The 71,779-nt window shown below is 45.1% G+C and overlaps 3 protein-coding genes across 5 annotated transcripts; 1 reads left to right on the top strand and 2 right to left on the bottom strand.

Moving 5' to 3' along the window:
• The first annotated feature begins 52,190 nt into the window (after nt 1-52,190).
• napsa (napsin A aspartic peptidase) lies at nt 52,191-59,526 on the top strand. Its single transcript, XM_056287285.1, has 9 exons — nt 52,191-52,365; nt 52,854-53,022; nt 53,527-53,650; nt 54,739-54,857; nt 55,097-55,296; nt 56,077-56,199; nt 56,904-57,048; nt 57,432-57,530; nt 58,732-59,526. Exons 1-9 carry the CDS (start codon nt 52,298-52,300, stop codon nt 58,891-58,893), a joined length of 1,209 nt encoding a protein of 402 aa, XP_056143260.1. The 5' UTR covers nt 52,191-52,297; the 3' UTR covers nt 58,894-59,526.
• A 242-nt stretch (nt 59,527-59,768) lies between these two features.
• mief1 (mitochondrial elongation factor 1) lies at nt 59,769-66,706 on the bottom strand. Its single transcript, XM_056287283.1, has 4 exons — nt 66,560-66,706; nt 66,128-66,308; nt 64,332-64,603; nt 59,769-64,153 (listed from the first exon to the last, which is right to left on the bottom strand). Exons 1-4 carry the CDS (start codon nt 66,704-66,706, stop codon nt 63,314-63,316), a joined length of 1,440 nt encoding a protein of 479 aa, XP_056143258.1. The 3' UTR covers nt 59,769-63,313.
• Nucleotides 66,707-67,210: 504 nt separating this feature from the next.
• On the bottom strand, nt 67,211-68,779 carry LOC130118950 (mitochondrial ribosome and complex I assembly factor AltMIEF1-like). Of its 3 annotated transcripts, XM_056287288.1 has the most exons (3): nt 68,714-68,769; nt 67,768-67,864; nt 67,211-67,462 (listed from the first exon to the last, which is right to left on the bottom strand). In XM_056287288.1, exon 3 carries the CDS (start codon nt 67,421-67,423, stop codon nt 67,211-67,213), a length of 213 nt encoding a protein of 70 aa, XP_056143263.1. In that variant the 5' UTR covers nt 67,424-67,462; nt 67,768-67,864; nt 68,714-68,769. The 3 variants fall into 3 exon arrangements, with proteins under 3 accessions (XP_056143263.1, XP_056143261.1, XP_056143262.1); XM_056287286.1 differs by lacking the exon at nt 67,768-67,864 and having other exon boundaries at nt 68,714-68,779; XM_056287287.1 differs by lacking the exon at nt 67,768-67,864 and having other exon boundaries at nt 68,687-68,756.
• Nucleotides 68,780-71,779: the final 3,000 nt, after the last annotated feature.

Here is a 71,779-nt window from a genome sequence, read left to right as displayed (position 1 = left end):
GCGCGGCCAGTCAGCAGGTTAGTCACGTAAGCAACTCTTGCAGCATCTGTGGTGAACCCCCTGGAATGGTGGGCGAAGACAAGCTCACACTGCATGATGAACGTGGCACAGGTCTCAAAGTTGCCATCAAAAGGCTTGGGATTGGAGATACTGGGCTCCCGGAAATCCGAAACATAAACGGTAGGATTGTCTAAGGCAACGGCTGCGGGCACTGCTGGAGGAGGGGCGGCCGGAACTGGTGGGACAGCTGGCTGGATGGTGATAGCCGCTGTGAGAGTTTGCAACTGCTTAAGAACCTCCTCTTGTTGGCTCGCGAGCGCCGCTTGCTGGGCCGAAAGAGAATCCACCGAAGCCTGGAGGGGTTGCACCTGAGCCCGGAGGCCCTGCATGGCAACAGCGGCCTCTTGTAGTTGCTGGCCGTGGGAGGCTGTAAGCTGAATCTGCTTATAGAGAGCAGCCTGGACAGGATTGGCGTCTAGGTTGTCTGGGTTCATAGTGAGGGCGAGTTCGTACTGTTAAGGTTTGTAGAACGAACCCAATAGCGACAACACAAGACAAAGTAAAGCACCAACCTGGCAGGACTCGTAGAGGAGAGCCGGCCGGGCCTGGACAGAAGGGGGAGGCGCTTCAGGCGGAACTTGAGAATAGCTTCTTAAAAATGGGAAAACGTAAACTGCTCCCTTAAAGTCCGAAAGGGAAAAAACGTAAACTGCTCCTTTAAAGTCCGAAAGGGAAAAAACGTAAACTGCTCCTTTAAAGTCCGAAAGGGAAAAAAACACAAACTGCTCCTTTAAAGTCCGAAAGGGAAAAAAACACAAACTGCTCCTTTAAGGTAGAAGTCCAACCGAGTAATAAGATCCACAGTGAGAGAGGAGAAATTAGAATATCAAAAACTTGATCTCAACTAGAAAATCACGATGGGAAAATCCAATGGGGAAAACACAAAGAGAGTTCTTCTCCGAACAAGCTCTCAAGGAGAACTGACACAAGGGAATAATCAAACAAGCAAAAACACGGAGAATACTACAATCTGTACTCCACCGGGAGACACAGAAATGTCACAAAACTCGAGACGAAGAATTTACTCACGGGACTGTTCAGGACGAACTCGCGACGAGTTCTGGAAAGCAAACAAACTTATACTAGAGTGGTTAACGAGTAGGTAGGCTGCAGGTGTTTCAGACGCGCCCTTCCCCCGCTCTCATTGCTGGTTGCCAGGTTGGTCAACAGACCGAGCCCTAACAGTTATCCCTCTCAGCTGGAACTGGGCTTCCACATGTTGAAACCACGGCCGTGGATTATGCTGCCAAAAGTCGGGTAGCTTCACAGTAGCGGCGTAAATGCTAGCGTTAGCAATAGCCATGTTGTTAGCACCGGCGTCGGGAGCGGGTACCGGCAGCATTATTCCCGGCGTCTTCGTTGTCAGACATACTCGTATTAGTAGTTCGATCACGTCGGGGTCACCAATGTGGAGTTAGAAATCAACGAGACAGGAGACGTGAGAGTAGACGTAGTCGAGGTAGTTTACTAGCTCCAACTTAGCATGTCATACATTCGACAACGACACTGAACAGTGAAACGGAAGCGGAAGTGCATTATCTGACCCCTCGCCTCTTCCCTTAAAGGTACACCGTCCTCTTAGGTGAATGTCTCTCGTTATATAGATGTGGGTCACCACAACCCAGTCATACCAACATTGTTTGGCTTAAGTTAGTCTTACTATAGCGAATCCAGTTAAGGTCCATCTATTAACCTGGAAGGTGGTAGGAAGGGCTGCACATAATGTACCCCTTTCCCACTGGCCAAAAAAACCCCGCTAACATCCGGCTTCTTTGGCCAGTGGGAAAGGTTATAATCGGCATTCAGTCCGGGGTCAGATGACTCTGCAATAGACATGGGTTTTTATCGGCTCCGGCTCCGATCGGCATTAACGGGAACAGGACACCCGAGTAGACCCGCTAGTTTTCGCTCCTTTTCCGCGCGATGCTATGACGCGCGTTGAAGTTCCGGACGTGGGCGCGTAAATAAACAGGTAACATGCTACGGCGATTTTGTTCTTCATGTCTGCAAGATGCAACACTGGCAAGACAGCGAAGTGAGACAGCTTCTCCTGATTCGAGGGGGAAAGGAAATAAGGAGACAGGTTTCTGGCACCGTGAGAGACGCTGCGATATACAGCAATACATCAAAAAATTCTGAGTGAAAGAGGCATTGTTCGCAACCCAAGCCAAGTTATAAACAAATTAAAGGCGCTGAAGGAAAAAATATCTTGCCATTAACGACCAAAATAACTGAAGTGGATTGGGCCGTGTGGAGTGGCAATTTTATGAGCTTTGCCAAAATATCTTTGGCAACTCTGCACTAGCCAACCCTGTTAGGCTCTCTAGTTCTTTAGTGACTAGTTCTTCAGCGACTAGTTCTTCTGCACTGTCTTCTCGCAGCTCGGACGTGGAGGAAGATTCCGAAATAGAATGGGACACCGAAGGTGAAGCAAGAGCGGAGGCTACACAGGGTCTGGAAGCAGATGCAGGTACGGAGGGTCTGATCGAGACTGGACCAGCTGAGGAAGGTGGCTCGGAGACCACCAGGGTACAGCCTTTACAATCAAGCGGTAAGTTAAAACTACTTTTTCTGCTTTCTTTGTTCTAAAAAAAAAGAGGCGCCAAGCAGGCGTAACTCATTCCATCGAGGGCCGAGTGTATGCCTGTGATATGGTTACAATGAGTAAAGTGTAATGAGACTGAGCTAGCAAGCTAATTTTAGTCATAAGTATTAAGAAACCTTTTTTTCAATGTCCTTGCAAGCTGTGATTTAACCAGCAAGACAAAATCTGGACCAATCGAGGGCCCAGTGTATGCAGTTTGTTGTTGCAACCATACCTTGCACCAGTTTGATTTTAAAAAATAGTTCACCTTCTTTGTTGAAGAGGGGAGTGAGATCAGCTGCTGTATGGGATGGTTTAAACAAAAGCATGCATACACTTGGTCCACGCTGATATGAGTTTGAGACCCCTGGTGTACACAAAGGCAACTTGCATGCCACAGTTTGTTGTTGTGAGTCATCCTAATGATCTATTTATTATTATTATTAGGCTATAGTGTTCCGGCCAGAAGATGGAAGAGGATGAAGACGGACCACGCTTCTTCTGCAATAGCTACCTCCATGGCAGCGCTACTGGGGGAGATGCACAGAGCTGCAGCGGCACGTGACGATGCACGCATGCAGATGTACATGGAGCATGAGAGGAGTCTCTGGGAGAGGGTCAGCACCATACAGGAGAGGATTAGTAGGGAAAATCGGGAGAATCAGAGGTCACTCTTTGGGCTGCTGCTTTCCAGGCTCCCACCACAGACTCCACAGCGAACACCACATGCCATGTACCAGTATGAACAGAGCTAGTATGAGCAAGTCTCTTTACCTGGGAATGGACAAAGCTTTCGACGACGCCAAGGCCGCGCTAGCCAATGCCGCTTTGCTGGCGCACCTGTCCCCCACTGCCCCAATTGCCCTCATGACGTACACCTCGGACTATGCGGTCGGGGCAGTGTGCGAGCAGTGGGTGGGCGGCGCTTGGCAGCCCCTTGCCTTCTTTAGCAAACAGCTTAAAGACAACATGAAGTACAGCACTTTCGACCGGGAGTTCCTGGGTCTCTTCCTTGCCACCCGACACTTCAGGTGCCTGTTGGAAGGCTGCCGTTTCACCGGCTTCGTCGACCACAAGCCACTGACATTTGCCATGGCCAAGACCTCCGAGCCATGGTCTGGGCGCCAACAGTGTCAGCTCTCTGCCATCTCGGAGTTTACAATGGACATCCGGCACGTGGCTAGCAAGGACAACTTGGTTGCCGACTGCCTCTCCCGGGCGGTAGCAGGGTCCGTTCACTTAGGACTTGATTATGCTGCCATGGCTGCAGACCAAGCCGCTGACGTGGACATCCAGGCCTATTAGACGGCCGCTATGGGGCTGCGGTTGGAGGATGTGGTGTTTGACAGCACCAATGCTACGCTCCTCTGCGACATTTCCATGGGCCAGCCCCGCCCCATGGTGCCCACCAGCTGGCGGTGCCGTGTTTTTGACGTTAATCATGGCCTTTCCCACCCGGGTGTGAAGGCGTCCACTAAGCTGGTGGGGGCCAAGTTCGTCTGGCCCGGCCTCAGAAAGGACATCAAGACCTGGGCTGACTCCTGCATAACGTGCCAGCGTTCCAAGGTACACCGTCATACCAAAGCCCCCTTGGCGCCATTCCTGGTGCCCGAGAGGCGTTTCGACCATGTGAATGTGGACCTGATGGGCCCCCTGCCCCCCTCCCACAGGGTCACTCACCTTCTCACCATGGCAGACAGGACCACCAGGTGGCCGGAAGCTTTTCCCTTGTCATCGACCACATCTACTGAGGTGGCCCAGGCATTCATCGGGTCCTGGGTGGACCGTTTTGGCACGCCGACTGACCTCACCTCTGACAAGGGCCCGCAGTTCAAGTCAGAGCTCTGGACTGCAGTCGCAGAGGGGCTGGGGGTGAAGCTCCACCGCACCACAGCATAAACCCCGCAGGGCAACGGACTTTGTGAGCGGTTTCATCGGTCTATGAAGGCCGCTCTTTGTGCCATTCTCACGGACAGCAACTGGGTCGACTACCTCCCATGGGTCATGCTCGGCCTTCGCTCCGCCTCCAAGGAAGATCTCCAGTCCTCATCTGCCAAGCTGGTTTATGGCCAGCCACTGCGTGTGCCGGAGGAATTTCTCCCAGACGCCGTGGCCCCCTGGTCTGCAGCTTCTCATCAGGCTATAACCCGGGACGGTGCCAACGCTTTCGCTCCAATCCCTACATCTCACCACTGCCTCCCTTAGTCCTACGTCCCCAAGAATCTGCTGTCAACCAGGTACGTCTTCATCCACCATGACAGCCACCGTACCCCCCTGCAGCCCCCCTACGACGGGCCCTTCTGCATCCTGGATGCGGGCCCTAAGAACTTTGTGGTGGACATGGGAGGCAAGCCGGAGCGGGTTTCGGTGGATCATCTCAAGCCTGCCCATTTGGACCTGGGTGGGCCGGTCAAACTGGCCCTGCCTCCACAGCATGGACGCCCCCCTTCTCGGGCCCCACGCTCCGGCTCTGTCCCCTGCCCCTTCCCCCATACCCGTTCAGTGCAGCCGTTTTGGCTGCCCGGTCCGCCCCCCGAGACGTTGACTGTTTCACTGGGGACTGTTCGCCTGTTGGCTGTTTGTGTTTCATTGAGTACTGTTGTGTTACATTACTGTTTTGCATTTTTTCGTGATGGTGAATTCTGGGGGGGGGGGCTGTGTGGTGATACACAGATGAGGATAGATTCACCAGGGGCTGCTGCTCCTTTAAGGAAGATGTTCAGAGTTCTGACGTAGGCACTGTTTAGAGTTTCCCAGGAGGTGGAGCCATGTTTTCTACTGACTAGCTGTTAGCTTGTTGCCACGAGAGATTGTGCTGTATCGGTGTTGTTTTGTGTGGCGAGTAAACGGAATTAACTCGACTCGATCTCTCCGTCTCCTCATTCCTGCACTCCTACAATATAACGTATCCACCAATGCATTTGTAACTTCACGCACCAGCTTGCGCACACAGTTGCTATTCCAACTCCAAACAAACAAGAAATCATGCGGTATTCTCCCGGGGTTGCGAACCACCACAAAACAGTGGTGAGCCTCTGACGTGGTTCTATAGGACTCCGAAAGTCTGTCGTTTGCCATGTTATAGCTGGTGCAAGGAGTTCGACCAAATAGTCGAAAGTGGGCTTTCCATTGATCGTCGTCAAAACGTTCTATAGTTGACCAAAAACTTAGCGCTCGATCTCGGACCCACATACGACGACCGGTCGGGGCCCCACTGCCAACAATAGCTATCATGGAGGCAATGAAGGCTTGTCGCCTCCGTTGGTAACTTCTGCGACTCCTAGTTATCTCAGCCACAAATTCCGTCCGTCACCGTGCAAGCAGCGCTCGAACATAGTTCCAAATTAGTCGGCACCGAGTTTGAAAGAGAGACTGAATAGTAAGTAATAGATATAAAAAAGAAGTAACCACCGTAACATTTCCACTGTCCTCCATGCTGCTTTCTACTGTTTACTTCCCAATCACACTGAAAACCTTTTCCGGCGCACGTTCATGACGTCTAACGTGACACACCAGGAAAAAAAACAAACAGGCGTACTCGGCTACTGGCAGTGTGAAAGGTGTCAATCGTAAAATCTTTAGCGGGTTCACAGCATTTAAAAAAAAAAACCGGGCATACAGGGTTTTCACGTTACGTCACCAATCCGGAAGTCGGCCATATTGGAGGCACTCAATGTAAACAACTCAAGCGGACCAACTTTTCTTTACTTCTTGCTTCTTCACGTTACTTTTCTTGCTCAAAATGGTTAATCATTGTCGTGTTTTTGGCTGCACAAATTGCTCAGACCGGGAAAAGCATCTGGAGTATTTCAGATTGCCAAAAGTCATTCTAAATCAGGGAGAGAAGTGCAAAAAAAAAACTGTCGGAGGAAAGGAGACATTTGTGGCTAGCAAAGCTGAACCAGGACTTCAAGGGCAAGAATCTTGACAACTTTCGAGTTTGTTCTGCGCATTTTTTGTCAGGTAGGTGAAATATTAATAACAGCAACTAATTTTATAGTGTAACTTAATGCTGTTTCTTGCATTCTTGGTTGAATATCTGATTCTGATCTCATTTCATAGCCTACTGGCACTGTAGTAGTACAAGACTTCTAACGTTATAGTTACTGTAAAATTGTACCTAAAATGTAGCCTCAGTGTGTGCTATATTTCTCATTATTGTATTCCAGATAAAAAGTCTGACTTGTACAAGAAGGATGACCCAGATTGGGTGCCATCTGTTGATATGACAGGAAAGCAAGATCCACAATCACCTAAAGAGACAGTGACGTCACGCTACAAGCATCATATGGCTAGAACCCAAGAGAAACTGAAGGCTGATGCTGCCAATTCCTTGCTTCTTATGGACATACCAGTTGCTGATGATTTTACCACAAGTGATTATGTCAGTGATAATCTGTGCAGTATTGGGACTCAAACTGAAATGTGGTGATGTTATTGATTATATGACCAGTCTACTACTACTTTCGGCTGCTCCCGTTAGGGGTCGCCACAGCAGCTCATCCGTTTCCATTTCTTCCTGTCTTCTGCGTCTTCCTCTGTCACACCAGCCACCTGCATGTCTTCCCTCACCACATCCATAAACCTCCTCTTTGGCCTTCCTCTTCTCCTCTTCCCTGGCAGCTCCATATTCAGCATCCTTCTCCCAATATACTCAGCATCTCTCCTCCACACATGTCCAAGCCATCTCAATCTTGCCTCTCTTGCTTTGTCTCCAAACCGTCCAACCTGAGCGGTCCCTCTAATATAATCGTTCCTAATCCCGTCCTGCTTCGTTACTCCCAGTGAAAATCTTAGCATCTTCAACTCTGCCACCTTTATTATATAAAGATGCAGAGGACAGGAAGAAATGGAAACGGATGATCCGCTGTGGCGACCCCTAACGGGAGCAGCCGAAAGTAGTAGTAGTAGTAGATAAATAATATCAAATATAATTAACTATGATGGAGATATCTATGATCATGAGTCCATCAGACATTCAGTGATCAAATTCAGTGTTTATTATATAATAATTGGCAAACGGAGAGTACAAATTTTAGATGACAAAATATCAACCCCTCTCTTTTAAATATAGACATGCACATAAACACACAGAGTTCTTAGACTCTACAGAACATTTCCCACATATGATTCAACTCATTTAGGGCTTCCTGCAGGTTTTGTGCTAGCAAACGGACTTTACTTGAAAAATTGCTCTCACTTGACTTCTTTATCCTCTGACCATCTATTTCTTTGAAATATAGGTCCATTTCCTTGGTAAAGGTCTGGAGCAGTCTTTCAGATAACATTGCATCTGTGGGTGCTGGAGATTTTTCCATTGCATGGTTAATGTCATTCCTAAACACACAGTGTGACAGTTCAGCCATCCTCAGTGCCTCAGGCTGGGCCCCTGCCCTCCTCAACCTGGAAAGATCATGCCTCCTCAGCTCATCCATTCCCAAGTAGATAAACATCAGACAGCGTTCAATGTCACTGATACTTGCCTTGTAGTCTTCCACTATTTTTGCAACCCTCTCCCTGTTGATATTTTTCTTGTTGACAATAGCTGCGTGGGCACCCATGCCCCCAGCAGACACCACCATACCAGCACCAACAGCTGTAGCAACCAGGGAGGCCCCCATGGTCATGGGGGCCAGAACAATACCCACTACTGTTGCAACTCCTCCCACGGCCCCTGTAGTGCCCCCGGCAATGCCCATCGTTTTGCTCTTTTTCAGCCCTTTGTCCAGGCTGTTGGAGATGGTGGTGAGCTCAGAGATGTGGCTGCGCAGGGTGTCACTGCGTTTGATCAAGAGGAGGTTGAAGAGACGTAGGGCTTTCTTCAAGCACACAACTCTCTGGTTAAATTCTCTGCAGGAAGAATTGAATGGGACAAATTAAATGAGAATTATTTTCTACAGATGATTTTGCAAAAGCCTATAATATTACTTTATTAATCCTGCTAGAGATGTAGAGATGGTGTTGCCACTGTCCCCCCCCCCCCCACACACACACACAAACACACATGGGAGTATCACAATGCAAAGTTCAGCTACACACTAGCTTCCTTAAATGTGCTAGTCTTGCTCAAACTTAAACTAGGTGTATGCCTGAAACCAGTTGAACATGAATATACTGTTTTAAAGTGGTTTCCTTCTTTGCTACATTATCCTACACTTGCCCCATTTTTAGCAGAATTAGTTGCATACATTTGTTGCACGTTAGTTTTGTGGAGTAACTGGTACTTTGTGGTGAAACATAGCGATGAAGAGATGACATGGGCTGAGTGTCTTTGGCCCTCCATTAAGTTGGTGTCAAATTCAGGGTGCAATACCAGAGGTTTTGCACAGAGGTTGCCATCACAGATGCTCACCACCTACCTTACTTCTATTCTACATTAGTGCTGTGGCAGTAACTGCAGTCTGTTCAAGCTTTAGGTAAAAATATGAGCTATGTTGCTAAAACCAGAGGTTGCGAGAGCATCCTGTGCAAAATCTCACCGCTGAAACGTAGGTCAAATCCAAGTTTTCCAAACAACTTTATTTGACATAGACCGACAATCTGTACAGCTCTCTTTAATAGATGCAGCAAACTGTGGGACTTGATAATTACTTCTGTTCCTTCAATGGCTCACTGGCTCTTACCTGACTTCATCTTCGATACTGAGGCCATACAGTGATTGAGCCATGTTATCAGAGTCTGCAGGAATGTCAACAGATAGTTCAGTTAGACGATATATTGATTGGTTGTGCTTGGTGTCAGTGAGGGCATAGCAGCAACTACACAACAACACTGCCTAGGTTATACAGTGGTGTGGAAAATTATTCACCATCCAATTTCATTTGGTGCAGTTTTGCACATTTTTTACTCTGACTCCGATTGTTTTTTCTTTTCGTTTTTTTTATCATTCGTTGTAGTTTAAAGAAAGGGCATGACAGAAGGAAAGGACACTACGTTTCGGCAGCTCTCTCACTTGTGTCACTTGCAAGGAAATAAAAGGTGTGAAAGTACAGAGGGTGCAACATTTCAGTAGTTTTTTTTCCATCCTTATTTCAACAGCAGCTATCATTAGAGAAGAGAGAGTGGGCTAATTTGTGAGTCATATTTGTTTCACAAGAACTGATGAAAGGATAATTGTTTCAAACCACAGAGTTGCAACCAAATGTCGTCAAAAACTGCTGCAAGTATTCAACATTGTGTTCTCGAGTTGAAAAGAACAAGCTCAGAGACATCTGGACTACCCGTTTCAACTTTAAACCTAATTAATATGTGTTGAATTGCCCTGTTATAAGAATAATGTTTCCTGATAGAAACGCTAACGGGAAGTGAGTGCCAGACTTTGTTAGATTTATTTTGGCCAGGGCTGGCCAAAATCAAGCCTGATTGTGAACCAAAACTTTCAAATTGTTGGTCTGAGATCCCTTACACATGGATGACTTGGCTAAAAACTAAGCAGGAGATTTTACTTTTTCCAGACATGAACTGAATATTTGATAATCTTACACACCAAGCAGAAAAAGAAGCACTAAACTTTGGTGCCATTATTTTCCATGTGCAAAATGTGCAAAAATGCAGAAACTTGAACAGGAAACAAATACTGCTGACAGTATTGTATTACAGCACAATGCATCACACAATGCAATACAATACACAACACAAAAGACCCTGCAGTCAAATACAAAGCATCACAAAACACAAACACGTTCAAAACATAGAAATAGATTTTCGTACTTACATCCCACCACTTTCAGCCATCTCAATAGGCTATTCATGTCCTGGGAAAACAAACATTTTTGTTAATCTCTTGTTTTTATAAAGAAAAGTACTATTGGAAGGAATCAGCCAATTCAAGACTGTTCTATCCTTTTACAATGATGTTAATTTGTTTATTAATTGGCAGATAACTTTTTTTCCAAAGTGACTTACAAGAGGGTCAGCAATTAGTGTTACTATTTGGCATCATAGAAGCTCTACATAGGAATTATGTCAGAGTAGTTCTGTATAAAGTAGTAGTAAGTTCATTTGCTAAATAAAAACCATAGTAGTAGTACTACATGAAGTACTAATTGTAGTAAATGTGCTATGGATTAATATCATAGTAGTGCTATACGAAGAAGTGGTGGTACATTTGCTACATAGTAATATCATAGCAAGGAGTTTAAGTCATGTTGATTGCATTAGTGTAAGTGAGCTTTAGCTCATCAAGAGGTGGTGAAAAGGAGAATCAAAGTAGATTTACATTTCCACATATCAATATAACATGCAAACTATTGTTAAATAGTATAAAATGTGAAGTGAAGATAGAAGGACAGCACAATAGTAGACACCAAAGATGATGGTGTTTAAGTAAGGGCACAATAGTAACAGGGGGCACCACTTCATATATGCTGCAAAGTGCTGCCAGAAACCTTTTAAGGATTAAAGTGGGCCTGAAACAGGAAAGTGTTTAGGCCTTTCTTGAAAGAAGGAACTGAGTCAGTAGCTCTGATGGAGACTGGCAGTTTGTAATGCCATTTTAGGGCCAGGTGAGAGGAAACTTCAGTACTTACCATATCATCAGTGATGGGCTGATGCAACTGGTAAGGTTGTCCAAGATGAGGCGGTATGTGGTCTAGCATTGGCCTCAGTGGTGTCTTATAACAATCTTTCTCGAAATTGTTCACACTGTCCAATGGTATGAACTGAAACAAGAGTTTCAAAAACAGTGCTAAATGATGCAATTGTTTGAGCTTGTCAAAATGTCATGTTAGAGAACATTGTGTGTGTATACCTGTGTGCATGCGTGTCTGAGTGTGTGTAATAGTTTTTTGCATGGGTGTGGGTGAGGGTGTGTGTGTCCTGTTCTCACCGTCCTGTCATCATTCTCATCTGGTAGAGCTTCCAGATAGAAAGGTTCCTCTACTTCACAGTAAAGCGACTGTGTTTGGTATACAGAAGTCGGATATGACAGAGAAGGCCTCCTTACTAAAGGTGGAGGAGGGGTGAACAAGGGTGGGGACAGAAGTTGCAGACCCTCCGCTGGCCTTTCATTTCTTATAGGCTACACAAAAAAGGACGTGTCAATACTATTATAAAAAACATAGGCCATATGATGAGTTATGAAATTATTTATCCCAAATTCCTTAAGAACATGCATGTATTATGCATGTATTTAATTTGTCAAAGAAAAAAAAAGGCTGACTTCACATCTCACCAAATTGCCAGGGGTCCCATAATAGGCCTGCAGGGTAGAGGAGCCGCAGCTGGGTGTGGATAAACTTTGGACGTTTTGGGTTTTGGGGGGAATACGAGGCCCCCTGCTCTCTTCATACACAGGCAGGTATCCGTTAGTACCCTGGAATCAGTCAATTAGTCAGAGATTTCAAATATCGTGAGCCGTCAGTGCTGAAAACTTATTTCCACTACGTCAAACATAAATGCTGAACGACACCTGACAAGAAATGGAAATGTATTGACAAGATAGTATTGTAGCAACCGGAGGAGGCAGTCACTCTTGATTGTCGGTGGTTCTGCACTGGGGGAACGCAGGGGCTCATGAGACTGTTAATGTTCGAGTTGGGATCATTGTTGATTGTGTTGTATTTTTGTGTGTTCAGGTGTTCTGTTCATGTTGGGATGTGTTGTTTGGGGGTTTAACTCGGACTGGGTAGAGGACCGTTTACAGACTGACTGACCTTAGGATTGTAACTTAGATTGACATCGCCAGTTGTGACCTGGGGGGGTCAATGTAATGTCATTCTGTTAAATGTTAAGAGTCTGTTCCAAAGGCAAATAAAAGAGCATTCCCGGGGGCGTGCGGTGTATGGTGCATGGGAATTGCCATTATGGAAATTTCTGCCTCTTGACTCCTTCTTCCATGCTAGCATGCCACATTGGTGTCAGGAGTGGAATAGGGCTGAAGAATGGAGAGAGAAATCCAAAGATTGGAGCAAGACATTGAGTGGACCCGTTGGCGCTTGGAAAACATGGCATGGTAAAAGACAGAGCCCGCTAGAGATTGAAGTTTTCCAGCCCACCATGATGACTCCTGTGCACCATGGCCGCACGCGCTCTTGAGGTCAGAAGTGCCAATTCAGGGGAATGCCTGCTGCCCGCCGCCACTGACCACCCTCTGGTGACCAGGAGTGCTGTTGCCAATGAACCACCACCACTGGTCCCCATGCCCAGCCTACTGCACCCCGCAGTTGTGCACAGAACACCAGCCAAGCTGCCCAAGTACAACGGGATGACACAGCTAGAGCCATACCTCTCGCAAGTCCAACTAGCAGCATGGCACAGCGGATGGAGCAACGAAGAAGCTGCCATTCACCTGGCTCTGGCATTGGAGGGAAAGGCTTTGCTGGTGCTCCTCGACCTAGCCCCAGCGGAGCAGTGGGACCTCCAGGTCCTGACCATGGCACTGGACAGGGGTTTCGGGCAGCAACCCTTCACTGACCAGAGCAGGGGGCAGCTAGTCAGCCGCCGGTACCACCAAGAGGGAGAGAGCCTGGGTACCTTCGCTGCAGCTGTGCAACTGCATGCCCAACACGGTTAACCGCAGTTCAGCACAGCCGCCCAAGAGGAGCTGGCCTGCTCTGCATTTCCTGCAGAGGCCCCTGCTTTCTGACCACACGTCAGGTTGGCTGACTATGATGAAGAGGAGAAGGCAGAAGAGGTCTACCAAGTTCGGCCTCTACCACAGCAGTCTCGGCAATGGCCTCCAACATCTAGGTGACATCCACTCCAGCTGACTGACTGCTGTTACCGATGTGACGAGCCTGGTCACATAGCCCACGACTGCCCAGCACTAGCACCGAAAGCCAGTCACCCGGACGGCAGGGAAACGATGGCAGAGTGGCCTAGTGAGGAGACCGCCACTCCAGTCTCCAGCCCCCCTTCAAGGTTGATGCACATTGGTTGGCAGCTTAGGTCACACCAAAGGGACTCTATCTGAACTGTCAACTCAACGATCAACCCTACCAAGCCCTGGCAGACACAGGATCTACCATTTCCCTAGTGTGATCGGCATCCTCCCAGGCACCACCGCCCAACTCTCAGTGGCATGGTCACTAAACACCCAGCTGATGACGGTGACGGGAGAAAAGGCTGGCATAAGAGGGAAGAAGTCACTGCAAGTCCGAGCTGGACACCAGGAGCTGGCGCATGAGTTCTGGCTTGCCAACATCCAGGACCCATGTATCATCAGCCTGGACCTGCTGACCTGTTGGGGAGCTCGTGTTAATATGTCGGGGGCAACCATCAACCTCGCCATGAAGACCGTGGCACTCCAGTCCAGTCAAAGGAAGAACAAGGATCCTCATCCTCATAAAATTGGACGTAACTTGATATGTACAACTTGAAACTTTTCACCCGTTTGCTGGTAGGTGAAGGTGAAAGTTTGTCGACAATTCTGGGCATATCGTTGACATTTATCCATGGTAAATCTTGCAGGCATCACAAAAAATATGCCATTGTCAATAGCACACGCCAACAAACAGGAAACTGGTATGACCATTGCAGTAGAAAGCAGAAGTCAGTGGACTACAGTTATGCACAGAGTCGATTAGCAGGAACTCATGTTGCTGTAAGTTGCATTTCTACATTGTTGAACAAAAGTTACAGGAATGCATGAGCTATATAAGATTCTCATTAACAGCTGAACACTCTATGGCATCACGCCCAAATCTGCGCCTCCGGAGGAGTAGTAGAGTCAATTCGTGGATATTATCATTTTCTTTTTCTGCTTCTTTTGTCACTCTTCCAGGTAGTGCCAATTACTTGCGGCAGTTTTCACCACACCTGTGTTAGTCGTGACTTATGCTGGTTTTGTAGAGTGGCGGCCTCGGGTCCCAAAGGAACGTGTGATTTGGTGTGAAATGAGGAGAGCACCGGGCGACAGGGCCGGGGTGGACGTCTTGGTCTAGTTGCGTCTTCACCTGCAAACTGATGATGAATGGAGATATGACATAGTGGTTAGTTAATGCTGATCAGTGCTTTTCAAACAACAGGATCCCAGGACACAATAAATACGCTTTGGAGAAAAAAGTGTTCATTTTCGATCAAATATCTGCGTTTGTTTAAATAAGTAAAGAAGATAAAATTATTTTCATTATACTTTTAGAACCAATGTAAACAGCTGAATGAATTAATATTATTCCAAAATAAAACTAAAGTAATGCTTAGTGTTGACATGCCTCGTCTGTTTCAATGGGAATGCTGAATTGACAGGCACAGGGGAGAAGTTTGCCTTCATGACTTCCTGCCAGAAAGCTTCCGGTCTAATAAAAGCGTTTGGGTTAACGTTAGAATTAGGTTGCTAGTGAGGTTAGGATTAAGCGATATTACACTCGAAGGTGTGCGGTCAAGACTGAGGCATCACGATGCTCACCCAAGATGGCTGCATAGGAGAAGTAGGGCCTGGCCAATTTGACAAAACTCCCAGAAACATCTAGATTATGATTGTATAATTCTGTCTATTTTGCGCCTCGTGATTACATGATTGAATATGTCCCAAAAGAGTCATTATTTTACTCGTAATCCGCCACAAAATCAGCAAACTAAAACTTCTACCGAACCAACGAGCAAAATTGTGACGCAGAGTGAAGCTACAGATACCCCTCACCTAGCTAACATGGCTACTGAACTACAGGGCATTCGGACCATCCTTGAGACTCTAGCTAAAGATGTATCCGGAGTGAAAAGTGGAATGGATTCTCTGAATGACACTGTTAAAAAGCTTGGGGACAGAACTACCGAGGCCGAATCAAGAATATCAGTGCTGGAGGATGACAACGCTAAACAGGGCCCAGTCATGAAGGAAATGGTGAAGCAAAACAGGCTGCTGCGAGATAGGCTATCAGCCTTGGAGGGCTACTCCAGGCGCCATAACATCAGGATTTCGGGTATCAAGGAGGGGGCGGAGGGCAAAGATTACGATGCCTTTCTCAAAACACTGCTACAGGAGAGTTTGGGAATAAACGCGGATGAGTGGTACGAAGCTGACAGGATTCATCGTGTGGGCCCACCCCCGAATGACAACTCCAGACCGAGGCACATCATCGTTCGTTTTCTGCGAGATAAGGCTAAGTCTGCAGTGCTAGCAGCAGCTAGGAGGAAGAAAGAAGTGAGCTGGAGAAACGCGAGGATTTACTTCTTCCAAGACTACGCCCAAGACATACAAGAGAAACGCAAGAAATACGATGCGGTGAGGCGGATGCTGCAGACACGCAAGATCGTGTATGCCCTGCGATATCCAGCCACCATGACCTTCACGCTTAACAAGCGGCGACATGAGTTCTCCAGTCCGGCGGAAGGTAAGCTCTTTCTCAGTCGCCTGGGAGATAAAACAGGGGCCTCTGCGAAAAGAGTGCGTTCGCTGATGGCGAGGATTAATTTGGGATTTCGAGACCTTGGCTAACTGACATTGACATTGAATTGACATTGATACAGCAACAACTCTTATTCATTTGGTGTAGAGAGCACCCGCAGAAAACAGGACCACGATGTCACCATTTATGGACGGGACTGTATCGAGTGGAAACCCCAGTGAAAGGTAGCCTAACCGGTGGACTTAAATAACGTAAATTTTCTCCTCCCTCTACAGGCTAGCGGGGTTGCTTACACTACAAGCTTTGTATTTGCTTATACTTGTAACGTGACAATTGAGTTCATAATTATTACCGGTAGACCATGTCTTGGTTTTTTTTGGGTTTTTTTATCGTGTCATTATTTCCACCGGCATGTATAAATAGCTCCGGTCTATGGTAGGTGGAAAGCGAAAGAGACAGGAAAGCCTATACTGCAGGGGATATTAACCCGGGCTCTCTGGTATTAATCTTAAGTCGTTGCTGTAGGTCTACTTGTTTATAGAAACAGAAATATGTTAGCCACGAGGTAGGGACTAAGGAAAATTAATCATTTTGCAGCCTGAGTAGGCCTACCAAACGTTATGCAATCACTAAGTTGAGTGTTAAGGAGTGAGGGTTGAGTCAATTGGCTAGCCAGTAGTGGAGCCTTCGACGGGATCAACCAGTTCCATGGACTCACTAAAGTTAAACTATGGGAATGACTGGCATGGAGGCCAGCTAGTTTTCCGTTTTCTTTTTCTTTTTTTGTCTGCTGTGTCTTTTAGTGTTGTAGGTTATGCTCATGTTATGTGTCCGATGTCTAGCCATAATGAGTCTACGAATACAGGCAGTAGGCCTACTAATTGCAATGCAAGTAGGCTATATATTTTAGGGGGTAAATAAATATAGGGAAACTTTTATTTTTTATGGAGATACTTCAATAATTCAGTATGGGTTTACTTAAAATAATATCTTGGAATATAGCGGGGTGCACAAATGTTATTAAAAGGAAAAAAATCCTAACATTTCTCAAACAGAAAAAGGCTGATATAGCCCTTATTCAGGAAACACATTTGACTGAGAAGGAATCTGACAAATTGAAAAGAGACTGGGTGGGACAGGTTTATTATGGCACATTCCCTGCTAGGAAGAGAGGGGTGATTATTCTTGTTAAGAGGACCGTAGACTTCCAAGTGCTGAAGCACATCTCAGATAAAGAAGGTAGATGGGGCATCTTAGATGCTATAATGGAAGGCCAAAGAGTGACAGTGGCTAATATCTATGGTCCGAATTCAGTATCGCCAGACTTTTTCCATGATGTCTGCAGTATAATTAGAAATGTGGGTAATGACAATATAATTATAGGGGGAGACTTCAATTAGGTTAGAGATCTGAAACTGGACAAATCCTCTCAATCAATCCATCTCAGCTACAGGTCTGCATCAATCGCCGCAATAGAATTGATGATGGAAGAACTGGGACTTATAGATATATGGCGGTTATTACACCCACAAGAAAGAGATTATACAATTGGCAATATAGTTTTGACGGATCATGCACCTATGGATGTAGTTATGTCCCCTCAAGAAAATTAGGAATGGGTGTTAAGGTGGCGCTTTGATAATTTCAGGTTAAATGGAGAAGAGTATTGTACATTTGTTAAGACGGTGATGTGTGAATTCTGGGAATTTAATGAGGGCTCAATTTCACACTCTGGGATGATGTGGGATGCCTTTAAAGCATATGTAAGGGGGCGTCTTATACAACACAGTGCGCTTGCTAAAAGAGCAGAAAATGAAAAGATGCTTAAACTAGATAAAGACATAAAAAAGCTTGAGAAACAGCATATACAGCATCCAGACCCAGAAATGTGGCGTAAACTTAATAAATTAAAATTTGATTTGAATAACATTTTACAAAGGAAGGCCGAATTAGCGTTGTTTTATACGAAGCAGAAATACTATGAACAGGGAGAGAGGGCAGACAAATTATTGGCACATAGAGTAAAACATAGGCAAACTCAAAACATAATTTCTTCAATATATAATAAAAGTAATAAATTGATCACGAATAAAAAAGGGATTAATGGAGTGTTTAAGACATTTTACCAAGAACTTTACACATCACAAGGGACGATGGATGAGTCTAAGCTGAAGAGCTTCCTCTCAACAATTAACATGCCAACCTTAACAGAGGCTCAGAGAGACACCTTAGAAGAAGACATCACTATTGAAGAAATTCAGCAAGCAGTACTTAATCCTAGTTTGGGGAAAGCGCCGGGAAATGATGGGTTTACTTCTGACTTTTATAGGAAGTTTATCGACAAGTTAGCCCCGAGACTGCAAACTGTCTATCAAGATGCTTTACAGAAAGGTAAACTCCCGGAAAGCACGAGAGCAGCAGTAATCACTTTACTTCATAAGAAAGGTAAGGACCCACAGTACTGTGGTAATTTTCGACCAATCTCACTAATCAATGTGGATGAAAAAGTGTTGGCCAAGATTCTAGCAACCAGACTAGAGGATGTTATTCCACTTCTAATACATCCAGACCAAGTTGGATTTGTAAAGGGGAGGAGCTCAGCTGATAATTTATGCAGACTCTTGCATCTGATGTGGAAAACGAGAAATGGAGAAGACCCAGTGGTTGTCTTCTCTCTAGTAGATGCAGAGAAGGCCTTTGATAAGGTGGAGTTTTCCTTTTTGTTTTCTATTCTAGAGAGATATGGGTTTGGACCATCGTTCCTACAATGGGTTCAGCTAATGTATACAGATCCGATGGCCACTGTTCTCACCAATGGCATCATGTCATCTCTCTTTTAAGCTGAGCCGTGGCACTAGGCAGGGCTCGCCTCTCATGCCTCACATTTTTGCTCTTTTTCTCGAACCATTAGCACTGGCCTTACGCGCGAATAAGAATATAGTGGGAATACAAGCGGGTCGGGAAGAACATAAACTTTTTTTATATGCTGGCGACATCCTAGTGGTATCCAGTAATCCTGAAATGGCTGCATCAGAAATTAATTTAGTAATAGACTCTTTCTCTCAGATATCGGGATATACAATCAATTGGACAAAATTAGAAGCCATGCCACTATCCAAATTATGCCCACCGGTCATTAGAGAAAAATGGCAGTTCAGATGGATGCCGTCTGGCCTAACATATCTGGGGATTAAACTAACGCCGGGTCTGAATAACATAATGGAATCAAATATAGCTCCTATCATTCAAAACATTCAATTTCTGTTGCAGAATTGGACTAAGATGAATATATCACCGTGGGGTAGAATAAACCTGGTGAAAATGATTATAGCGCCTAAAATACAATATATTATATACATGCTACCCTTTTCATTCCCGCGCTTGTTGTTAAAACAGTAAAACACAGTAATTGAGCACTTTATCTGGATGGGGAAAAAACCCTTATTTAACCATACTAAGTTATACGCAGCTAAAGAACAGGGGGGCATGTCACTCTCAAATATTGACTGGTATCATTATGCCTTCTCACTCTCCCAACTTTCTAAAATGAATGTTCCTCCAGACCAGGCTCCTGCTTGGGTAAGGATAGAAGAAGAACTATTATATCCTTCCTCCCTAGAGGCATCTCTGACACAAATGGGAAGAGCAATACCATTCAGGAACCCAGTGTTATCTTTTGCTCGGGAATCTTGGAGAGTGGCACATCATATTATGAAATCCAGTACATATCTCACACCTAAAGCATCCATATGGTACAATAAGAAGCTTCTCATAGGCAAGAAGACATTCATGTGGGAAAGGTGGGCTAGGTCAGGTATACGTACATCTCCTTGGAGATCTGTTTGGGAAAGACGGAATGAAATCCTTTGAGGAAGTGAAGACAGAATATAATCTAGACAAATCCGACTTTTGGAAATTTTTGCAAATTAGCCATTGTATATTGGGCCAGGTAAAATCTGAATTGAATCCACAAACTAGAATACAGGATCTATTCCATACAACATGGATGGGAAAAGGGGGGGCCTCAATATTTTGTGTGCATATTAGGGAAGCACACACGCCACAACTAGAGGGCCTGAAAATGTGTTGGGAAAAGGATGTTGGGGGGGAGATTTTGACAGAGGTCTGGGAGAAGATTGTTGCATCGTGGCATAAATGCTCACGTGAAGCACAGTCACAACTCATTCATTATAAGGTGATCAATAGAAGCTACTGGACCCCATGTAAACTGGCCAAACTGAAACTAAGGGACAATGATGCTTGCTGGAGATGTGGGAAGGAGTCTGGGACTTTAGTACATCTACTGTATTACTGTGAGAAGACAGTATGTATGTGGGACAACATTGCAGTTTTTCTGAACAGGATGTTGAAGTTATCACTGATTAAAACCCCAGCACTGCGTCTTTTGGGACTGTTACCAGAAAATGTCAGAATGTCTAATCGTATGAAACTATGGGTACAGCTGGCTCTGATAACTGGCTGTAGAATCACTCTGAGACACTGGAAATCCTCTGCTCCTTCAACCTACAATGAATGGATGGAAACAATGTATAAGATGGCAACATACTATGAACGAATCACTTACAGGGTGGCGGGTAGAGAGAACATGTTTAAGGAGGTCTGGGGCTTGTTCTTCACAGAAATGGAATGTGGACATTGAAATAGATGATTACTCTGCATAAATATTCATATGGATTCTATGGCTATGTGTCTTGTCTAATTGTTTTGTTTTTAATTTGTGTATGTTTACTTTGTTTTTTTGTTTGTTTTTTTGTGAATTTGTTTGGGTGTATGTTGTTTAAAAACAGGAAAAGAGGACAGTTGAGTTTGATTGATACTTGTGTTATGATGCATTGTGTTTGTGGATGCAGTTGTTGATCTGTCCAGAAAAATATCAATAAAAAAAAAGAAAGACAGGCATCACTGAGGTGCACATCAATGCCGTGCCAATATTGACGATAAAGCACACCCTTGAGTGCAATATTGCGATTATACAATGGTTACCAACAAAATATAAGACATTATCAAAAGGTATTCAACTGTGGGGCAATTCTCTCAAAATAAAATTTTTTACTAGTGTTATCTCCGTTTACCTGGAAATGCATGGAGTATGACTAATACCTGGAAAACAATCAGTCATGTCAGCAGTCTCCTATGTAATGAAAACTGGATAACTACCATTGATGTACAATATATACAAGAATGTTAATTATCCTCCATTTTGAAATATAATGAGAATTTATTGCTTATTTCATTGCCAATATATTTGATAGGTCCCGGGACAAAAACCATCTCCACAGGTGGGTCATGACATGGAAAAAGCTTGAGAGACCCCTATATTGTTCTTTTTTTTTCCTCAGTCGGGCACAGACAGGAGTACTAACTCCTAACACACGTCTTCAATGGTGGGAGGAAAACAGAACATCCAGCAGAAACCCACACAGACACAGGAGAACATGCAAACTCCACACAGAAAGAACCCAACATGGCCTGGGTTTGGAACCCAGGACCTTCTTGCTGTGAGTCAAAAGTGCCAACCACTGTGCTACCAAATGAGCTGCCTAATGTAGATGACTGCAATCAAATTCAATTCAATAAACTTTGTTTTTTTTGTGTTAATTGGCAATAATTTGTCAAATCAAATATGCGGATCATAAATCAGATTTCCATACCAGATCGGTCGAGGCCCGGGTTACAAATGATCGCCACCGGTACTGTTAGCCAGCAGTGTGCCGGTGGAAAATATGCTACTGTTGGCCGAAGGAGAAGGCAAGGGGAAGGCATTTCCAGAGGCAGCGGGAGAGGAGGAAGGGTAGGAGTGTGGAAGTGAGAGTCGGAACTTTGAATGTTGGCACTATGACTGGTAAAGGGAGAGAGCTGGCTAATACAATGGAAAGAAGATAGGAAGGTATACTTTGTGTGCAAGAGACCAAGTGGAAGGGGAGTAAGGCCAGGAGCATCGGAGGTGGGTTCAAACTCTTCTAGCATGGTGCAAATGGGAGGAGAAATGGGGTAGGGGTAATTCTGAAGGAAGAGTGTGTCAAGAGTGTGCTGGAGGTGAAGAGTGTCGGACAGAGAGAGGAGTATGAAGCTGGAAATCGAAGGTGTATTGATTAATGTTATCAGCGAATATGCCCTGCAAGTTGGGTGTGAGATGGAAGAGAAAGAAGAATTCTGGAGTGAGTTGGATGAAGTGGTGAAGAGTGTACCCAAAGGGGAGAGAGTGGTGATTGGAGCAGACTTCAATGGGCATGTTGGTGAAGGAAACGAAGGTGATGAGGAAGTGATGGGCAGGTATGGTGTCAAGGAAAGAAATGTGGAAGGACAGATGGTGGTAGATTTTGCGAAAAGGATGGAAATGGCTGTGGTGAATACATATTTCAAAAGGGAGGAACACAGGTTGATGTATAAGAGTGAAGGAAAGTGCACACAGGTGGACTATATCTTATGTAAGGCGCGATCTGAAAGGGATTGGCGACTGCAAGGTGGTGACAGGGGAGAACGTAGCTGGGCAGCATCGGCTGGTGGTATGTAGGATGACTTTGGAGACCAAGAAGAGGAAGAGAGTGAAGACACAGCCAAGGATCAAATGGTGGAAGTTGAAGCAGGAAGACTGTTGTGTGGAGTACCTGGAGGAGTTAAGACAGCCACTGGGTGGTAGTGAAGACTTACCAGATGGCTGGGCAACCACTGCAGAAATTATGAGGGAGACAGCTAGGAAGGTACTTGTTGTCATCAGGACAGAGGAAGGAAGACAAGGAAACTTGGTGGTGGAACGAGGAAGTATGGCAAAGTATATAGAGGAAGATGTTGGCAAAGAAGAAGTGGGATGGGCAGAGAGATGAAGAAAGTAGACAGGAGTATAAGGAGATGCAGCATAAAACAAAGAGAGGTGGTAAAGGCAAAGGAAAAGGTGTATGGTGAGTTGTATGAGAAGGCAGGCACGAAGGAAGGAGAAAAGGGACTTGTACCGATTGGCTAGACAGAGGGACCAAACTGGGAAGGATGTGCAGCAGGTAAGGGTGATCAAGAATAGAGATAGAAATGGGCTGATAAGTGTGGAGAGTGTGTTGAGAAGGTGGAAGGTGTACTTTGAGGGCTGGTGAATGAAGAAAATGAGAGAGTGAGAAGGTTGGATGATGTAGGGATAGTGAATCAGGAAGTGTGGTGGATTAGCAAGTACGAAGTGAGGGCAGCTATGAAGAGGATGAAGAGTGGAAAGGCAGTTGGTCCAGATGACATACCTGTGGAGGTGTTTAGGAGAGATGGCTGTTGAGTTTTTAACTAGATTGTTTAACACAATATTAGAAAGTGAGAGGATGCCTGAGGAGTGGAAAAGAAGTATACTGGTACTGATTTTCAAGAATAAGGGCGATGTGCAGATCTGTATCAACTACAGAGGTATAACGTTGATCAGCCACAGCATGAAGATATGGGAAAGAGTAATAGAAGCTAGGTTAAGAGGAGAGGTGACGATCAGCAAGCAGCAGTATGGTTTCATGCCGCAAAAGAGCACTACAGATGCGATGTTTGCTTTGAGAATGTTGATTGAGAAGTATAGAGAAGGCCAGAAGGAGTTACATTGTGTCTTTGTGGATTTAGAGGAAGCATGTGTCAGGGTGCCAAGAGAGAAAGTGTGGTATTATATGAGGAAGTCAGGAGTTGCAGAGAAGTATGTAGGAGTGGTGCAGGATATGTATGAGGGAAGTGTGACAGTGGTGAGGTGTGCGGTTGGAAAGACAGATGGGTTCAAGGTGGAGGTGGGATTACATCAAGAATCAGCTCTGAGCCCTTTCTTGTTTGCAATAGTGATGGACAGGTTGACAGACAAGATCAGGCAGGAGTCTCCATGGCCTATGATGTTTGCAGATGACATTGTCATCTGTAGCGAGAGTAGGTTGCAGGTGGAGGAGAGCCTGGAGAGGTGTAGGTATGCACTGGAGAGAAGAGGAATGAAAGTCAGTAGGAGCAAGACAGAATACACAGGCGTGAATGAGAGGGAGGGCAGTGGAATGGTGAGGATGCAAGGAGTAGAGGTGATAGAGGCATATGAGTTTAAATACTTGGGGTCAACTGTCCAACGTAATGGGGAGTGCAGAAGAGCGGTGAAGAAGAGTGTGCAAGCAGGGTGGAGTGGGTGGAGAAGAGTGTCAGGAGTGATTTGCGACAGAAGGGTACCAGCAAGAGTTAAAGGGAAGTTTTACAAGATGGTTGTGAGACCAGCTCTGTTATATGGTTTGGAGACAGTGGCACTGATAAAAAGACAGGAGGCGGAGCTGGAGGTGGCAGAGTTGAAGATGCTAAGATTTTCATTGGGAGTGACAAAGAAGGACAGGATTAGGAACCATTATATTAGAGGGACAGCTCAGGTTGGACGGTTTGGAAACAAAAGCAAGAGAGGCAGGATTGAGATGACTTGGACATGTGTGGAGGAGAGATGCTGGGTATATTGGGAGAAGGATGCTGAATATGGAGCTGCCAGGGGAGAGGAAAAGAGGAAGGACAAAGAGGAGGTTTATGGATGTTGTGAGAGAGGACATGCAGGAGGCTGGTGTGACAGAGGACGATACAGAGGACAGGAAGAAATGGAAACGGATGAGCCGCTGTGGCGACCCCTAAGGGGAGCAGCCGAAAGTAGTCGTAGTTAATTGGCAATAATCCACACATACTTTTAACACACACAAAAACAAATATTAGAAAGAGAAAATAGAAATAATATCCACATATATATAACAAAATATCAGGGATTAAAAAATACACAGTAAAAGTAGTCCGTGAATGTTAGCTAGCATTTGGCTTTTTCTATCTCCCCTTTGTCCAGTTGTTCAGGTATAATAAATCCCACACAACAATTAGCAAATGAAAGAAAATCTTCAAGTCTTAATTCTAATGTACATTAAGAGAAAATGTACAATACCTGATGTTTTATCTCCATCTCAGGAAGTTTTGTCTCATACTTTGAGGAGGAGTCATAGATGCAGGAAGGAAGTCGCCTTGGCCGAGGAGGAGGATGAGGAGGATGAGGAGATGGTGTTCTTTCATCGCAGACGTCCGTAGACTGAAGAACCAGTGGAAAACGTGAGAAAATAGATGTTTACAATTGTATAATTTAGAGAGCCAATCCTCTCACAAAACAAATTGTTGCAAGAGCTTGGAAATCAATGTCCTTTAAAGGAATACAGCATCATGACCAAAGGTCATGAGGTGACGTCTAACTGCAATAATTGCCAACAAATTTAACACCAGCAATCATTTTTAAAGTAGGCATCTGTTTTTTTAAAAGTGCATTATATAGATGAAACATAATTTACCTTCACAATTGTTACATTACTCAAACTGAGATTATTGCTTCCATTCACAGCTGTTGTGGGTCTGTCGGAGGTTGCAACCTTCTTTGGTGGACTGGGAGGGGGCCGAACAGGACGTGGTGTCTTATAGTCTGATGGGCGCCCATTATGTCTGGATGTCTGATGAACGCAATATTTGTAGCAGAAAATATAATATACTATAATTTGTTAATCTTATTTACATTCTGACCATAATGTAGTAAGCCTTATCTCAAGGGAAAAAGACGAAATAGTGTAAAATTGGACTAACGTGAACATCCACAGTTAATACAGAAACAAAACAATATATGAATTATCGGTTAAATGTGGCATCTGCAAGAAATAGTTAAGAAAACAGGAGCTATAATATAGAGACTTAGTTGTGTAAAAGTTCAAGCAGTTTATCAGCCATTTGTATGATACACTGAAATTCTTGGTCACACGCTTCTTGTCATTCAAACACATTTAAAACACTGGACAAACTAACTAACAAACATCAGAAACAATGTTTATTGGTGCGACTTACCTCTGAATCGATCCCATTGTTACTGACTTTAGTGGGACAACTGTGCAATATGTCTGGTGGCAGAGGTTTCGTCATGACATCAGCTATTGACTTGTTTCTGGCCATAGGAACAGGCTGAGAAGAAAGAAACATAATTTGAGTGTCGGAGTAGCCAATCTAGGAGGAAAACCACCCAGTCAGGCTGTATCCCATGTTGTGCCCCATAATATGCATCTGGTCATTCATCTCCCATTTGGCCCAATCAGTGTGGCTTGATGAGCTACTTTGAAACATTCCGCGAATACGTTTTTTTTAGACTCCTCCAAAGAGTCACCAGGTGACATAACACCTGAAACCCAAGATAGCAGTCAAGATAGACCACAGATTCTCCACCCATTTCCTCAGATTTTGATAATCATCTAATAATAAAAAAAATGGTTAAGCATTATGTAAGATTCCTTTACCTTGGTCTCATGGAATTTTAGCTTTGATGGGCCTGCGTCTGGGCTGGTAGGGTCCGGCAAGGCGGTGGGAAGCCCATAGGAATCAGCAGTGTTGGATTTTACCAAGTACTTTGTCCTGGCGGGTTTAATTGGCTGTGGGATCAGTTGTGACAGAAGTTGATCTTCCCATTTCCGGCACTGTTTCAAGTATCAAGTGTCAAGTTGAGCGCTAGTTAAGGGACTGTCATGAGTAAGTTGTAGTGATTTACTGCTTTTCCATGATCACAGTTAAGTGTCCTGTTCAGGTTATTGTTGCTATTTTCACAAGTCGTATTATGTATGCTGTGCTTTTTCCCCCCATTGGTTGACTAGGATGGAAAAATCCTTAACATTCTGGTTTGAGCCATGATCAGCTTTGAGGGCTTTTCAAGGTTTGTCACAGGCTTGTCATCAGTCAAAAGAAAAACTGAAACATCTGCTGCATGACAAGACAAGACAACCTATGATGAATAACTTTCTGTGAGCCCCCCTCTTTCAACTACCAACCAGGTGTCCCATATCTCTGCATGTGTGTGTGTGTGTGTGTGTGTGTACAGGCCTGCATCTCTTTTTCCTATTGCAGAGCACTTTGTAAATGTTATTATAGAATACAGTACGAATAACGTGAGAACCCATCAACCATGTTTTTTCAGACAATGAAAGGTTTCCTCTAGGAAACAGTGAATACCTATTTCCGACGGGCCGGCATGTCAATGAGGATAGTCGATATCTACAATGACAAATCTCAAAATCACAGGAAAGGAAGGGGAAAGACACAAGAAATCCCCCTGTAGTCTAATTCATATTATTTCTAAATTACGTACACATCACCCAAATTAGTTTCTCTTTCAGACACTTACAACCTGCAAACACTCACCAACAACCACATTTTTCCCCTTCACCGCCTTTGCAAGTGCATTATGTTATATAACATGGACTTTTCTTTTTTTTTTGTGGATTTTTTTCTCCTTTTTTTCCTCCCCAATTGTATCCAGCCCCCGCTCTTCTGAGTTGTCCCGATCGCTGCTCCACCCCATGGATGTATTATAGTAGTTCTACTACTATAATACACCCATGCTGCACCCCCTCTGCTGATTCGGGGAGGGCTGCAGACTACACGTCTCCTCCGATACATGTGGCCAGCCACTTCTTTTCACCTGACAGTGAGGAGTTTCGCCAGGGGGACTGTAGTGCATGGCGGGATCACACTATCCCCCCCTCAAACAGGTGCCCCGACCGACCAGAGGAGGCGCTAGTGCAGCGACCAGGACACATACCCACATCCAGCTTCCCACCCACAGACACGGTCAAATGTGTCTGTAGGGATGCCCGACCAAGCCAGAGGTAACATGGGGATTTGAACCGGTGATCCCTGTGTTGGTAGGGCAATGGAATAGACTGCCATGCTACCCGGACACCCTGACATGGATTTTTTTCGTAGGAAAACATATTGGAGCAGTAGTTAGTATAATTTTTTGTCAGTGACTGAAAGCACAACAAGATGTTTTGATAGTGCCGCTTTATACACTTCATGGTCATGTCACTGGTTGGACCAGTTACACGTCTTTCTTTTGACTCTTCCATTTGTTCTCAGGTATTCTCATTATATACGTCTGTTCGTCACCTGTTTGTATGTGGGCTTGACCTTTTTGGTCTTTGTCACACATACCATACCACATACCGTCATGCTGTGTTTTAGGTTTACAGTCGTAATGTTGATCTCTAAAAAGGGTAATTGATTTTATTATTTGTCCAGTGCACTTGCATGGTGATCCCCACTGAGGTAAATAACAGTCCTTCTTCCATGTGCTGACTTTAAAACAGCGACAGAAGAATGACATGTGGGGTTGAAACTGAAATGTAGCACACAAAAACAGCCTTACTGTACTCCATGGGCATAAGAAGGTTTGTTCTTTGAGTCTTGCCAACTTTAGTCAAGTCAAGTCAATTTTATTTGTATAGCCCAATATCACAAATTACAATTTTGCCTCAAGTGGCTTTACAGCAACACAACTTCCTGTCCTTAGACTCTCGCATCGGATAAGGAACAATAATAAGGAACAATAAGGAACTTATGTCTTGTGAGAGATGTTATTTCTCTGTTGCAGTTCAAAACAATTTACTGTAAAGGGAACAAATAAATGATGGCCCTTACCGCCATGTTATGGTCCGGAGACGATGGTATTCCTTCTTTTCTATTTCTCTGCTTCTTTCACTCTACTCCATTTACTTGTCTGTCCTCATAAAACACACTTTCTTCCAAGTGTTTATTTGTTTGTATTCTTATTAGAGCACATATTTCTGTGCCACTGTCTCTCTCTGCTTCATGAAGGTGTTAAAAGAGGCCACACAGGTCTCATGCCTGAAAAACTAGAAAGAACATGGGAGGATCCTGTGTGTGTGTGTGTGTGTGTGTGTGTGTGTGTGTGCGCGCACGCGTGTATGTAAGTGCACACATTCATAGCCTTGCGTCACAAAATTTCTGGGCAGTTCAACATAAGTACACATGAAATCGAGTTATTATTATGGATTGTTTTTAAGTTATATGCCGTTCAGTGATTTGGAGAAATCCCATTGTTCACAAAACATACTGAAAGTATGTTGTTTACTCTTTTTAAACTATCTGAAAGCATTGCTTTCCGTGACAACCGTTTACTGGATACGGATTATTCTTATCATTAACCTGTAATGTAATATAAGCACTTTTGTCCACGTTTGATATTTTCATATGATCCAATGTGTAGACTCAACAGAAAAATAAATTAAATTACACTAAATATGAATTTGTATGTTTGTAAACACTACTTTGAACTACTAAACAGACCCTTTGAAATGTTTGAAATTTAAAGACTCATCACAACTAAACTCTGAATCCCTGTGACCGTTTTTGATTCTAATGTACAGTTTATCACATCTTTCCTAATTTATCAATGTTTATACCTCAACAGACTGAACGTGAAAAGCCATTTCAACTCATGGACTCAATGCTTGTCATGACTGACGACCAACTCACCTTTAAGGTTCACGTGGCCGCAGTTGCTCGGTCACGTCGATATGCCCTACACAACATCAGGAAGATCAGACCCTACCTGACTCAGCATGCAGCACAACTCCTGGTACAGGCTCTTGTAATATCACGCATTGACTACTGCAACTTCTTACTGGCAGGCCTCCCGCATGCACGTTCAAACCTCTGCAGATGAGCCAGAACGCAACGCCACGTCTGGTCTTCAACCAGCCCAAAGGGGCACGTCACCCCGCTGTTCATATCCCTCCGCTGGCTCCCAGTCGCTGCCCGCTTCAAATTCAAAACCCTGACACTCGCTTAAAAAACAGAAACGAATTTCTTGTCCACACGTACACGTTTTTGTTTTGTTTTTTGTAGGATCCCCCCCTTTTTTTCTCCCCCAATTGTATCCAGCCAATTACTCCACTCTTCCGAGCCGTCCCGGTCACTGCTCCACTCCCTCTGCCGACCCGGGGAGGGCTGCAGACTACCACATGCTTCCTCCGATACGTGCTGAGTCGCCCGCCGCTTCTTTTCACCTGACCGTGAGGAGTTTCGCCAACCTCCGTGAAGTTGGCACCCCATGTAATCAGATCATCAATCAAAATACTATCATTCGTTCGTGCTGATTTGTGCCGCAAAAACTATCGTTTGTGCTGAAATGGGTTGTTGCGATATTAAGCATTATATTTTATAGGCTGTGACGTCACCCTGCACCCCATTATCGTCCAAATCGTTCAAAACTGGTCTCGTTTGTGCTCAGTTTATGCCCGTTTGTGCCGTGAAAATAAACATTTTTGCTCTTTTAGTATTTTAGATATAAAACATTTGCCAGAGTCACGTCATCCTGCAACCCATTATCTTCCAAATCGTTCAAAACTGGTCTCGTTTGTTTATTTTTGTTTGTTGTTGTTTGTTTGCTCAAAAACGTCGCCAAGGATCACGCTATTCCCCCGCCCCCCCCCCCAAATAGGCGCCCCAACCAACCAGAGGAGGCGCTAGTCTGGCTTCCCACCCATAGACACGGCCAATAGCTTATATGCACACAGTGATGCTGACGTAGCTCCGTGGCATCCATACTGTTCATATGATTTTTGTAAAATGGTGACGCCGTCTCAGAAAAAGAAGTTTTAAGTTTCGACGTACCGATAGCGCGACAGCTGAACATTGCTGTGTGGCTTTGTGCCAAGCCTCTAGTAAGTACAACAAGGTACTTAGTTTTCATGTTTCCTTCCGATGCAGAAACCAGGCGAAAATGGATTGTTGCTATCCGGAGGGACAACTTCACCATTAGCCACCATACCCACGTTTGTAGCCGGCATTTTAAAAAAGAGGATGTTCGTGAGCCAGGGTCCGGGACAGGTCGGCGAGTGTTGAAGAAAGGAGCAGTACCGGTGTTGTTGGAGCGGACCAATTTCTCCATCCCACTTCCAAGACCAGGGGTTTAGGAGAGGAGAGAGCAACCGGCGGCGGAAGATGACATACCGGACGACGAGGCTGGAACAATCCCCGGGGGCCACAACTATGCTTCGTCTCCGGATCCTGCAGTTGTCGATTTAGCTCTCAATGAAAACATGTCTCTCGTAAAGGCATGGGCAAAGAAGCCTGGGTAGCTTTAGTGTAGATACCACCGCCTCTATCCCCAAAAAAAGCCTAGCAAAGGATGTGTATTGTCTTGAGAAAAAAAATGTTTACTACTACTTTCGGCTGCTCCCGTTAGGGGTAGCCAAAGCGGATCAACCGTTTCCATTTCTTCCTTTCCTCTGCATCCTCCTCTGTCACACCAGCCACCTGCATGTCCTCTCTCAACACATCCATAAACTTCCTCTTTGGCCTTCCTCATTTCCTCTTCCCTGGCAGCTCCATATTCAGCATCCTTCTCCCATTATACCCAGCATCTCTCCTCCACACATTCAAGCCATCTCAGTCTTGCCTCTCTTGTTTTGTCTCCAAAACATCCAACCTAAGCTGTCCCTCTAATATACTCATTCCTAATCCTGTCCTTCTTCATCACTCCTAATGAAAATCTTAGCATCTTCAACTCTGCCACCTCCAGCTCCAGCTCCGCCTCCTGTCTTTTCATCAGTGCCACTGTCTCCATACCATATAACATAGCTGGTCTCACAACCATCTTGTAAACCTTCCCTTTAGCTCTTACTGGTACCCTTCTGTCACATATCACCCCTGACACTCTTCTCCACCCACTCCACCCTGCCTGCACTCTCTTCTTCACCTCTCTTCCGCACTCCCCATTACTTTGGACAGTCGACTCCAAGTATTTAATCTCATACGCCTTCGTCACCTCTACTCCTTGCATCCTCACCATTCCATTGTCCTCCCTCTCATTCACGCATATGTATTCCATCTTGCTCCTACTGACTTTCATTCCTCTTCTCTCCAGTGCATACCTCCACCTCTCCAGGCTCTCCTCAACCTGCACCCTACTCTCGCTACAGATAACAATGTCATCCGCAAACATCATAGGCCATGGAGACTCCTGCCTGATTTCATCCGTCAACCTGTCCATCACCATTGCAAACAAGAAAGGGCTCAGAGCCGATCCTTGATGTAATCCCACCTCCACCTTGAACCCATCTGTCATTCCAACTGCACACCTCACCATTGTCACACTTCCCTCATATATATCCTGCACCACTCCTACATACTTCTCTGCAACTCCTGACTTCCTCATACAAAATCACACCTCCTCTCTCGGCACCCTGTCATATGCTTTCTCTAAATCCACAAAGACACAATGTAACTCCTTCTGGCATTCTCTATACTTCTCAATCAACATTCTCAAAGCAAACATCGCATCTGTAGTGCCCTTTTTTGGCATGAAACCATACTGCTGCTGCTAATCGTGACCTCTCCTCTTAACCTAGCTTCTATTACTCTTTCCCATATCTTCATGCTGTGGCTGATCAACTTTATACCTCTGTAGTTAATACAGCTCTGCACATCGCCCTTATTCTTGAAAATCGGTACCAATATACTTCTTCTCCACTCCTCAGGCATCCTCTCACTTTCTAAGATTGTGTTAAACATTCTAGTTAAAAACTCCACTGCCATCTCTCCTAAACATCCCCATGCTTCCTCAGGTATGTCATCAGGACCAACTGCCTTTCCACTCTTCATCCTCTTCATAGCTGCCCTCACTTCCTCCTTGCTAATCCACCGCACTTCCTGATTCACTATCCCCACATCATCCAACCTTCTCTCGCTCTCATTTTCTTCATTAATCAGCTCCTCAAAGTACTCCTTCCACCTTCTCAACACACTCTCCTCATTTGTCAGCACATTTCCATCTCTATCCTTGATCGCCCTAACCTGCTGCACATCCTTTGCAGCTCAGTCCCTCTGTCTAGCCAATCGGTACAAGTCATTTTCTCCTTCCTTAGTGTCTAACCTCTCATACAACTCACCATACACCTTTTCCTTTGACTTTGCCACCTCTCTCTCCACTTTACACTGCATCTCCTTGTACTCCTGTCTACTTTCTTCATCTCTCTGACTATCCCACTTCTTCTTTACCAACATCTTCTTCTGTATATTTGCTGTACTTCCTCGTTCCACCACCAAGTCTCCTTGTCTTCCTTCCTCTGTCCTGACAACACACCAAGTACCTTCCTAGCTGTCTCCCCCACAATTTCTGCAGTGGTTGCCCAGCCATCAGGCAACTCTTCACTACAACCCAGTGCCTGTCTTAACTCCTACCTGAACTCCACACAACAGTCTTCCTTCTTCAATTTCCACCATTTGATCCTTGGCTCTGCCTTCACTCACTTCCTCTTCTTGGTCTCCAAAGTCATCCTACAGACCACCATCCGATCCTGCTACGTTCTCCCCTGTCACCATCTTGCAATCTCCAATCCCTTTCAGATCGTGCCTTCTACCTAAGATATAGTCCACCTGTGTGCACTTTCCTCCACTCTTATACGTCACCCTGTGTTCCTCCCTCTTCTTGAAATATGTATTCGCCACAGCCATTTCCACCCTTTTCGCATAATCCACCAACATCTGTCCTTCCACATTTCTCTCCTTGATACCATACCCACCCATCACCTCCTCCACCTCTGTTCCCTTCACCAACATGCCCATTGAAGTCTGCTCCAATCACCATGCTCTCCTGCTTGGGTACACTCTTCACCACTTCATCCAACTCACTCCAGAATTCTTCTTTCTCTTCCATCTCACACCCAACTTGCAGGGCATATGCGCTGATAACATTAATCAATACACCTTTGATTTCCAGCTTCATACTCATCACTGTCTGACACTCTCTTCACCTCCAGCACACTCTTGACATACTCTTCCTTCAGAATTACCCCTACCCCATTTCTCCTCCCATTCGCACCATGGTAGAAGAGTTTGAACCCACCTCTGATGCTCCTGGCCTCACTCCCCTTCCATCTGGTCTCTTGCACACACAGTATAGCTACCTTTCTCCTCTACATCATATCAGCCAGCTCTTTCCCTTTACCAGTCATACTGCCAACATTCAAAGTTCCAATTCTCACCTCCACACACCTACCCTTCCTCCACTCCTGCTTCCTCTGGACATGTCTACCCCCTCTCCTTCTCCTTCGCCCAACAGTAGCATAGTTTCCACCGGCACCCTGCTGGCCAACAGTACCAGTGGCGGTCATTGGTAACCCAGGCCTCGACCGATCTGGTATGGAAATCTGTTTTATGATCCACATATTTGATTTGGCAAAGATTTTACGCTGGATGCCCTTCCTGGCGCAACCCTCCCCATTTATCCGGGCTTGGGACCGGCACTAAGAATGCATTGGCTTGTGCATCCTCCGTGGCTGGGTTCTTGAGGACAAAATGTCAATCCTGTAATTAAAGTTGTTTGATATTGGTTTATTGAAATCATTTCACTTTGTTCAATGATGATGAAATGAGTTGTATACCATCTTGAGGATAAAATGTGAATCTTGCAAATAGCAATTATTTGTATATACGCTACATGAAATCTGTTTGATATTGTTCAAGTTATTGAATATTGGTTTACTGAAATACATTCACTTTGTTCAATTTAACTGGTACTCAAATTTTTTTTGGTCACCCACCTGTCAGTTCGCTCATTCACCTTTCTACAACAAGTACTGTATTTAATACAAGACACATCATTCTAATGCTAATCATTTATCTATATTACACAGAGTTAAAGCACTCCAAATAACAACAACTACTGTCACAACACTCAACACAGAGAGAAAAACGAGACATGCGCAGAGCGAAACAGGTGAAGGAGCAGAGGGAGTTAACAGATAATTGAATAACAGATAATTGAACATTGTATACTAGTTGCTCATTTCCATATAAATGCTGAAATTCACTGACAAAATACCTCATGGGGTCATCTGCATAGTGAAGGCACAAGGTGGGAGGGGGCATCAAGTAGATTGCGATCGAGAGGGATATGAAGTTTTTGTAATGAGATGAAGGGAGGATGTCCTGCAAAACGACAGGCCCTGTATACAAAAGGAATTGGTGGTATTCTGTCACTTTCCACCTATCAATTTCTGCCAATTCTCGTGGTTTTCACCGGAACTCCATGGGTATGTGCTGTCGGACTGTCACCAATTTCTCAGAAATGGCTCTCTTTGAGATCCCAATCGGTATGAAAAATCTCCTTTCATGCAAAGATAGATTAACTTCCATGTAACACTGAGGCAGACCATATGCATGTAATCAAGGATAAACATTGTTGCCATGACCATGTTCAACCTGGTCAGAGGAGATTGGCCTTTATGATGGTCTGGGTCCTCCTGCCTTGAAAACTGATCATCTGTGCGGACAGTGGCATTGATTTCAGGGGAAGGTCATGTGGTTTGCCACATAGCTGCCCTCCTGTGTGCAGCGTTCACATGCACTGTAGCCATTATGTCCCTTGGTGTTTTTCAGGAATGACCTTGCTGGGGTATCACAGATGAAACAGTCAATTTTTAAAGTGAACAGCTTTCCAGCTACATCAAATCCCTCATGTAGCCTCACCACCTCTTCCACAAAATCTACTAAGAACTCATCCAAATCAAGAGGTTTACTTTTGCCAGAGAAAATGCCAATGACAAATGGCTCTACATCAAAAAGATAATTTGCCTAAAATAGGCCACAGTTGTAGAGATGATCTCTTATACAATGGCGAACCATCAACATTGACTTGCAGCTTAATGGTGTTGTCGTCAATTTTGTCTAAATTGCTTGCTATTGTCTGGAGGTATGAAAGTAGGCCAAAATGCAAATATTCTCCCCCCTTGATGTTTTGGACATTGGACAACATCTTTTTTGTCTGTAGGAGAGTGCGTGTGTCACGTATCGGGAAAGAACCCAAAAGCAGACGGGACAACCAGGTAAGGGAAGAATCAAGTCTTTATTGAAGTGACCGATCTCGGGGGTAGAGCAGGAGTTGGCTCTGAGGCAGGTAGATAGGCAGGCAGAAGTCCATGAATGGCGACGTTCCAGTGAAGACTGGTCCATAGTGGAGGCCTTTTAAGGGTGAGGGCGATTGCTTGATGGCCAGCTGGTGTGCCGGGGTGAAGGAGGGGGTCAGCAGGTGTCAGCTGGTGTAGCAGGTGTCAGCTGGCATAGCAGGTGTCAGCTGGCGTAGCAGGTGTCAGCTGGTGTAGCAGGTGTCAAGGGCGATCGCTTTGATGTCAAGGGCGAGAGGCTGTGACAGTACCCCCCCTCCGAGGGGCGCCACTGGGCGACCTACCAGGCCCGTCAGGGTGCGTCCTGTGGAAGTCCCGGATGAGGTTTGCGTCCAGGACAAGGCGACGAGGGACCCAACACCTCTCCTCCGGGCCATATCCCTCCCAGTCCATGAGATACTGCAGGCCGCGACCGCGGCGACGAGAGTCCAGGAGACGACGAACGGTGTAAGCCGGATGATCGTTGATCATACGAGGAGGTGGGGGTGGGGGGGGGCGGAGGAACTAGAGGGCTGGTAGAGACAGGTTTGAGGCAGGACACATGGAAGGAAGGGTGAACCCGGAGAGTGCGGGGCAGCTTCAGACGGACCACAGAGGGGTTAATGACTTTGACAATGGGAAAGGGACCAATATACCTGGGGGACAGTTTTTTAGCGTCTAATTTCAAGGGTAGATCCTTGGTAGAGAGCCATACTTGGTCACCGGGGGAGTAGTCCGGAGCAGGGGTGCGATGACGATCCGCCAAGCGCTGGTAACGGCCGGAGGCCCTGAGCAGTGCAGCACGGGCTCGCCGCCAGGTCCGACGGCACCAACGGACATGGGCCTGGACAGACGGAACCGGAATGTCTACCTCTTGAGAAGGAAAAAGGGGAGGCTGATAGCCATAAAGGCATTGAAAAGGGGACAACCCAGTAGCAGACGATGGCAAGGTGTTATGGGCAAATTCTACCCAGGGAAGTTGTGAGAACCAAGAGGATGGGTTGGCAGACACCAGACAGCGGAGAACAGCCGCCAATGCCTGGTTAGCCCTTTCGGCCTGGCCGTTGGTCTGAGGATGGAACCCCGATGACAGGCTGACGGTGGCACCGATGGCAGAGCAGAAAGCCTTCCAGACAGCAGAAGTGAACTGGGGGCCACGGTCAGACACTATATCATGGGGAAGACCGTGGACCCGGAAAACCTCCCTGACCAGCAGATCCGCAGTCTCTCGAGCCAAAGGCAGTTCAGACAAGGGCAAAAAATGAACAAATTTACTGAAGCGATCAACAACAGTCAGTACAACGGTGTTACCGTCGGAGGCGGGCAGACCAGAGACGAAATCCAAGGACAGATGTGACCAGGGACGGTGTGGAACAGGCAGGAGGCGCAGCAGACCAGCACTGGCCCGAGTGGAGGGCTTATTCTGGGCACAAACAGGACAGGCAGAAACAAAAGACCCAGTATCCTCCGTCATGGAAGGCCACCAGAACCGCCTATGGAGGAAGGCTAGGGTACGGGTTACTCCAGGATGGCAGGTAAGTTTGGAAGAGTGAGCCCACTGCAACACACTAGATTTAACAGCGTCTGGAACAAACAAGCGCCCGGGGGGACCGTTACCTGGGTCAGGCTGAGTCTGTTGTGCTGCCATGACCTCCCTTTCAATGTTCCAGGTGACAGCCGCAGCCGCAACCACACAGGTAGAGGGAACGATGGTGTCAGGTTGGAGCTTGGGCTCAGACTCCTCCCCATGCACACGAGACAGAGTATCGGGCTTGGCATTCCTGGAGCCAGGTCTGTACGTCAAAGATAAATTAAAACGACCAAAAAAAGAGCGCCCACCTGGCTTGGCGCACGGTGAGTCGCTTTGCTGACTGGATGTATTCCAGGTTCTTATGGTCAGTCCACACTATAAAAGGAAGCTCAGACCCCTCAGAAAATGTCGCCATTCCTCCAGTGCCAATTTCACCGCCAGGAGCTCACGATTCCCCACATCATAGTTCCTTTCAGCTGGGGAGAGACGGCGAGACAGGAAGGCACAGGGGTGTGTCTTGCCATCCTCACTGGAGTGCTGAGAAAGGACAGCCCCCACCCCAATCTCAGAGGCGTCCACTTCTACAATGAACTGTTTGGTTGGGTCTGGCTGGATGAGGATAGGAGCTGTAGTGAAGCGGTGCTTGAGGGCTTGGAAAGCTGCCTCTGCTACAGGGGTCCACAGGAACTGTCTGGAGGTGGAGGTAAGAGCGGCTAGTGGGGCCGCAACGCGGCTGTAATTGTGGATGAACCGTCTGTAGAAGTTGGCAAAACCGAGGAACCTCTGAAGCTGCTTACGGCTGGTTGGGCTTGGCCACTCAAGAACCGCTCTGACCTTGGCGGGGTCCATTCTCACCTGCCCATCGGCCACGATGTAGCCCAGGAAGGTGACTGAAGGGGCATGGAATTCGATCTCTGCTTTTACGAAAAGGCGGTTCTCCAGTAGCCGTTGAAGGACTTGGCGGACGTGCATGACATGCTCTGACAGGTCTCTGGAAAAAAACAGGATATCATCCAGGTAAACAAAAACGAAACGATCCAACATGTCACGTAGGACGTCATTGACCAGACTCTGGAAGACAGCTGGGGCATTAGTGAGACCAAATGGCATCACCAGATATTCAAAATGCCCCAGGGGGTTGTTGAAGGCAGTCTTCCATTCATCTCCGTCTCGAACCCGGACCAGGTGGTAAGCATTGTGGAGGTCTAGTTTAGTGAACACTGTGGCTCCCTGGAGAGAATCAAAAGCAGAAGTCATGAGGGGCATAGGGTACTTATTCTTGACTGTGATGTTATTGAGGCCTCTATAGTCAATACACGGCCGGAGGGTTTTGTCCTTCTTGGCCACAAAGAAGAACCCCGCACCAAGGGGTGACGATGAGGGGCGAATAAGACCAGCCGCCAAGGAGTCCTTGATGTACCTCTCCATGGACTCCCGCTCAGGCTTGGAGAGGCTATATAGACGACTGCTGGGGAGGGGAGCGCCCGGCAGCAGGTCAATAGCGCAATCATAGGGGCGATGAGGAGGCAGGGAGAGAGCTTGCTGCTTGTTGAACATGGCTTGGAGGTCATGGTACTCTGGAGGCACCAGTGACAGGTCAGAGGTCTCAGAGCTTGACACCTGACTGGGGACAGACTGAGGCAGAGCAGACTGGAGGCATATGGCATGACAGACGGGACTCCAACTTGAAATTCTGGCCGATGACCAATCAATATGGGGACTATGCTTAACCAGCCAGGGATGATCAAGTATAATGGGAACAAATGGAGAATTGATAACGAGAAAACTTAGCTCCTCTTGATGGTTTCCCGACAACAGGAGGTGCACAGGCTCGGTCTTAGAGGTTATCCGGGCCAGGAGATGTCCATCCAGGGCATTAGCTTCAAGAGGCTGGTCCAGACTCACAGTGGCAAGACCTAACTGCTTCACAACACTTGCATCCAAAAAGCTTTCATCAGCTCCAGAGTCAATTAAAGCCAAAAGTTTAGTGGACTGACCTTTAAAGCTGATGGTAGCTTGCAACTGGGTACGTGGACGAGGAGACAGAGGGCAGACAGTTGGGCTCACGAGGATCCTCCCCCTCCCTCGTGAGCCTGCTAGTTTGACGGACGGTGAGTGCAAGAGGCGAGAAAGTGACCAGGCTGACCACAATACAAGCAGCTGTTCTCGGTGATGCGGCGTTGACGCTCCTCCGGGTTGAGCCGGAAGCGGCCGAGTTGCATTGGCTCCGAAGCTGGGGAGGAGTCACGCCTCGGGCTTTCTCGGAGGACGTCAGCCTCAGTCGAGCGAGCTCGGCCCCCAGCGTTTGGAGGTGTGGCCCGTGGAAAGTTGTTGTGACCAGGAAAGCGGCGCGTCCTCTCTCTCCTCCGCTCCCGGAGACGGTTGTCCACACGAATGGCCAGGGTAACCAATTCCTCCAATCCTCCAGGCTCGGGGTAGGAAACCAATTCGTCCTTTATGGATTCGCTCAGACCGTTGGAAAACCCGGCCTGGAGGGACTCGTTGTTCCATCCGCTCTCCGCTGATAGCGTACGGAACTCAACCGAGTAGTCAGCGACGCTGCGGGAACCCTGGCGGAGAGAGATCAGTCTTCTTGAAGCATCCTTTCCCCGCACGGGATGATCAAAAACCTGGCGATAAGCAATGGTGAACTCAGCATAGGATGAGGAAGTGGAGGCCCGCATCTCCCACACCGCTGTAGCCCAATCCAGAGCGCTTCCCCGGAGAAGACCCATGATGTAAGCGACTTTGGCTCCATCCGTGGAATATGACTGGGGCTGCTGGTTAAACACAATCTCACACCGCATCAAAAAAGGGCGACAAAGTCCAAAATCTCCATCATACTTATCGGGCGGGGCAACCCATGGTTCCTTAGCCGAAGTTGATGGCGCTGAGGGTGGCGGAGCTGGAGGGGCGGGTCCCGGGCTAGCGGAGGCTGTAAGTTGGGTCTGGATTCCGGAGATCTTTGAGCCGAGCTCACGGAGGGCGTCAGCCATCTCCTGTAGCACCTGGCTGTGCTGATCGAGGACCGATTCCTGGTTGGCTACAGCCTGGCAGACCGTGGCCAGGTCTGTGGTGGAATGGTCTGCTGGGTCCATAGTGGCTGGAACGTACTGTCACGTATCGGGAAAGAACCCAAAAGCAGACGGGACAACCAGGTAAGGGAAGAATCAAGTCTTTATTGAAGTGACCGATCTCGGGGGTAGAGCAGGAGTTGGCTCTGTGGCAGGCAGGCAGAAGTCCATGAATGGCGACGTTCCAGCGAAGACTGGTCCATAGTGGAGGCCTTTTAAGGGTGAGGGCGATTGCTTGATGGCCAGCTGGTGTGCCGGTGTGAAGGGGGGGGGGGTCAGCAGGTGTCAGCTGGCGTAGCAGGTGTCAGCTGGTGTAGCAGGTGTCAAGGGCGATCGCTTTGATGTCAAGGGTGAGAGGCTGTGACAGCGTGCCTGCCTGGGTAGTTTGGATGGAACTCTTTTTTTTTTATAAACTTTATTTTCCAATTTTCAAGTTTTTTTTGGAACAGGTATACAAAGCACACGAACAACAACAACAACAACAACAAAAATAAACATGCAGGAATCCCCCCTCCCCCCCAAGGCTAAAAAAAAAAAGACTACGCAGGGATTTCTTATTCCAATTCCACATAATAACCATATTTTTGAAGACAATATAAAGTTGTACACATATATCTATAAGTATTTTCGTTACAACCAGGTAAATAAAAAGTACATTCAATAAAAGGGAAACCCTTCAATAAAGTCTATGAAAGGACTCCAGGCCAAAGTAAAGTTTTTGCGGGTTTTACATATTTTATATCGGAGCTTTTCTAAAGGTAGAAAGGACAGCACCTCCCTCAACCACTGCAAAAATGATGGCGCTTTATTTGACTTCCAGTTAAATAGGATAAGTCTGCGTGCTAGTAATGAGGCAAATGCCTGCAAAGTTGTGACCTTACAGTTAGAGGGTGGTATGCCAAAGATGGCTTTGTGAAAATCAAGGTTTATGGTCTGTTTACAGATATGTGAGAATACATTAAATATCTGTCCCCAATAACTGTTGAGGGAGGGGCATGCCCAGAACATGTGTCCCACCGAGGCTGGACTATGACTGCACCTCGGACAGCCAGGGTCTGTGGTGGGAAAGATTCTGGCAAGCTTGTCCCCCGAGTAGTGAAGACGGTGAAGCACCTTAAACTGAATTAACCCATGTCGTATACACAATGAGGACGTATGAATACGAGTTAAGCTGTCCCGCCATGCCTCTTCAGAAAGCTCTACACCCAAATCTCTCTCCCATGCAGTTTTTGTTTTGTCCCAGGATATCTGTTTCAATCCCTGTATCAGTGTGTAAATTATAGAGACCCGTTTTTTCCCAAAGGGATCCTTCTCTAGAATAACATCTAATTGGCTCCTGGTTGGCAGATACGGAAATGAGGGAAACACTTTCTTGGCAAAACTACGGATTTGAAGGTATCTAAAAAAATGGGATCTGGGTATGTTATGGTCTTTGGTAAGTGTTTCAAATTGGATGGAACTCTTGTAGCGAACAAAGAAGATGTGAGAACGTCTCTCTCTGTGGCACATCACTCCTCAAAAACCACTCACACAAGACCTTTGACAACCGTTCATGAACATCCATTTCATTTTCAGAGGTCTCATCTGCATCACTGATCTCCTCACTACTCTCCTCACTGATGTCAAAATAACTGTGGCAGTCCACCTATGTCATCGCCATCATCATTGTCAAGATTTTCAAGTTTATTAGCACTAGCAGAGATATCTTCAATGTCTTTCTCAAACTCCAGAGAATAATTAGGATCTTCATCTGTTTGTGATGATTTACTGATAGACTATGATTTTTAAGGTGTTTCTCCGCTTTGTCCAGTCGCTCTTATATGATGACCCAGACATTGTGGTAAACAGCAAATCTGCAAAAACAGTGAAGAGCGGATTTGTTTTGTTTTGGGTTTTTTTTGCAGCCACTACCCTCCCCCTAATTATATTTTAAAGAAGCTTAACATCTTGAACTCGGGATGAATCCGGTAGTTATGATATGAATCTTTGGTTTGTAGTTTAATTAGGACAGAGAAGATGTTCGCAATAGAATAACAGACCAATTCAAGTATTAACACAACTATTTGGTAAGGTTTTTTTTTTGAGGAAAGAAATGTCCATACTTTGAGGAAAATGTTATAGAGAATGCCTTGGAGCAACATAAATGGGATTTTATTGAATATCGTCATAGCAAGAAGCTTTTATACACTCACTGGCCAAAATAATAGGTACACCAGTCTTCCATAAAATATAAAAGAGCTGCCACATGTTTGTTAGGCATAATCTCCACCCTCTGGTCTTAACCTGGTTATATACACTGTTTTGTGATTCTCAAGTCATGTGTAGATTTCAGATTATGACTTGCTTTTTTGAATGTCAATTAATAATAATCAGCCATAAATCATATTATTATGAAATAATTATAATGCATGAATTGAATGCTGATATTTTGTCAGTACTAAGTGAGTACACTCTCCAGCTAATCTAGAATAAAAACAGAAAGTGGTTTGGCCGCCAATGACTGGAGTTGTGCACCTCTGCTCCATATGGAATCCAGTGAGACAATGAGCAAGAGGAGAGATAAACTGAACTAAAAAAAGGTAATTGAAATTGGGCATGTTTGTGACTCATATCATGTGTAAGTGGTGGATTATGGCCCAATTTATATCATCTTTTTTTGTTCAGTTGCTCACTCCACTTGTCATCGCTGTTCAGGGAAATCCATACGGAGCAGAGGTATACAACTCCAGGCAAAACGCTTTCTGGTTTTATCCTAGATTAGATGGAGAGTCTACTCACTTAGTATTGACAAAATATCAGCATTCAGTTCAAGAATTATAATTATTTCATAATAATATGATTAATGGTCGATTATTATCAATTGACATACTCATCAAAAAAGCAAGTCATAATCTAAAATCTACACATGACTTGAGAATCACAAAAGAGCATAGATAATCAGGTTAAGAACAGAGGGTGGGGGTTTTGCTTAAACATGTGGCAGCTGTTTTATGTTTTATGGAAAACTGGTATATCTATTATTTTATCCAGTGAGTGTATATCTCATAAGGCCAGCGTAGTCAAAGGACTGCACTGGCTTGCTAGCTACAGTATAATGTGACTTGGTTTTAACGAGTCATGAGGTTTAAATGGAACACAGCAATTAACGCAATTAACCGATTACACTGTTAGAGCACTGACCTTAATATATGTAGTAGGCCTAGATGCAGAATGTAGATGTAGTAACGTTAGTTCCTGAAAAGGGGAGAAAAAGAACAGAGTTATAATAATAATAATAATTATTTTATTTATACATCACCTTTCATACAAAATGCAGCTCAAGGCGCTTATGAGAGGTAGTTTTAAGTCATACAGTTCTCTGATGACTGCTATAGTTGGATGCATCAGTAAGGGCGAGGAGGCTGAGTACAGGGCTGTGGTGGGAAACTGTCACATGGTGTGATCAGAACAATCTGCGGCTCAACGTGACTAAGACAAAGGAGCTGGTTGTTGATCTGAGGACGGAAACAACACCAGTGACCCCTGTCTCCATCCAGGGGGTCAGTGTGGACACTGTGGGATACTACAAGTACCTGGGGGTGTATATAGACAATAAACTGGACTGGGCTAAGAACACGGATGCCCTCTACAAGAAGGGACAAAGCCGTCTCTACTTTTTGAGGAGGCTTAGGTCCTTCAACATCTTCCAGACATTGCTTAAGATGTGGTATGAGTCTGTGGTGGCCAGTGCTCTCCTGTTTGCTGTTGTGTATTGGGGCAGCAGGTTGAGGGTAGCAGATGCAAACAAGCTCAATAAACTGATTCGCAAGGGTGGTGACATCATGGGGGTGGAACTGGATTCTCTGGCGACGGTTTCTGAGAGGAGGACGCCGTTGAAATTATGTGCCATCATGGACAATGTCTCTCACGCACTCCATGACGTGCTGGTTGGGCACAGGAGTATGTTTAGTAATAGACTCATTCTCCCAAAAAGCACCACAGAGCGCCACAGGAGGTCATTCCTATCTGTGTCCATCAAACTTTACAACTCCTCTCTCAGACTCAGACTGTCAGACACTCGGGAGTTAATGGTCATTGGACTGGCCCTGTCGCGTTTTGTTTGTGCTGCTTGTTTTGTGCTGCGGTAGTGCAGTATAGATGGGGTGTTATGTGCACCATGCTTGTTGATATAGTTTGTTCTTATTTCTATTTCTTATTTTATTTCTATTTGTTTCTGTTTTTCTTGTTTCTATTTGTTTCTATTTTCTTATCTTGTATCTTGTTAGTTTTTAGTTATTAGAGCGTGAGTGTCTGTAATAGAACTCAATTTCCCCTCGGCAATGAATAAAGAATTCTGATTCTAATTCTGATTCTGATACAGCAGTCTGACAGACAGAAAAATTAAAGTTCTCGCCAACATATTCGAATTCCGAATTCTCAATGGAGAATTGGCACAATTAACTAGTAATCATTAAAATAGTTAAACCCTCTTAATTTAATCATTCTGAGGCCTGCTATGATTGAGAATATGTATTCGGGAATAAATATATAACGTTAGTATTGCGAACGTTAGTGTAAAAACGCCAAAAGCAATAACGCAAACTGGCACCCAAATTTGAAAGCCAGAATATTGTAACGTGCATGGATAAGTAGACACGTTGGTCCTTGACTAACGGGTCGGACCCTTTAGTCGACTGGTTAACGTTGTCGCTTGCGGTTGCAGGAGATACGGGTTCGCGTCCCGGCTGTGGCGGTTCCCGGGCCGCCCCCCGAATTCGCTACATTGGTGTCAGAAGTGGGATGACGAGACCGTGAGGTCATCGGAAGCGCGTGCGCCCAGAGGCGTGAAGGAGCTGATATGCTGAAGCGCGGGGACGCGCTTCCCGAAAGAGGAGGAGAGGAGAGGAGAGGAGAGGAGAGGAGGGGGAGGGGTAGTGTAACGTGCATGGATAAGTAGACACGTTGGTCCTTGACTAACGGGTCGGACCTTTTAGTCGACTGGTTAACGTTGTCACTTGCGGTGCAGGAGATACGGGTTCGCGTCCCGGCTGTGGCGGTTCCCGGGCCGCCCCCCGAATTCGCTACAATATGCTCATTTAGCCATGTTAGCTAACTAGCTAGCTAAAGTGTAACTTAAAATTAATTAACGTTAATTTTAATCATACGCATTGACATGAATTTTTTTAGGTACCTGGCTGGCTAACGTTAGATTAGATTCGAAACATTAGCTAACGTTAATCGGGTAATCTAACATTGCAATAACCAGAAAAGCGTGCATGTAACATTAACCAATTTCTCTGCTGGATGCTCGTTAAACGTAGCTAGCTGGCTAACGTAGACTGATAACGTTAGCTAACGTAAGTTAATATTTTCAGCGTATACATTAGCTAGACATTACTTCATGTATGTACAAACGAAATTCTTTCTGTGAGGTTGGCTAGCGTGTTAAGATGGCTACAGCATAGCTACGTTAGCTAACGTAGCTAGCTAGCCACCCAGCTAACAGTCATACGGTACTTAGCTAGCGATATAATCAAATGATATACAAAAAGAGACAAATAAGGTAGCGTTGGTTAACTATTTCGCTAATTCAGAGTGTGACGTTAACGTTACACAAATTTGAAGCTTCTTACCCTGAGTTGTGATGTCTTGTCTTCCTTACGGGAGTTGTCAGTTAAAAACGATGACGGCTCGAGCCGTTTTTTCACTTCAGTGGCTCGAGTGCATATTTCCAGATTTAATTGGCCCGCGACCCTGAGAGCAGGATAAGCGGTTTGGATAATGGAATGGAATGGATTGACACTTCCCCGCCCAATCAGACACGAAATCCCACACAATAAATGAATGTAACCAGAGTGTTAGACTGACATAAATGATTTTTTTTCTCCTATGCAATTACAGATTAATAATCTCTGACCAATAGACAGCTCTGATTTGAGAACAAGATTAAAGATTGGTAGGTTCCCGGCAGCCCCCCAAATTCGCTTGCTACATTGGTGTCAGAAGTGGGATGGTGAGACCATCGGAAGTGTGTGCGCCCAGAGGCGTGAGGGAGCTTGTATGGTGTAGCGATTGTAGCGAATTCGGGTGGCATCCCGAAACCACCGCAGCCGCGAACCCCGGTCTCCCGCACCACGGGCGACTACGTTAACCAGTCGACTTAAGGGTCCCACCCATTAGCCAAGGGCTAGCGAGTCTAGTTATCCGTGATCGTTACACTACCCCCCCTCCTTCGGGAAGCGCGTCCCCGCGTGTCAACATACAGCTCCCTCACGCCTCTGGGCGCATGCGCTGTCGATGGCCTCACGGTCTCACCATCCCACTTCTGACACCAATGTAGCTAGTTCGGGGGGGGCAGCCAGGAACTGACTGCCACAGCCGGGATGCAAACCCGGATCTCCCGACTACGTTAACCAGTCGACTGAAGGCTCTGACCCATTAACCAAGGGCTAGCGAGTATATTCATTCGTGCACGTTGCAGTACCCCCCCCCCGCATTATATCAGATAATTATATCATTATATCAGAGACAGCTGCTTAACTCCAATACTCAAGAAACCTGGTGCAGACCCCAACCATCTGAATAATTTTCGCCCAATCTCAAATTAACCATTTCTTTCTAAAACACTTGAAGGAACAGTGGCATCTCGTGTCATCTTCTTGCACCATCTTCTTGCACCATCTTGCATGTTCATTTGATGCATAACAATCTGTTTGAACAATTCCAGTCTGGTTTTCGCTCCATGCACAGTACGGAGACAGCCTTGGTGAAAATCACTAATGATCTGTTGGGGTCCTCCCTATAGTCCCCGGGTCCTATAGTCCCCGGGTCCTATGTTCCCCGTTTTGTATGTGCAGGGGAACATGGGACCTTTCTTTATAAAAAGGGTCCTATGTTCCCCTAGGGCACCCGGGGAACATAGGACCCTTTTTATAAAGAAAGGTCCTATGTTCCCCTGTCAGCAGGTTTGACGCTGTTTGGCGCAAAAAGTGCATTTTCAATAATGCATTATTTAGGGCAGATTATTAAGAAGACAATGAATCATACGATTTCTATTTTTATATCACAAAACGAATTCACAAAGTCCAGGTTGGCTAAAGTATGTGGAAACTTTCGACACTACACCAATTTCAATTTATTAGGCTATAGCTTACATTTGGGCGCATAACCCACCCTGGTAGTTCTCTGATATTTATGCGCGAAATGTGTCACTTACCGAGGACAATGCGCCTCGCCGAGTAGGTGAGCTGGCTCGTCTGTGTCTGAATGTAATATAGTAAGCCTATGTTCCTTGAGCAACTGTACCCGGGCATAGCTCAGTCGGTAGAGCTCTCGCCTATGGATCGCAAGGTCGTGAGTTCGATCCCGGGTGCCGCCAACTCAGTAGCACATTGTGCGAGAAGTGCTGGGAGCTGAGGATAGGTGTTGTGTTCCGTCCTCAGCAGTCCATCTCCCAGAGGTCTAGCGCATTGTACCAGGGATAGACTCCTGCAAAAGCTGGCTGATACCGACAATAGGCCAATTCCGACCCACTTCTTCTATGTTCCCTAGAAAGCCGTCGTTCCCACACCAGCTTATTGGGAAAAGCATCTGACAGATATTAGATAGAAACCATCTGCTCAGTAAGGCCCTTTAAGCATCATAATTGTAATAATAATAGCCTAATAATAATAATAATAATAATGATGATGATGATGATGATGATAATAATAATAATAATAATAACAATATAGCCTTATATTAGAAATGCTAAAAATTGGATAATTGAAATATTTATAATTATAAAGTAGGCTAATATAGCATGGTAATAACAAAATAATAACAATATCTGCCTGGTCTCTTAAGATTCTAAGATGCTGTATGCTACAGAAATAACGGGACATAGGCCTAGGCTAATGAATACGCCTTTTTGACAAAATATGAATGAAAGGCTAATCAACAACGCTAAAGCTGAATCACAAAACACATATTGCTCGAAAGATAATTTATAAATAGCCAAATGCACACATGATTTCGAGTTTGGAAATATTTAAGACTTGTCGTGGATGTGTGGTCATCTGCACGCAAGTTTCCTGGCGTTCTAAACCACATGATCAAAATTCACCGATGTCTAAACCGCCCGCCAACTTGCAACAATTTGCAACAATCGGTTGTTATCGGTGATAACTCGTGGACTCACTGTCATGTGCTTACTAGCCTACAAGAAGACAAACAATGGCGATAGTTATGGATGGTGATCGAGGGGGCAAAGTGTTGGTACATGAGAACTTCAGATATCAGAAGCACCGCACCAATCAAGACACCATTAGATGGAGGTGCTGGAGGTGGAACTGTAGAGTGCCACTGATCACAAATAGATTTGAAGTGGAGGACGTGGATGCTAACATTATTGTGCACGATGTTGGGGAACACGTGCATCCCCCTGACGGAGAAATGGTGCACCGTGCAGAATTCCGACAGGGGGTGGTTGCAGAAGTTGCGAGGGAGCCAACAGTCCCAATCAGAAGGATCTATAATGCGCAAAGGGTCCTGCAGCGTCGGCAATGTCAAATCCAGGGTTTTAGCCCCTCTTTGTTGAGTAGCCTAATGGACTAGGACTACTCATTTTGATTTTTTGAAGAAGAAAAAAGCCTTAACGTTAGCCTAGTTAGGCCTTGGAGATTTTTGTTTTAGACCATGCCTTTTCTGGGGGGCTTCTGCCATAGACCAACCCTTTTTCAGCCAAGCTTTTACTAGAAGCATTTTGTTATTAATAGCCTATTATCAGTGTTACTATTGATAGTATTATGCTTGTAATTGTTATTTGTTATTAGGCCTCTTTTATAATTAGGCTATTATTATTATTATCATTATTATTATTAGGCTGTTATTATTATTATTATTATTATTATTATTATGTATTATTTCTTAATATTATTATTGATATTATTACTATTACTATTATTATTATTATTATTATTATTATTATTATTAAAGAAGAACACCAAAGGATGTAAGGTAGCACTCATCAAATGAAAAAAAAGACACAATTCTCTATTTTACCATTTCATTGTTTGGCATCAGTCATTAACTTGGCCGGGTGGTCTTCTTCAGAAACCTTAATGACTGATGCCAGACAATAAAATGGTGAAATAGAGGACTGCCTCTGTTATTTTTTTACCATTTGGTGAGTGTTACCTTACATCCTTTGATGTTCGTCTTTGATTCATGTTTTTGGTTTAGCACCTCCACAAGCCTTTAGTTTTTTGAGAAGCACATATTATTATTATTAGGCAATTAGCCTATTGTGTAAGGTAGGCGGCCCCCGTTGATGGATACTTTGTGCTGGTCCTAAATGTCAAGTCCTGGTCTAAGTTCTCTGCCTAAAAAGTTCATCATTAAAGTCTTTTTGAAAGAAAGTCCGCCAAGTGATTTAATATGGAAAACGAACTGCAAAGTAACAAGAAAGTGGCTGAAGTGTCCAGTGCTGTGCAAACTGAATTTTGAGCGAAGGTGGAAATGGCTAGGTTATACTGGTAGGCGGGCCTACTGCAAGACAAACTTGCGTTGATTGCCGACTGTCCATGCTGAGCCGGAGAGCCAACTAACTAGGCCTACTGCAGTAAATATTGGTAAGAAATAACAATAAAGCAAATTACAGCCTCCTCTATAGGCCGAATTTGGATACGCACTCAAGGTGGCCTGCGATATACAACAGCCAACAATGGTAATACGGCCTAATTTAATCAGCGGAGGAATAGATTGTCGTAGCCTACAACTCAGCCATGACCCCAGTTTTTATTATTTTGGACCCGTTAAGGAAATAATTTGCAAAAAGGGTTCTAAGTTCCCCGGTTTGTTCCTCGATTGGCAATAGCGGGGAATATAGGACCCTTTATTTGGAAAAAGGTCCTATGTTCCCCTGGAAACAGCGGGGAATATAGGACCCTTTTTCCAAAAGAGGGTCCTATGTTCCCCGGTGTCTATTGCAACGGGGATTATAGGACCTTTTTAGGGGAAAACGGGGAATATGGGACCCTTTTTTTTCGAAAGGGTCCTATGTTCCCCGATCGGGGAATATAGGACCCGGGGACTATAGGCACGGCCCCGATCTGTTGATGGCATCTGACTCTGGGCTCTTAACCATACTTGTCCTTCTCGACCTGAGCGCAGCGTTTGATACCATCTCACGTAACATCCTCCTAGAGAGATTAGCTTCCATTGGAATAACTGTCACCCCCTTGGCTGGTTTAGATCATATCTCTCTGGCCGCACTCAGTTTGTCTAACTTAAAAATTTGAGATCACAGTCCTTTCATATCATTACCGGTGTTCTCCGGGGCTCTGTATTGGGACCCCTCCTGTTTATTATTTATTCATTACCTCTTGGCCACATTTTCAGGAAATTTCGCATTCAATTTCACTGCTATGCGAATGACACCCAGCTTTATCCATCCACCAAGCCTACCTCCACTCTTCCACCTACTTCCCTTTCTGACTGCTTACTAGAAATTAAATCCTGGTTTTCACACCACTTCCTCAAACTTAATAGTGATAAAAACGGGGTCCTCCTAGTAGGTACTGTATAATTTGGCTAAACCTGATAATTTTTCTCTAACTATTGACAATTCTATTGTTCCTCCATCGCCTCAGGTTAAGAGTCTGGGTGTCTTCTTGGACAGCACATTATCTTTTGAAGCACACATCAAAAATGTTACTCGATCTGCATACTTCCACCTACACAATATTAACCGTCTTCGCCCGTCCCTTACACCTAACAGCACCACCGTACTCATTCACACCCTGGTTACATCCCGAATTGACTATTGACTACTGCAGTTCTATCCTCTTTGGTCTTCCCCCTCAAGTGTCTTCATAAACTTAAATTGGTCCAGAATTCACCTGCCCGTATCATTAAACTCCTTCCACAGATCATATCACTCCCGTTCTTCAGCAACTCCATTGGCTCCGTGACTTCAAGATCCTGCTTCTCACCTTTAAGGCCCTTAATAACCTAGCTCCTTCATATCGTTCTGAACTCCATATCCACACGCCCTCCCGCACTCTCACACCCTCTTCTGCTCTCCAATTCACTACACCATTGGCCCGCTTGACTACCATGGGGTCTAGAGCCTTCAGTCATTCCCCCCCCCCCCCCCCGCCTATGGAACTCTCTCCCACAAGACATTCGCGACATTGACTCTTTCAACCTTCAAATCCCATCTCAGAATGTACCTTTTCAAACTGGCGCATTCAGTCTGATCCACGCTTCATTGAGTTTTGTGGTGATGATGATTTTATACTTATGTGTCGTATTCACTTTTTATTGTCTACCCTGCTTTGTTTTGATTTTATGCTGTCTGATATAGTGCTGCTTATTTTTGTTTTTGTTTTTTTCTAACTAGTATGTTGTGTAAGGTGTCCTTGAGTGCTCTGAAAGGCGCCCACTAATAAAATTTATTATTATTACTTGTAGAATCTATAACAAGGAGCAAGCTGTTCTGGAGGCTCGTGGTGGTCCAACACTTTATGTTGGGTTTTCCTTTAATTTGTCACCAATCTGTGTAAACATAAAGGAAAATTAGTTTTTATTTTTTTAAATTTAATCTCTCAGAATTTATTTGCAGTGGGAGTGGGTTGGCCAACTAATGCTTAATGTTTAATGTACGCTCTCTTTTATGTAGCAAAAAACTTTTTAAGAATTAGCCAGTATTTGTTAACAACAATACCGTAGAACAAGAATACAAAAGGGGATTTTAAGCGACAATAAAAGTAAAAGACAGAGATAGACCTGTCGCATTGATATTCATCGGTTGTCTTGTTTTCGCGGTGATTGACACTATCATCGGCCAATCACATTACCCTGTTCATGTTCTTCCACCAATCATGGAAAGCCGGAGCGGAGAAAAACGAGTTGTTACGGAAAGTGACGAATGTCAATCACGGATGTAACGAAGTGTGGTGCGTCAGTTTGGGAGACGGTTGACGCCGCTGTATACGGCACCGCTGAAACAAAACTGAAAGAAGACGATAATTTCTGATAACTTGAACATACGGGGACAGAAAATGACACGAATGGCAATATTTTCCCTAAGTGCGACGCTGCTAATAGCTCAAAGTGTCGCCATCGTTAGGTATTTTGTTTATTTATTGTCAACTCATTCCATGCATTTTGTGTGTGTGTGTGTGTGTGCGCGCGCTGAATTTAAGTGGCTGGTTTGTCATGTGGTTTATTTGTCGCTGTAGCGTTATATGGACTTTTCCTGGCGGGCACTATTATCAGCAAGGTTAAAATGTGTATTTGTTGGCTGGGAAATGCATGACTAGGCCCACGTGATTCCACTTGTTATAGAGTTGGGGCGGAAATGTTTGCATAGTAAGTGCTTCAAACTGTATGAAGCTGCTGGTTTTGCATGTGCACGTTACACCTCAAACAGTTAAGTCTGTCAGCACCAGAACATCGCACGCCAGGATGCGCCGCAATCATCTGGTTTCCCTCTCGCGTGCAAGTTTGTGTAAAGGCTGTAATGATTTGCGTGCACCACACACAATATATCTCAAGTCTTCTCCAGCTGACTCTTTTCTTTTTTTTCTTTTCTTTTCTTATTTTTTTTTAATGCAGAGTTCCCCTTCACAAAACGAGGACTGTGCGGCGTCTCATGAGTGATAATGGGATGTCTCTGGAGCAGCTCAAGGCTTTCGCCAAAACCAGTCGCGCAGAATACGGCGCTGCTGCCTCGTTGACACCGTCCCCCCAAGCACCTGTGGAGAAACTCAGCAACTTTATGGATGTATGTGTGCATGGTGGTCACTGCCAGGCTTTAATGTTCTTTTTTAAAAAAATATAAGATTGTTACTTGTAGACCTTATGTAAAGTCAGTCTTTCCCAAAGTCAAGTTTTTATTGTGTGTGTGTGTGTGTGTGTGTGTGTGTGTGTGTGTGTACACAACAAGAGAAAAGAAGTGTAAATGATGTCAAAAGCTATAACACGTTTAAAAAGTCAGTTGTAATGAGTATAAAGTAAGAATAAGTTTAAAGTTAAAAAAACATGAGTGCAGCATTTAATGATATTGCACAGATCCTGATTTTTTTTTTTTAAAGCTTATTGCACAAGTTGGTTATTGCATTTCTAGGTGCAGGAGTGCAAACTGGATTCCCCCGTCGAAACAGTGAGACAGGTGTGGGGGGGTGGCCCTGCCTAATAGAAGGGCTGCTGAGTTTATGTAAAATTGTTGAGATGGGGTCTCGGTGGTGTATCTGTAGAAATCACCGTAGCTTCTGTTCATTCAATTCAGGCCCAGTACTATGGGGTAATCAGCATTGGCACCCCACCCCAAGACTTCACCGTGATATTTGACACCGGCTCCTCCAACCTCTGGATCCCCTCCATCCGCTGCTCCTTCTTCGATCTGGCTTGCTGTGAGTTTGCCCTTTGGATAACCGACTGCTGTTATGTGTGTGTGTGTGTGTGTGTGTGTGTGTGTGTGTGAATGCTAGTCTAGAACACTGTATAATTCCTTTTTATTAGTCTGTCTTTCACTAACAGTGTTATAATTTAACTGTTCTTGAACGCATCCATCAATGGCATCATTTGTTGGCTAGCAGTTGAAAATAAGAGTGAACAAGTGGGTAAGTAGTGGACGGGGAAGTGGTGAAAAGGAGAGTTGACCAGTTTGTCACAGTGTTCCTTTGTAAGCCGATGTTTGGTTTTAACAATCTCCGCTTCCAAGCTAATCATTATGTGCAAGACAAAAGTCCTTCCCTGGTCTGTTCAGTCGCGTGTCTGTGATGGCCGTCACATGCCATGCAACTTGGAGATCTGGGGGATTATTGTTAAGGAAGGCAGCATGTAAAGGAGGCCCTTTAGGTGTTGTTACCGAGCAGTCATGCTTGTAGCAGAGTTACAGTTTTGTATTTTTTGTTTTAAATTTTTTTGTTCTCAATTCACTTTAGTTTCCAGAGTGGGATTGCACATTCCATTCTTGTTTTTATTGTTTGAAAAATATTTACTTTAGTTTCAGTATTAGATTTAGTTGGTTTTTTGGTGTTTTTTTTATCATAATATGGGGGCATTTGTCCACAACAGGTATTACAATGCAAACACAACACTTTGTGAATGCAATTGACTCACAGTCTCCATAAACGCATGCACCAATGACAAAGACTAAAACTAAAGACATTTTCTGTATATTCTTATTTTATATTTGTTAGTTTTATAAGTAAACTATTTTTCTTTTTTTTCTCGAGTCTAGTTTTTATTCTATTTCCGTTAACTAAAATGTTTTCTCACACCTAGTTTTAGTTTATTCTTGGTTAACTGTAAAAACCTTGACTTGTAGATGTGATTTGCATTAAGTTGCGAGTAATGGTATATTTAACAAAAAGAAAAACGCACTGAGGTCAAATATGTTTCAAACTGTTCCCTGTGTGCCCTGGCCATCACGCTTTGTCAGCCCAGGAACTGTTGACATCCTTATTTTCTCCCCTGCTTTGTCTTCCCTATTCAGGGGTTCATCATCGTTACAACTCTAAGAAGTCCAGCACCTACGTGGAGGTCGGCACCAAGTTCTCCATCCAGTACGGCAGAGGCAGCTTGTCTGGTTTCCTCAGCAGGGACACCGTCTCGGTGGGTTTGAGACTCGTCCACTTGATCACATGACTCATTCCGCGGCTGCATTCCAGTGTTTCGTTGGGCAAATCGGCAGCGTTGGGCAGCCACTTTACCAGTTAGCCTACAATGACCATCACGACCATCCTCCAGAGAGAGCGTACTGTTATCCCATTCCTTTCATTTTTATCTGGTTGTGTCTCACTGAAAGACCCTACTCATCACGTCTGCCCTCCTTCCTTGCCCCCCCCCCTCAGGTGGCAGGCCTGGCGATCCCTGGCCAGCAGTTTGGAGAGGCAGTGACGCAGCCTGGCATCACTTTCGCCGTGGCCCGTTTCGATGGCATCTTGGGCATGGCTTACCCAGCCATTTCGGTTGCTGACGTTACCCCTGTGTTTGACTCAGCCATGGCTGCCAAGCTGCTGCCACAGAATATCTTCTCTTTCTACATAAACAGGTTGGTTCATGACGGCGTCACGTGGAGGTAATAAAGGCTAGCTTTTGTGTGATCTGCTGGGAAATATTTCTAACTTGTTATGATTTTTATGTGCTTGAAATGCACATATGACGAGGCTGCACATGACCAGTGAATTCTCTGTGTCTTCTGGAGGATCTTGTTAGCTCAGCGGCCCTTGACCGAAAATTTCATTTGCAGGCTCTTGGGTGTAATCCCGCTCCGGCTGCACCTGAGGCTGAATCTGAGGTGGCTCCTATAGTCTGTCATCTTATTCGCCGTTTGCTTGTACTCGTGTACAATTTTAAGGCAATCCTCACTGAAATGAGTCAACATGTCTTTATGCACGCTCGGTGATCCAGGTAAGGAAATCACAGGTGCATCAGTTCAACGTTTCTCTCTGTAAACTGATTCACCTTTCTGTGATTTCCTCACCATTATTGAGCATGCATAAAGACACCAAAGATGTTTTCTTCTTCTGCGTGCATGGAGCATTTTGGTAGTTTGAGGCTACGCTGCAGAGGCGTTTTGTAATGCTTTGAAAAGACTGTGTTGTTAAAGTTATCGTTGCTCTTTCTGAAAGCCAGCAAACCCCGTAGAAAAGCCAGGAAGTAAAGCTTATCTACGACAACAACTGTCTTCATCCTTTTGGGAAGTCTTTGCTGGACTGTTCCAAAACTTTTTGTCCTCAACTGTTTTGTTCTTTTCCGTGGATGTAATGAGTTTTCAGTATCTGGGACTCTTCTTTTTACAACATGCTTCCTTCTCTCTTGTGTCCTCCAGAGACCCGACAGCAGCCGTGGGAGGGGAACTGGTGCTGGGAGGAACTGATCCCCAGTACTACAGTGGAGACCTGCACTACGTCAACGTCACGCGGAAGGCCTACTGGCAGATTCAGATGAACAGGTGAAGAATGCTTCCTGTTGCATCTCTACTGAGCAGCTAAAACTTTGTAGTTTTGATGTAAATATTTTGATTCCCCCCGCCCCCTTTCTTATGATTTATATTAGGGTAATTTCATTGTGTTGTTTTCCCCCAATTTGTTTTCATTAAATTGATAATACCGCACATATGTCATGAGATAAGCAATCAAATTTAACCAGCCGCCTCATTGCAAAGGCAGATAAAAATTAACTAATTTTGGGCGTCCGGGTAGCGTGGCGGTCTATTCTGTTGCCTACCAACATGGGAATTGCCAGTTCGAATCCCCGTGTTACCGCATCCCTACAGACACAATTGGCCGTGTCTGTGAGTGGGAAGCCAGATGTGGGTATGTATCCTGGTCGCTGTACTACCACCTCCTCTGGTTGGTCAGGGTGCTTGTTTGGGGGGGAGGGGGAACTGGGGGGAATAGCGTGATCCTCCTACGTCCCCCCTGGCGAAACTTCTCACTGTCAGGTGAAAAGAAGCAGCTGGCAACTCCACATGTATCAGAGGAGGCATGTGGTAGTCTGCAGCCCTCCCCAGATCAGCAGAGGGGGTGGAGCAGCGGGGACGGCTTGGAAGAGTGGGGTAATTAACCAAGTACAGTTGGGGAGAAAAAAGGGGGAAAAATCCTAAAAAAAACCTAACTGATTTCTCTCTTTCTCTGCCCCCCCCCACACACACAGTGTTGAAGTTGGCAACCAGCTAACTTTGTGCAAGGCTGGCTGCCAGGCAATTGTTGACACGGGAACATCTCAGATCATTGGTCCTGTGGAGGAGATCAGAGCGCTAAACAAAGCCGTTGGAGGCTTGCCTTTGCTTATGGGAGAGGTAATCATGACAACACAGGCTATAACCAAAGAGCTCAAGATCGACAGCATGCTTTGGACATTGAAGTGTTGCGCCCCCGTGATGCTTGTAGAACTATTGGAAATGTGACTTTTTTCACATTTTATGGTAAGCTGGTGATGGCTGAGCGGGATTGTTTGATATTTGAGCTGCATCATAGCCAAGATTTAACCCCTGGTTTCCACTGATCTGTTATGGCTGTTTATCTCACAGCCCGGATCCATTCCCTGACTGGGCCCTAAACTAGCACTAACATTGGACCAAGCGTTATCATCCATAGACCATGTGTTTTCTTTCTCTTACATGGATTACGCTGTAACATTTTTTCTGCATCCGTCAAATTTGTGCTCTTTTCTCTCTCCTAGTACTTGATTGACTGTAAGAAGATCCCAACTCTCCCTGTTGTCTCCTTCAACATAGGAGGAAAGATGTTAAACCTGACAGGGAATGACTATGTCATAAAGGTAAACCCTCATCGTGATTAGAGTTTACAGATGGTGTTGGCCTCACTTTGCTCCTGGTATCGATAGCATCAAGGATCATCACGTGTACAGCCGGGTGAAGGTCCTCGTATTTATGCAACAAACATCACCAAAGAATGATGTTGTGCTGAGGACAATGTCTTGAGTATCCTGATGGACACCTTAAACTTACAATTCTGAGGATGTATGTGCAAACAGATGTCATTCTTTAAACCTTTCTATCACTGGCGTACTTGGGACAATTGCTAATCCACAAATATCCAAATCACAAACGCTTTTGTAGTTGCAGATTTTAGTGGATAATGTCAGCTAGGGCTTTCCTGAGGCAGAATGACCTGGTGCGTAATGTCAAGTGTTAATGAAGAAGGCAGGTAGTTTTGCATAAAGAAGATGCTGAGCTGTTGTGGCTAATAAGCAGATAGGACAGAGCAAGCTTGTGAAAGACCTTTACCAATAGATACTACAACATTGATAGCTAAAACTCTGGTTCAGCCAAGTTTTTATATTTATATTTGGGGCAAAAAAATGGGAAAGGTGCCGGCATCTGGGTAGCCTGGCAGTCTATTCCGTTGCCTACCAACACTGGGATCCCAGTTTGAATCCCCGTGTTGCCTCCGGCTTGGTCGGGCATCCCTACAGAAACAATTGGCCGTGTCTGCGGGTAGGAAGCTGGATGTGGGTATGTGTCCTGGTTGCTGCGCTAACGCCTCATCTGGTTTGTCGGGGCGCCTGTTCTGGGAAGGGGGGGCTGAACTGGGGGGAATAGCGTGATCCTCCCACGCGCTACATCCCCCTGGTGAGAGTCCTCACTGTCAGGTGAAAAGAAGCGGCTGGTGACTCCACATGTATTGGAGCAGGCATGTGGTAGTCTGCAGCCCTCCCTGGATCAGTGGTGTAATTGGCCGGATACAATTGGGGAGAAAAAATGTGGGGGGGGGGGATCCGCCCAAAAATGGGAAAGGTGCTGACACATTGGCACTGGCAGCTCCGTTGTATTTCGAATGATCTCTGGGATTTTGAGCTGTTAAACATCAATGCAGTTGCCAGTATCACCACCAAGTAACTGCGTACCAGTGTCCAGGAAAAATTGACTTCCTAGTTCTCCTGCAGTCATTTAAGGACTGTCTTTTGCTTAAACTGAGACACAAATTCCACTCACTCCGTTTCTTCTCTTGACATGCAGGAGTCTCAGTTGGGTACAACAATCTGTCTGTTGGGCTTCATGGCCATGGATATACCACCTCCTGCAGGCCCGCTGTGGATCCTGGGAGATGTGTTCATCGGGAAGTACTACACTGTGTTTGACAGGGACGCCGACCGCGTGGGGTTCGCCCCTGCCAAATAAAGACAGGAGGAAGTCTGTAGTGACTCTGTCTTGTTTGATTTAGAGCTGCTTCTTGTTTTTTGTGGTAACCTGAGCCGATAGAGCAAGCAAAGCTAAATCGCTTTCAGTACGTGTTATCTCATTTTGTGCTTGCTATCCAAAGGGGTTCTGCTGTTGTATCTGGTCTCTGGAGTGCTCGAAGGTCAATTTTAGCTGCACAACATCTCAGTCTTGGACAGGATATTCATTTGTAATGGAGAAAGCAAGGCAAAACAAAATACTAAGACGATGATCTGTTACCGCATATTTGACATGAGTTCAGATGCCTTTCCCTAAAGACCAAAGTGTTAAGTTGGTTCCTGATTTTTGTCTGTGAAAACTGAAATTTTTTTTCCCCTTTTTTGGTCCTTCAAAGGACAAAGTCCAAATGGTTACACTGAATTAACTGCTTTTTTGTATGCCTGAAACGTGTTTTGAGTGATGAGCGAGATGTTTCAAGTGTCTTTAAGTGGACATATGGTCTTTAAGTGGCAGTTGAGTGTATGGCCTTTTGTTGCTTGCCATTTAATGATCGCATCATCTTCCTCCTACAAAACCAAGGTATGAATTTGTTATGACTTTTTCAATAAATCAGAAGACTGACAATACACTGAAGCTGTCTATTTGTAACTTTTAACCCTTTTGCATACCATACGCTTTCCACTGAAGGACAAGGGTATCAAACCCAAGATTACATGAAATAAACTTTCATTGGAGAAGTTACAAAACATTTCAGTCTGACTGAAAATGTTGTACTTAACTACATTTCTGCTGAGTTATTGCATCAAAATGTACGATTCTGAATCGATGCCTAATTGATCTACAATCTTCCTGTAAAAACGGGCGCATTCACGACAAATCAAATGACTACAGAGAATGGCAGATGTAATATTTATTGAGTATACAAAGTGCTGTGTGTGTATACCATTAAATTTCAGAACTGATCTTCAACAGAAGAAAAATTCCCTAAAATATTTCAAAAACAAAAAACAAAACATACACAGCATGCAAATGAGCACAAGGCTAAGCTTAACTCCACAAGGTAGAGGTAGTGATCTACTTTGGGTTTTTCTTTTCTTGACGTAATAAATGTGGCACAGCGACACCCTGTTACTACAGAACACAAAAAGGTAGCATAAGTAAAGTCTGTGAGCGAAGTAAGACTTAAATGTGCACAGAAACATCCTGCTAGCTCTTAAGACCTACTGCAGATTGAGACGCATCAAAATACCAGTACCTCTGCAACAAAGCACTTAAACATACCAAGAGGGATTTAACATGTATCTTTGCAAACATAGTTTTTTTGTTACAAATGTACAATAAATACAAAAATACTAACTTGTTTCTCCGTATATATTTGAAAAGGTATTCAGCTGCTTTATAATGCACTACGGAACCGAGAACACCTCCGACCCCGCCATAATTTACAGTGAAATGACTTGGACCAAAATAAAATGGGTCTGCTCCATATCGTTTGTTCCAACTCTAAGGCTATTGCAACTTGGAAAGACAATGAGGGCTCCAAGTGGCTATTCTGGAGAGGGTTTATTACATGAGGACTACTGAGAGCTTCTTTACTGCAGCAGCTAGCACTAAATTCACTCTCGGCCATATCTCAACAAACGCAGTGACTGTTGAGAGTAAATGGCCCGACACTGGGAAATACGGAAAGACCTGACCCTGTCCAGTTAAACTGTGGCGTCTGGGTCAGCTGTTCTATCACTGTAATAGTGCCAACAGAAAACCCAGGAGACATTTCTGTCCAAGATGTGGAGAGAACAGACCTGATATCTCTCCATCTAATAATGATTTAAAGCATGATAACCAAAAAAAAAAAGGATCAGCACTGCTAATTTCCGAAAAGACCCGACAGCCAGCTAGTCCTGATCATTGTGACAGATCACAGGTTTAAGATTAATCTGTGACGTGTATTGTATTGGTCTAGCATAGTTAATGTTTAGGGCCAGTGTGGACAGACTGTCTCGCTGACCTCTGTAACCCGACCTCGTTCTACTCTAATTCCTGTCTGGCTACCATCTACCAATACAGGCTGGGCCAGATTAGTACCTCCAGATTAACCAGCGCTGACCATTGGCTGGCTTTGAAATGCACAAACACACAGACACACACACACGGCCCTGGCATGCCACGCACTTGTACAAAAATCACCGCAGCAATCGGCCACAAGCTGACTGAGGTGATGCTAAGACTATTGAGCCTTGAGACAAAGAAGAAAAGAGTACCAGCCACTGTTTACGACAAAAGAACAGTAATGAAATTTTGATAAATAATGCAGGTAGAAAAGTAACAGAAAAACCATGTTTGTTTTTTTTTATGGCCAAATTTAGTCTCGCAACTGGTAACTTAACCCATCCCCAGCCAGTAAAGCCAAACAGTCTGCACAAGAAGTTGGTGAGGAATATGGTTGGGAATCCAATTAGTTCATCCATCCATCCATCCATCCATCCATTATCCAAACCGCTTATCCTGCTCTCAGGGTCGTGGGATGCTGGAGCCATCCCAGCAGTCATTGGGCAGCAGGCGGGGAGACACCCTGGACACGTTGCCAGGCCGTCACAGGGCCGACACACACACATTCACACCCAGGGACAATTTCTTAGTACGGCCGATTCACCTGACCTGACCCTGTGGGAGGAAACTGGGGTACCCGGAGGAAACCCACGCAGACACGGGGAGAACATGCAAACTCCACACAGAGGACGACCCAGGACGACCCTCTAGGTTGGACTACCCCGGGGCTCGAACCTAGGACCTTCTTGCTGTGAGGCGACCATGCTAACCACTGCACCCCCAATTAGTTCACGAGGACAAATTTAAAAGCTAAAAATTGATTTTCTGATTTGGGATCCAGACTAAATTAATGATCATATTCTAATTTTGTCCATCTCATGGCGAGATGGCATACTGACTTTGATATCTGATCATAAGTACCAACTAAAGTGAGATGAATGCAACTCTAGGGACTCAAACACTGATCAGCCTTTGTTGAATGGCTAAAGCATATCACAGTATTTTGACATTTTCTTGGTAGGTGACACAGGTTAGGTAATAAATTAACTCTTTGAAAACATATCTGACACAGCATGCCAAAAACAACAAATGTGAGACAGAAGAAATTGTTTTCTCCGCACTGGACTGATTCGCAGCGTAACACCTGATGAGTCAAACAGTTCATAGCAACTGTCAGTCTATGAAAAACTCATGTCACGGCTGTATTGTATACAACATTAATCAGCAAGACATCAGCAACATACCTCTGATCACTACAAATGGCACCAAGACACTATGTTTGTCAAATTCATGTCCAATTTATGGACAAGTGGCCCAAAAGGATAACACAAAACTGCAGCATAGAATCACCCATCTGATGTCTACGTTAGCAGCCGACACATGCAAGGAATATTGTTATTTTTTTGTTCTAACGTCCTGGGAAAACATACAGTGCTCATCAACACAATGCTCATCCTTATGCAACTTTTGACCTTTTAAGAAATCAGGTTTGACAGTACTGAATGGCCCATTATGAAGAGTCTTCGTCAACAATGGAATAACACCGTGCTTTTATATAAATAAGATGATCCAAATTAAAGCGTATTAAGCACTGCCGTCACTTCAACTCAAGAATATCAAGTCCTTCAAGCAAGCTGATCAACAATTTATTTGCTTTTTGGTTGCCATACACACACAGTCAGCAGTACATTCTGTGCTTTCACACAGTAGAAATTAGCACTCTACAAAAGAAACATTCCATCTCCATATGGGGTGAAGACCATAATGACGACACCATTATACTGCATGAGAAGAGTCGGCCCAGCTGAAATGCTCAAAGTAGTAAGCCTAGGATTTTATGCATAGATTCCCATTTCCATTCATAAATAAGTTGGCATCTTTGTTTAAACTCCATATCATTAATCAATGCAGCATTCATCTAGTCCACAGCATTAGGGCTTTGACTGAGAAGCAGTATGCCAAATGCATTTCCATATTGACTTTTGTAAGAACCATAATGAGTAATGGGTCTTCGATTTTATCTATGGGTATAGTAAAATTTGAATGATCAGATCTAGTGCGTTTTGCATGTCAAGGCTGATTTTTTTCCCCCACCTTCCACAAAGCGACTGTGTGTGTTACACTTCCTAGCAAACATGTAAATAGAATAGAAAAATTAAAAGTTTAACTTGTTGATCCAGTGGACAAAAAACATTTCAATGAAGACGCCATCTTCCTGGACCCTCACCTTGACATGATAATGACACTGACTGCACCCACAGTGGCTATTTAGTGATGGTTTTTATGTGGCTACTTGAATTCTCTCTGCAGTATGGAGGCTTGTCACATGAAGACTACGGAACCTGTCGTGAATTCTTACAACTAGGCTCTCTTAGGTTTGGGTTTGCTCTGCAACGGCAGTTCTAAGCAGCCCTTCAGGATCTGAGAGGGCGCAGTAGAGGGTGTACCCCAGCTCATCCACTTCCTGTTCCGTCAGCTCACAGAAAAGGTTCACTTTGGGGCTGAGGGCACAAGGAAGTCTCCCAGCCTCTAGGTGTCCCACTAGCGCTCGCAGCAGTTGGAGGAAGCGGTCAGCCAGTGCCTCCTGGGTCCAGTCACCTTCCTTTTCACTAAGCAGCAAGATAGCATTGGTGAGCTGGCTGGCATTGAGCCGGTTCAAGGCTGGGTTGAGCTTGCACACAGCCTTGGCCACTTTCAGGCAAGTGCAGCGGCAGCCCCCATCCTCCTGGTCCAGTGCCCTAAGCCGTGCCGTCTCTGCCACGCGGAAGCTCTGTCGCCACAGATTTTCATGGCGCTCAGCAGCTAGTCGGTGAGGTTTGGCAATCAACGACGTTCCGTCGTCCATCACAAGCAGAGGCAGGAAGTCCACGTACAACTTGCGGTCTGTCTCGTACTGGACCTCGAGCGTTAGCGTTTCTGAGGGAACTACAGGACGGATGATATAGTCTAGGATGCTCCCTATAGCAGGCCAATTTATGGAACCAGCCACTAGCTTATCAAAAACCTCCAGGACTGACTTTGGGGAGAGGTAGCCTCCAACCATGCAGCGGTCCCAGTAGCTGCTGCCTCTGGGAAAGTATTCAAGGTTCTCCCTGCGGATGAGCCAGAAACCTGGGACGTTCATGATGGTGTCCTCCCCTGGGATGGAAGACCACAAGTTTTTTTCTAGGATCATTGGCACCATCAGCTGGGCGTGGTCTGCTGTTACCACCTGAGATGGGGGAAAGGGGATGGGGAGGGTGAGGGGAAAAATAAAAGAAAAAGTAAATATCACATTGAAAGGGGAAAATTAATGTGAACATTGCTGTGCGTTTACTACAAAGGAAAAAAACAAACCACCAGCACAAGATTAACCCTTTCAGCACCACCTTTTCCCTTTTTGTTCTTACCTGCAGGTCATCATACAGACTGCCGCTCAGGTACATTTCTCTGAGGGGCATGTCCGGCAGTTTGGCATGTAAGAAGACCCTAAGCTCAGCGCAAATGTCCAAGGCAGCCCTCCTGGCCGTGGCCTGCTCCTCAGTTGGAATGTTTACGCTCTCCAGGTAGAACTGCCACAGATGCTCCTGCAAGGAAAGACGCATCCGAGCTCGCAGCAAGTCGGTTTTGCTGGCACTGCTTCCTCCTGCGCCAGCTCGGCCTACAGCCCGCCGCATATAGTCTGAGGGAAAGGAAGCCATAAGGAGCTGAGAGCAGCCAGATGAAAAATAGTTGAGTCAGTTTTTGCCATCACTATAAAGACATTTTATGCTCTTCTCTCTGCGATTTGAGCCAGCGAGTTTGGAGGAGCTGATAGGGACTGAGGTTGCTGATGTGAGAGGGATTTATTATTAGATATACATCGATCAGCCAAAACATTAAAACCCCTGACAGGTGAAGTGAATAATATTATGTTGTTACAATGGCACCTGTCAAACGGTGGGATATATTATGCGGCAAGTGAACAACAGTCAGTTCTTGAAGTTGATATGTTGGAAGCGGGAAAAATGGGAAAGCGTAAGGATCTGAGCGACTTTGACAAAGGCCAAATTGTGATGGCTGGACAACTGCATCAGAGCATCGCCAACACTGCAGGTCTTGTGGGATGTTCCTGGAGTGGTCAGTACCTAACAAAAGTGGTCCAAAGAAGGACAAATAGGGAACCAGCGACAGGGTCATGGGCGCCCAAGGCTCATCAATGTGCATGGGGAGCGAAGGCTAGCCCTTCTGGCCCAATCCTACAGAAGAGCTACTGTAGGCTCAAATTGCTGAAAAAGTTAACATTGGTTATGATAGACAGGTGTCACAACACACAGTGCATCGCACCCTGCTGCGTAGCCGCAGACTGGTCGCAGTGTTCACGATTGACCCGTCCACTGCCGAAAGTGCCTACAACGGGCACGTGAGCATCAGAACTGGACTATGGAGCAATGGAAGAAGATGGCCTGGTCTGATAAATCCTGTTTGCTTTTACATCATGTGGATGGCCAGGTGCCTGCACATCGTTTACATGGGGAAGATATGGCACTAGGATGCACTATGGGAAGAAGGCAAGCCGGCAGAGGCAGTGTGACGCTCTGGGCAATGTTCTGCTGAGAAACCTTCCTGGTATTCACGTGGATGTTACTTTGACATGTATCACCTACCTAAACGTTGTTGCAGACGAAGTACTCCCCTTTATGGCAACGGTATTCCTTGATGGCAGTGAACTCAGATGGTTTTAATGTTCTGGCTGATCAGCGTATTTTTACAATTCACACAAACAGCGTACAAATACATCTGGGGTGGGGTGAGTGGGGGTGTAAAGTATTTAGGGGTCTTGCCACAATATGAAATACCATGCAAAAAAACTACTTGTTTTGTCTACTAGGAAGCCAAACTTTTGTACAGCTATAAGAAACAGCTAAAACTACAACCCTTAAAAAACTTAAGACCCACTGAAGAGGAGGAGCAACAATCCTCGAAATAGGTAGTCTGGCAAGGTTAAAAAAAAGAAGAAAAAGAAAAGAAAATTGTGTTATTGTCACTGTTTAGGATAAAGGATTAGATACACATTATACCAGTAGATGTAAATTACACAATATGATATACAATCAGTGTTTCCTTCACATGTATTTAGTTTTACCGAACCAACAGCTAGAAATAGGTATTTACATGCACACACACAATATACATGCATACGCTTGCACTCCACCTTCTTTCTTACCTGGTTCAAAGGAGTGTGAAGAGGTGGGCAGAGACTGGAGGGACCTGCTGACTGTGGCCTTCATGTCATGGTTCAGTACCCGTGGTGAAGAGCCCATCCAATTAGGTTCCTCCCAGCTTCTCTTCCCTGTCTGCTCAATCTTGGTGGGGCTGGTAGGGGCGCTTATGGCACGGTCATACATCTGAACAAAAGAAAATTGTGCACATGCTGCTGTTAATGTTTTTAAGTAGATACAAGCCCAAAAACAACAAACCAGAGTGTACAAAGTACACAAAGTATACTCAGTATCTTTGCGTTATTTTGTTCCAGCAAAGCCTTGTTACTGTCATAATGCCTTGTGTGAAAAGGGTAGACTGTATTACAACAATCCACTAGAGGAGGAAGACTGATATGCCTACCCATAAACCATGATACCCAGAATTTGTCACTTACTCTTTTGACAGCTAGTGTTGCAATGCCAAGCATGGCTGCGCCTCCCACTCCAAGCACCAGCTTGGCATTGGACAGCATGAAATCAATAGCTGTGCCAATCCCATTGTCATCTTTTTTCCCTTTACGGTCTCCATTCACCCCTGCCATCCTTTGTCTGTTGGCTGATAAGACAGACAAAAATAAATGGGGAAAGGGGGGGGGGGTAGGAAAGGAAGAAATTGAGAAGAGCAGATTTATAAAGGGGATGATTGCTCCATTTTAAAACAAAGATCTGAGCATACTTCAGGTAACCGGAAACTTGTATGTGTATGTCACTGTGTCAGCAGTACACACCTACACAGTTGCTGTGAAATCACTTCAACTTCTTAATCAATGAGGAATGCAAGACATAGCAACAGAGAAAATATCAAACCACACCTAAATCATGTTAACAAGTGACTTGTGAGCTTTGCCAGAGTTACCTCAATCAGTCATCGAAAGAATGTCCGTTTTGTCCACTGACAGTTCCAAAAGTTCGCAAAGGTGGCAAACTGACAGTGACAGTTCCAAAAGTTCACAAGGGTAGCAAACTGACAAATTAAAACTTTCTAAACTGACCTGATAGATACTCGTCCTTTTTTCCTGCTGCAGATGGCCACAAAACCCCCGCAACTACATTAACCCCCCAAGTCCACTGCTGAGGAAGAACTGTCCCCTCTTCAGTGCGTCCTCCTTGTCTCCCGGCGCTGTCAGAGCCTGGCAGCGGCGGAACTCACGGGCCACAGCACGACGGTAGTAGTTACGGTCGGTGTACTGAAGGTGGCGCCCTGCACGGAGCAGCGCTCGGTACAGCTCCAGCACCGCACTGCGAGACCAGCCGCCCATTAGGGACCAATCATAAGGAGGGGGGAGACACCCTGCCACCTTGAGGCAAAGAATACAAATATTTATGAGGGACATAACAAAGATTTACAAATTGTCAAGTCACACTTCGTGGACGTGAACAACTTATAGGCTGATTTGGGAACAGTGGTCTAAAGCATAAACATATCTGCATGATCCACAAGGACACCTTGTACCAGAACTGGTTTAGTAGTTTTAACTGAGACTTGTGTCCTTGAGCAAGACACTGAACCCATAACTGCTCCTGATGGGCAGGTTGGCACCTTGCATGGCAGCCTCCGCCATCAGTGTATGAATGTGTGTGAATGGGTGAATGTGAGACTCACTGTAAAGCGCTTTGAGTGGTCAGTAGACTAGAAGAGCGCTATATAAAAGCAGTCCATTTACCATCTACCATTTACTTGGGGGGAGCCACATTACTAACTGGATGAATGGACAGAGAGGGAGAGATGACACACTTAACAATTCTTTGGTTTTCAAATAAATAAATACATGAATACATCAATAGATAAATACATAAATAAATAAAACAATACACATGTTGTAGAAAGTGTAAAAATGCGAAAGAGCCAGTTACTTTAGACTAACATGACTTATAGGTTGAAAGTGATCATCCTGCACTGTTATTCTATTAAATAAGTCCGACTTTGAAAGTTACACATTAAAAATTTGGTCATTCAAATTCCCTCTACGTTCCACAGGTTAAATTATAAAGATAACATGCCAGTAGTACATCCGTATTAGCTATTGAGGCCAGGTTTAAATTTCCAATGTTTAGATCAAAGAAGGAGAAATCTTTATGTGTACATACATTAACTCCCATTTGATCTGTCAGGACTACACCCTCGTTGAGATCACGAGACAAATGATACAAAACAACATTATCATTGTGACAGGTTTCAGTTCGACCAACCAAAGGGCTAACGTTAGCAATCCAGACAACTGGATAGCTACAACATCTTTGCTCCAAAGCTCTCTGCATACTGAAGACGATGAAGTGACCAGTGAAAGCGAGAGTTAAATTTAAATGCTTACAAGAAAAGCAAAGGAAAACTAATCTCGGAAAATGGCTGGCCCAATGGAAAGTCAACATTCTGTGGACTAGATTTCTAGCCTATCATGCTAGCTAAGTTAGCGTCAAGCCTCGGCTAGTATTCACCTCCTTAAACTTACTCAGTTTAGCAATCGACACTTTCTCACGATATAGTGTGGTAAACACAGAGGAGATGAGCTACACAATCTTACCGTCCCGTGAAGTTTAGGTCAACTTACGTTATAAAAACTACAGCAAAAATTTGTCCTTAACCAGAGACACTGCTCCTCTCACGCCGAGGGTCAGGTTCGACTACGGTGAACCGGAAACATACTTGGCCATTTTGCAAGCGACTTCCGGTTTAGAGTAGCGGTTAAATGTAATTTTCTTAAATCATTGGGGGAAAAAATACCCAATACCTCAATCTAATACATTATTGTGCAAATTAAAATGACAGTTTTTGAGTGCGAAATATACAGTTACATATTTTCGATTAGAGGTCCACTTGGAAACTAAAATGGGGTCAAACTTGATTTGAAAATGCTGAACAAAAGGGTTTCAGTTAGGTCATTGATATAGACAGCGGTTAATTACAATGTCACAATATATTTAGCAGACGCTTTTATCAAAAGCGACGTACATCCGGGAGTTAATACAACACAAGCATAGTCATGAGACAAGTCAAGTCAATTTCATTTGTAATATTTAATATAACAAATTATAAATTTGCCTCAGTGGGCTTTACAGCAACACAACATCCTGTCCGTAGACCCTCTCATTAGATAAGGAACAACCCCCCCCCAAAAAAAAAACTTTTAACAGGGAGAAGAAATAGGAAGAAACCCAGGGAGAGCAACAGAGGAGGGATCTCTCTCCTAAGACGAACAGTGTGCAATGAATGTAGTGTTTACACAATTTACACAATACAACATTGAAAGAGGATAAACAGAATTATAACGCAAGTGCTAAAAAAATAGGTTCAAGTCCGATAGGATATAGTGCACAAACGCAATGCATATGGTGCATAGCAGCGTTTTTTTGGGGGAAGGGGGTTTAAAAAAATATTTTTGTTAATACCATCAGGTGTGGAGGTTTTCGTTAAAGAGCTGGGTCTTTAGCTTCTTAAAGATGGAGAGGTCGATAGGTTGTTATCAGGCTTTGATGCACTGAGTACTTAATATACTTACTTAATACTTAATGAGTACTGAGTAATTAAAGGTGAAAAGTCCAGCACGGTGATTGAACAGGGGAAAAAAGTAATATGTTTATTTTAAATCCATAAAATCATCATGAGAAATAAGTTGTCAGCTCACTAAACGTATGTGAACTAAACATCATTCCATTCACTCTAATTCTGGGGTCGACAACCTATGACACGCGTGCCCACAATAGCACGCGAGGCCATTAACACGAGCACGCGGAGCAATTCAATAACCCCCCCTTTTTTTCTCCCCAGTTGTATACGGCCAATTGCCCCCACTCTTCCGAGCCGTTCCTGTACTTTGTGGTTTTGCTATAGTCACTCTTACATTACTCTTATAGGAAATTGAAAGGTGGCAATATCAAATCTGACTACTCTTTATTGCCGCGTCCATCTTGTGTGTTCCAGCCATGCAGCAAGTATCCTCATATAACCCTGACGTATGCAAATTAGGCTTCGTGTCAGCCAATTATATCCAAGGCTATGTCTAGCTAAAGGATATTACAGTCCCGGTCGCTGCTCCACCCGCTCTGCCGATCCGGGGAGGGTTGCAGACTACCACATGCCTCCTCCGACATGTGGAGTCGCCAGCCGTTTCTTTTCACCTGACAGTGAGGAGTTTCGCCAAAGGGACGTAAGCGCGTGGAAGGATCGCGCTATTCCCTCCAGTTCCCCCTTCGCCCTGAACAGGCCCCCCGATCGTCCAGAGGAGGCGCTACTGCAGCAACCAGTACACATACCCACATCAGGCTTCCAGCCCGCAGACACGGCCAATGTGTCTGTAGGGACGCCCGACCAAGCTGGAGATAACACGGGGATTCGAACCGGGATCCCCGTGTTGGTAGGCAACAGTCCGCTATGCTACCTGAACGCAATAAAAAACAAGTTTAATGTACTTTTTCTCGATTAAAAATTACATTTTATTATAAAATATAGCTGTCATGTGCATAAACGACAGGCAAGGGAGTCGCGATTAATAACGTGCTTTATTCAGCCATCTGCTTCCAGTCCCCGACCCGGACAATCCCCAGAATGCCCCAGTACAGAACCGCGCTAAAACATATAGTTGCGTGCCCCTCCTCTTACGTACACAGCATGCTGGGCACTGTAGTTCTCATCACATCTCCCTCCTTTTAAAGAACATGTATGTTCCAATGGAAACAATAACATTGCTAGATTATAAAACATAGCAACAGCAATACCATATTAGCAATTTGCTAATTAACAGCATAACCAGCTAACAACAAAGACATGCACTTCAAAATTCAAAAATTAACCTGAAGGGTGGGGTAGACTGCCCAGCCCTTCGACTGAGTGTGGGGATTATTCTGCCCCATTGCTCACTCAGTATCTAAACATCATACCGCTTTGGGGGTTTTACAACTCTGCCACTGGAGATGATGGTGAACCCAGAGGGCCTTGCTGGCACGTCCGGCTCCGTGGGAGTGCCTGATGAGGTGACGACCGCTGGGCTGAGTTGTTCCTGCTGCAAGTCATTGCTGTCTCTGGCTGGTTGGGTTGCAACAGTTGCAGGGGCAGGCATGGATTGCAGGTGCCTGCGGTTCCGTCTGAAGACAGCCCCGTCTTCCGTACGCACCGTGTAGGAGCGTGGCTCACCTGAGGGATTCACCACGACTGCGGGCATGTACCACCCCTTTTGCCTGTCTAGTTTGACTCGTACCCTCTCACCTGAGTGCAGTTCGGTTAGGGCACGTGCAGAGTGTCTCCTGTCGAAGAAAAACTTATAAGCCTCTTTTGCCCTTCTGTCATTCTTCTCCACCTCCTTGTGGTCGAAGAGCTGTGGCTGGAGTTTCCTCTCCAGCACAGGCATGTTGGTCCGGATCTGGCGGCCGGTCATGAGCTGCGCGGGGCTCGCACCTGTGGCAGCAATTGGTGTGGCGCGGTAGCACATCAGTGCTAGGTGAGGGTCAGGCTGCTGCAAAATTCTTTTGGCTGTCCCGACGGCCCTTTCGGCTGCTCCATTTGCCTGGGGGAAGTGGGGGCTGCAGGTTGTATGGCGGAAATCATAGTTCCTACAAAACTGCCTAAATTCGGCTGACGTAAACTGTGTGGCATTGTCACTAATGAGTTCCCCAGGGATGCC

The sequence above is a fragment of the Lampris incognitus genome, chromosome 10 (assembly GCF_029633865.1).
Source record: "Lampris incognitus isolate fLamInc1 chromosome 10, fLamInc1.hap2, whole genome shotgun sequence".
Classification (NCBI taxonomy): domain Eukaryota; kingdom Metazoa; phylum Chordata; class Actinopteri; order Lampriformes; family Lampridae; genus Lampris; species Lampris incognitus.
This window is presented reverse-complemented; position numbering and strand designations above follow the sequence as displayed.

Excerpts from the sequence above, each read along its gene's own strand:
- napsa (XM_056287285.1), top strand. The coding sequence starts at position 52,298 with ATGACACGAATGGCAATATTTTCCCTAAGTGCGACGCTGCTAATAGCT. Across the intron at positions 55,297-56,076 it reads TTCTCTTTCTACATAAACAG|AGACCCGACAGCAGCCGTGG; the intron begins GTTGGTTCATGA and ends TGTGTCCTCCAG. Across the intron at positions 56,200-56,903 it reads TGGCAGATTCAGATGAACAG|TGTTGAAGTTGGCAACCAGC; the intron begins GTGAAGAATGCT and ends CCACACACACAG.
- mief1 (XM_056287283.1), bottom strand. The coding sequence starts at position 66,706 with ATGGCAGGGGTGAATGGAGACCGTAAAGGGAAAAAAGATGACAATGGG. Across the intron at positions 66,309-66,559 it reads CAACACTAGCTGTCAAAAGA|ATGTATGACCGTGCCATAAG; the intron begins GTAAGTGACAAA and ends TCTTTTGTTCAG. Across the intron at positions 64,604-66,127 it reads TTCACACTCCTTTGAACCAG|ACTATATGCGGCGGGCTGTA; the intron begins GTAAGAAAGAAG and ends CCTTTCCCTCAG.
- LOC130118950 (XM_056287286.1), bottom strand. The coding sequence starts at position 67,423 with ATGGGCGGCTGGTCTCGCAGTGCGGTGCTGGAGCTGTACCGAGCGCTG.